Source organism: Impatiens glandulifera, chromosome 5 (genome assembly GCF_907164915.1).
Source record: "Impatiens glandulifera chromosome 5, dImpGla2.1, whole genome shotgun sequence".
Classification (NCBI taxonomy): Eukaryota; Viridiplantae; Streptophyta; class Magnoliopsida; order Ericales; family Balsaminaceae; genus Impatiens; species Impatiens glandulifera.
Window position 1 is genome coordinate 53,192,373 of NC_061866.1, and position 68,941 is coordinate 53,261,313.

Here is a 68,941-nt window from a genome sequence, read left to right on the forward strand (position 1 = left end):
GAAAGTTCTACTTTCTGTTGTTGTTCTTTATCAATGAAAACACTAATATAATAAAATAGTATCCTTTGTTTGTTTTATCTGTGTTTTGTTGCCATCATTCATACATACAAATTTATCGAATCTTTCTTTCTTTGTTGACATTTGCGGGGAGGAAGAACATAGTACTTCAAATGTCACTTCAATGGACATATTTATTGAGATTTTCACCATATGAACAAGAACTATTTATTAATTTGTAAAAATAAAACTCCATTCTCTTTCAAATATAAAATATATATCATTCACCATATGAAAAAATGTTATTAATAAAAAGGTTTCAAATTAACCCATATGCATGATCCATCCAAATAGATATGTCTTGGTTCGCGGATTCGTGATCAGATAAGGTTGGGTTGGGGTGTGTATATTTTCTATAAATATAATTTAATCAGATAAGGTGGGTGTCAGGTATCATTTAGTGTGACTCTTTTATATTATATGTTAAAGGTCACCAACTTAAGATAAAATATGGAGCATCCTCAATAGATGCAACATAAAGGGTATGGTATTGACACAATAAATGAAAAAAAAAAAAATATAGTGATGATGGTCAATCATATTTGCATGTGTTGTGTGAAGGAGTTAAACTCCAAAGATGTTCTAATAATAATATTTGGAGCATGTTATGGAGTATTTTCAAAATTATAATGAACCTAATTCATCCAATAACCATATTTATTCTAATACTCTCATCTCACATACATAGAATTGTTTTCTTTACAGAGTTCTCATCTCACATATTCATAATATTCTTTTCTTTAATTTGGTCACAATTTACTCAAATTATCTAGTTATTATAAAGTAAAATACTATTATAAAAGTAATAAAGCTAACTAAAATAAATATTAAGTAAATATAAGAATACATATTGACAAAATATTACAAAAAAATAAAAGTTTATCAAACAAATAAGTATAATATTTATATTTGTTATAATTTATATTAAATCATATATATATATATATATATATATATATATATATATATATATATATATATATATATATATTAATAATAATAATCATGTACCTTTACAAGCTATTTAAAATTATTTTATTTTATTATATATAAAAATAAGTGTTATTAAAATAAATTATTTATTGATAACAATATGAGTAAAATATATTTATTAAAATACTTTAAAAAATACTATTACTAAAATATATAAAACTGATAACATTTACACAAACACTTTCAAAAAATATAATATTATAAAAAACATAAAATAAATAACAAAAACTATTTTATTTTACAAAAATATATATTTTATCTTAATAAATTATTTATTAATGAAAATTTGTTATATTTTTTAATAATGTTTTTTTAAATATTTTATGTATATTAAAAATGATAAGATGATAAATTTAATTAAATTTAATTAAATTATAATATAATATATATAATAATGAATGAGAAATTTTCAAATTATTATATACAAAGTATTAAAAAAATAAAGTTATCAAAATAGTTATATGATATTGATATATATCTTTTTAATTTTAATATAAATTAAAATAATATTTTTAAGAATATAATTACTATAAAATAATATATATATATATATAATAATATATATATATTATTACTCATAAAATATTAAATAGTATATGATTAATTTTATAAGACAAATAGAATATAACTGATTATATACTGATAAAAATAATATAATTTAATATATACGACAAAAAAAATATAACTTATTATATAACGACAAAATATTAGATAAATAAAACTCAATATATAAATATAGAGCTATCAAAGATATTTATATATATATCTTTTTAGTTTTAATATAAACTTAAAATAATATGAGAATAATATAATTAATATAAAGTAATATATATATATATATATATATATATATTAAAAAATATTATTACTTATAAAATATTAAATAATATATTACTAATTATATACAATAAATAAAATATAACTGAATACACGGTTAATAACTGTTATATAATTGTAAAACAATAAAACTGAATAAATAGAGAAAAATAAAACTGAATAAATAGAGAAAAATAAAACTGAATATATAAATATAAAAAATATAAATTGTATAAAACAACTAAAATTATATATATAAATAAAATATTATTCATTGGTTGGAAAAAAGGTAAAGGTGGGAGGAAAGTGAAAAAAAAGAGAAATTATTTGATTTTTTCAGCAAATAAGATTATGCAAAGTCATTCCCTCACCAAATTCCTTTACCTAATCATTTCTCATAAATAATATAACTTATCAAGAACATATAACCGATTATATAATTATATATATAAATAATATAACTTTTCAAGAACATATAACTGATTATATAGATTATAAAGAGGCAAAGAATATAATTAATAAAATAAATTTAAATTATATACTTTTTTTATTAATATAACTAATTATATGCTATAATTAATATAACTTATCAAAAACATATAACTAATTATATAGATAAAAAGAATATGACTAATTATATAAGAAATAAAATAGATTTAAATTATATTTTTTATTTTAATTTAAAACTAAATATATTATTACTAATATGATAAATGAGAAAATAAAATTATTATACTCAAAGCATTAAAAATATAAAGTTATCTGATATTTACATATATCTTTTAAATTTTAATAATTATAAGAATATAATTACTATAAAATAATAAATAAATATATATATATATATATATTATTACTGACAAAATATTAAATAATACATGATTAATTATACAAACCAAATAAAACATGATTAATTCTATACAAAAAAAATGTAGTGTGACAAAAAAAAATAATATACGACAAACTATCATATAAATAATATACGACAAAATAACTGATTTTATAAATATCTTTATCATTTTAACATAAATTAAAATAATATTATAAGAATATAATTATTATAAAATAATATATATATTAAAAATATTATTACTGACAAAATATTAAATAATAACTGATTTATCGACAAAAAGAATAAAATATAATAGATTATTTATGACAAAAAAGAATAAAACTTATTATATAATCGCGTATAATATTTATTGTATACGACAAAAATAAATTAATATACGACAAATTAATATATTTTGTAACTTTAAAAACTATAACTATAAAATAACATATAAATTGACTTATTAAAAATATATAACTGATTATATAGAGAAAAATAATATAACTACTTAAAATGTATTTTTTATTTAAAATGAAATATATTATTACTAATATGATAAATGAAAAAATAAAATTATTATATACAAAGTATTAAAAAAATAAAGCTATCCAAAAAAGAACTGATATTTATTTATATCTTTTTAATTTGAATATAAATTAAAATAATATTATAAGAATATAATTATTATAAAATAATATATTACAAAATATTAAATAATATATAATTAATTAAGAATATAATTGAATATATACGACAACAAAAATATAATTTGACAAATATAATATACAAAGAAGTAACAATTTTTATATATATATAAAAAACTATAACAAAAAAGAATATTAGATAAATAGAATTTAAATTTTGAATAATACATGGAAAACAAATTAATTATAATATATAAATATAGAGTTATCAAAATAGTTACACTAATTATATACTGTAAATAAAATATAACTAATACTATAAAACAATATAACTAATTGTATACTTACATGTAAAACAAATTATAACTGGTTATATAATTGTAAAAAAATAAAACTGAATAAATAGATAAAAATAAAACCGAATATATAAATATTTATAACTGGTTATATAATTGTAAAAAAATAAAACTGAATAAATAGATAAAAATAAAACCGAATATATAAATATATGAAAATTATAATTGTGTACACAACAGAAATAAAAATAATAATATAACTAATTGTATAAGAATAAAATAAACTTAAATTATACTTTTTATTGTAGTTTATAACTAAATATATTATTATTAATATGACGAGAAAATAAAATTATTATGTACAAAGTATTAAAAAATAAAATTTATGAAAAATGTTATCTAATATTTTTATATATATACATTTAATATAAAATTATTATAAAATAATATATATATATATATAATAAATAAATAATATATAACTAATTATATCACAACTAAAATAATAAACAAAGATTATATACAGACAAAACAAATATATAATTGATAAAAAAAATATATAAGTAATAAGCAAAATATAACTGATTATATACCTACTATAAAAAAAAAAATATAACTTATTAAAGATAAAATAAAAAATTATATTATATTTATTTGAATTTAAAATTAAATATATGTAATTTTTTTTATAAATAATAAAATAAAATAAAAATAAAAATTATATATATTATTTTTATTTTTATTTAAAATAAAATATATTATTATTGACAAAATAGTAATACTATTAAAATCTGCATTTATTTAATTAGATAACTTATTTATATACTACAAAATTATAGGTAATTGTAATACATACTTCAATAAACGAAAATAAATTATAACTTATATATATATTAATTAATTAATTAATTAATTAATTTCAGAACGACCTCTCTACCTTAATAATGTCTAGAAATTTATTAATTTAGAGAGTTATTAATTTATCAGTTAATTAATTATTATTAATTTATCGATTAATTAATAATTATTAATTTAAAGTTTTTAATAGATGTGACTATCGTATTAAGATAGTTATCGACAATCTAATGAACTACCTAGGTGAAAATGAAGAATGTTCAGAAGTTTAAAAAATAAAGCATGTTCGGAAGTTAAAAAAATAAAGTATGTTCGGAAGTTCAATATTGAGAAGATATTGTGGGTAATATATTTAGACAATGCAAAAGATGACGATGATACAATGTCTTTGGAGCTTATTATGCGAAAGAAAACACTTATAGCATCAAAAACTCTTCACAACTTTACGATCCAATACAAAAATACAATACCTGACTATTGAATGAAATAAAAAAAAGTTAAAGATGAACTCCAAATAAAACTTGATCTTTAAAGTAAATTAGACAACTATTTAATCATACATTTCAATAGAGTATAATATATATTTTCGGTTTATATGAATTATTAATTTATGATTTTCTTGGAATGAAAAATTATAAAGGGAATTTTGAAAAAAATTATTATGGATAAATTTATTATTTTAGAGAATAATAATTTAAAAAATATTAATTTAAGAGTTTCTATAATTGAAGATGAAAAAAAAATAAAGAAATAAAAAATAAAATAAAATTTACCACGTAATTCTATCTGTACTTCCCTCTTCTAAATTATAAATTATCTGACCTATCATTCTCTTACCAATTATATATATATATATATATATATATATATATATATATATATTTTGAAGTATAACTAATTATATAAAAAGATAAAAAGTTAAGAACCAAATTATATATTAATTTTTAGTCTCTTAGAATCAAATTAATGAATTCAATTTAGTTATATTTTTATTTTTTTAAGTATTCAATATGTAAAGAGTATCTTGTGAAAGTATTTGATATTATAAAAAAACTATCTAATCTTTAATAATTATAGTAGTTATTCTTGGAAAAAGAAAGTTGGTAGAGTAGGAATTGTGTTATTATACTTAAATAATTTTATTTATATAATATATATAATTATTTATAAATAATATATATAATAAATTAAGCACTATTAAAAAAAAAAGTAAATATGACAATAATTATATTGACAAAATATAGTAAAAGTTAGTTTATTATTAAAAATAAAAATGAATAAATATGACAATAATTGAACTCTATTGTATAATGTAAATAATTTTAATTATTAAATTTTGCCATCAATATTTTTAGTTTTTCAAATTGACAAATTATATATTTATTAAACCCACTAATAATACGTGTCTTAATATTAAAGTCTCTTCATAGTTTGATTTACACTAAAAACAACTTAATTAAATAAATTAGGATTCTTAATTAAATAAATTAGGATTCATGTATTTAACCATATTATTCTTTATGGGTAACCTGATATATTGGTTGGAAAATACAAACACTTTCTTATACATAGAAAAGTCGTGATGAATTGATTCTAATGAAAAAAAGACACTTTAAGTGACAATCATTGAGCCCATCTCAATAAAAAAACAACAATTATAATATTATTAGCCAATTATTGAGGAGAATACAATAATTTAGTAAGCAACAACAATTCAGCTTATGTTTATGAATGAAGGTAGATAGATACTAATGTTTCTAAACGTACATGTGTCAAGGAATGTTCACAAATTCAAACTAAAGAACAAAAAAACACATAATGCTACAAAATATAATAATAATTCACAGATTCAAACTGTTGTCTAAAGAACAAACAGACATACCCATCCCATGATCTTTTAGCTAGACAAACTGCACGTGTTAATCCCATCCTTACAATCCTTAGTAAGATCATTAAACGTCTCAATCTGCTTCTTCCCCCTCAAGAACACTTCAGTATCAACTGAATTCCTCATATAACCATCGAACTCAACTGGCAGACCATTGTTCAGCTTCGTTGTTTCTGAATACCACTCGCTAGTTTCATCCCACAAATCTTTATATTCGTCCAATACATGAGTTGTATACTTATCCTTTAACGGATCGAAGAACGACTTCGTGTCTGGTTCATTTGTCGCAATGTATAGATTCCTCCCGTCGTCGATCTTCTCCTGTAAGACCGAGAGAAGCGATTCGGGCGACGTATCGGCTTCGAGATTTGGCCAAAGCTCCTTGTTTCTTGCCTTCTCTCCCCTTACCACGTGAATAGAATCGAAATCCCAATTCAGTCTTGCTGTAATCGAGGAAACTATGTCCATTAACCGCCTAGATTTCCATACCAAATGCCACGGCCTTTGTACGATGGATTCTGTCTCTCCTTCGCAAACTCTGTACCAGTAATTGTCGGGCTCCACTGACCCAAACTTCCTCAATATCAAAGTTTCCTTCACGTCCGCTAGCTTCATGGGCGTTACCTTGAAATCTGTAACAAGATTCTATCTCAGGAAATGAAGCAATGACATAGTTATAGATAATACTTGAAGACATTATACCAATTATTTGTCAAAAATTCACAATTAGAATAAAAAATATCTCATATAGTTAAACAGCTTAGTTACACCCACATACAAAAAAGTGTTTCCCAAGTTATAGATAATACTTTAAAATATATATGAATTACTTGTTGAAATTCACCATTAGAGTAAAAAGAACTCAACCAGATGATGTTGACTTTATACTCCTATGGATCTCGATAAGAAACCATCAATAAATTGTTTTGAAAACACTCTTTTCCTATCAAACATCTCAAATGGATGAGGATCCAGATGTGCTCGCATTTGCAAACAGAACTTAGGTAAGACATGTAAGGTTTCTCATCTAGATCCAGATCCAAAAAGTGTTTCCAAATGGGCTAATCCAAAGTCAAATTAGTTTAATTTTAGAGTAATTTTGTGATACTATGTTATCTAATATTAAATAAATAGAAAAAGGTACCAAGTATTTACCCTCGACCAGATGAAGACTCAAACCGTCCTTCTTGTGCCATTTGTCCCAATCCGACCAAAACTGAGCATTGTCCAAGACAGAAGCAGACTCTTTTAAATGCTCAAAGTCAAAATAAAACCTGAAATCCTTGCCTTCTTCGTTCTGATTTGATGAAGTGTAAATAGAAGACAAACAAATGTTTAAATCAATAACCAAAGTCCTGTTCAAGTATTGAGCTTCGCCTAATGCACACATGAAACTCCACAGATAATGATCCATGCTCTTGCACTTGTCTCCGCCTCCATCATAAAGTAAGTACTGCCCACGAGTAAACGAAGCCTCGGATTCAAGTTCGGGAAGAGCATCGTTAACTGTTTCACCAACCACAGGTAAATTAGTTTGTTGCTGTTCTTTATTTGTTCCAGCCTTCTCAAAACCTGGCTTATCGTTCTTTCTCTTCTTCTTCTTCCTAGCATTCCCTCCAGAATGGTACTCTCCTATTGAAACAACGCTGAGAGTGCAATTCTCTGATCTTGAAATCACAAAGCTTCGATAATCCTTGTAAAACGCAGCTGCCTTTCCTTCCTTAGGTCTAAAACGCCATGCCATGTGACAGGAAGTATCATTATCACCACGAACAGCTTTCCCAAACCGATAGAAATGTATATCCTTAAAGTATTCAATAGCAGATTTCATCATAAGGTGAAATACTTCCTGATCGGTGCAGTCAACTGGCTTGTCGACATCACCTTCACAATCAGTAGTAACAGTCGACAACTCCGCAGCGTCAACATCAGTAATATTAATGAAATTTGCAAAAGCTGTTTGATTCACAGTCATGAAATCCTCGCCAGTCCTAACAACTGTATCGTCGGATCTAAAAGTTGCATTGGATGTCGAGGTGAGAAAAGTTGTCAGCTTATTGGAAGGATGAAACAATGGATCCTCAGGCTCATAAGTAGCTGCTATAATGGTGAAAATCAATACCCCAACTACAAAAATAGTGAAGCAGAGATTCCCAATCAATTTAACAGCATCTTGACCTAGGTTTTCTGGCCGGAAACTCCCAGTTCTTGAGAATGATGTCCGACCTAACATCTTTCAGGAACAAAATAGCTCGAAGAAACCCCCTACTACAAAGGCAGTAAATTCAATCTAACATAATTAGTTATTATTATAATAAGAACACTTTAGATCTTAAAATGGGACGAGTATCTGAAAATGATCCAAATGACCACACTCTCACATATTTAAAGTCTGATCTAATATAAAACTATTGAATTTGTGAATGTCTAGACTAATTCTTACTATTACTGAATGATTGAATGAGTTGATTCAATTGAATGTACTAACTAACATGATGATGAAGACGATACATGTGACAATAAACATGCAACGCTGGTTATAGAAATACATGAATCTGAAATAAACATAGATCTATAACAATGCAATGAGCGATTAAAGAGAAAAATCAGATCCAATGCTCGATTATACCTTTCTTATATGATTATGATGCTGTTCTTCATCAGCTTCAGCATCAGAAAATCGCAATCTCTTTCTACCCTTCCCTGAAAATGTCCACTGCGAAGTCAAAACTGAAAAGGCGGTGATGATGATTTCGACATGGAATTAGAGTATGACTGGAGCTCTTCAGATGTTGCCACGTGGATGGCCAGATTAGGTTTGGAGATCTACGCGTCGGTGTATAATAGTATTGCCTGTCCGCCTTTGAAGGATCCTCTTTCACTACACCGACAGCTTAATGCCTTAATAATAGTAAAAAAAATGAGATAAAATAGATAAATGTTTTTATTACTTTTTTATTATATACTTTCTTTTAATTCAAAATATTTCCTTATAAATGTTTTAACATAATTTTCTAAATAATGAAAAATAAAAATTATCAATAAAGACTACATTTTTAGATGGTCTAAAATTTTAAGTTATTGACAATAATGAGTTGACTGAAGTTTATAATTTCTTATGTTAAAAAAAAAATTAAATACTTTATAAAAATATATTTATAAATTTTGATTTATATGTGGCCCGGATGGTGTCACTGCGGCCCACACTATGTCCAGCACAAGTTAACATAAGATCTCATATCATTTTAATTAAGAGATAATTGAAAATTTATTTTTTAATTATTTATTTTCTAATATTTTTATGTTTTTTTTATTAATTATTAAATTCAACAATATTTTTAAAACAGTAATTTAATTAATATTGGCTAAATAATAATATTTATTTTATTTAACAGTAATAATATAATATTATATAAAAATTAAACAATTATAATAATTTTTATTTATTATTTAATATATATATATTATTTATATATATTATTTATATATAATATTTGGGATATTTTTGTACATATTTATATAAAATAATTAGTAGTTTCAAAACATTAAAAAAAAATTATTCTATTAAATAGATTAACTTTTTATTTAATGTTTTTAAATTTTTATTATGTTGATATATAAAATGTTAATGTATTTGTTCAATTACTATTAAGTAAAAAAAACTAATATTAAAAAAAATTATTGTTTAAAAAAATTAATATAAAATAAAACTAAAAAAACTCAACCAACTAAACTGAAATTTAAAAATGGTTTTAAAGAAGCTAAAAGTTAAACAAATAAATTTCAAAAAATGAGATAAAATAATAAAATAAATAAATCATGTCAGCATTTACATTTACATTGCATATAACTTAATTGTTATTAAAGTATGTATTTCAAATATTTTTATTAATATAAAACCAAATTAAATATTTAAGAATAATCTAAAAACTAAAATAAAGTTGGAAAAAATATTGTTAATTATCCATTTTTATAATTAATAATAATAGGATTTAAAGAAAAGAGGGAAAAGGATGAACTGAAGAAATTAGGGTTAGGGATAACAGAGATTATAAGTTTCTTCTTCAATTTCTGATCTTTCATCAAGAAGGAGCATCTGATTGAGAGATATTGGCCGATCGTGAATCAATTGCTGGAGTCTAAATTTTCAAGGCTGTTGACCGTAGCGAGCTTCCCACTACAGACACAATCGGCTATCTCAACATTCCAGGTTCTATTCATAGAGTTTAGTTTTCGCAAATCTCTTTGTAATTCTGATTTTAAGCAGAAAATGTAAGCATTATGTGATTTTATAATTTGGTAGCGACACCAAATTGTGTTCCAGATTACTACATTCTTTTAAGCTCACACTCATAAGAAATCATCGTCTTTGATCAATCTACACAGTACACAGGGTGATGGAGTACGAATTGAACGAAGCAGAAATTGTGTTGCCTTCTCACCTCAGCTTCAAGAAGATTCAGATATATGAAAAGTATCCGAAAGGTCAAGCGAGGAATAGACACTGGAAAAATCTCAAGCAGATAATTCGAGATGATAGTGTCCGGATTCAGCATCCAGATGAGCCTAATTGTGAGTACAATAGGGTTTTCCTCTTTTTCCTTTATTTGAATTCCCCTCAAATTTCAACTCCGGGTACATTTGAAAAGTTTCCCAACACGGAGGAATACATTATTAAGCTGGTTCTTCGATATTTAAGTTCAATCTTGACGAATTACTTATCATTTGCTGTTGTATTATTGGACAGATGTGAATATAGCAACACCACCTTCTATGCATCCGGTCAAAAGAATATGTGATATTACTGGTTATGAGGTATGATGATTAATGACATGTATGTATTTTGTTTGATGAGTACCCATGATTATCTTTAGTGTTAATTCAATATTCCGTGTATTATATAACATGCAGGCTCCCTATTATGATCCGAGGACAAACCTTAGATATGCGAATACAGAGGTGTTCAAGCAGATAAGAGCGCTTCCTAATGAGTATGTTCAGCGTTACCTGGCTCTCAGAAATGCTGCAGTTGTTCTCAAGTAAACAATTTCTTACTGTACAGTTAATGTTAATTCTCAATGCATCAGATAGATAGATAGATGTCATCATTCGTGTAAGTAAATGATTTCTTCGATGGAAAATCATCTGCTAGAAACATTAATGCCAACTATCGAGCCATTTTGCTTTCGTTTCAGTTGGATGAAGTAATTAGCAAGCTACATGTTTGATTGAAAACGTATTAATTTTATTTTTAGGACTCATATACGTTATGTATGAAGGTAGCAGTCTAGGTCAGGGTGTTGTGTCAGTACCATCCCTACCTTTATCTCTCTGTAGGAGTTGCAAAATCAGGATTATTTGATTCAGGTTAAGACAGTTTCAGCAAAAAGAGAAAACAGTCTAGAAAGGAAGGAAAGAAACTTGTTGAGGAAACAGAAGAGCCTGGACCTAAATTAACTTTCTTGAAAAAACAATTGTTATGAGCACTAGAATATTAGAACAATTTGTGTATAACCATCATAACAACAAATTGAATTCATCATAAAAGCGTGGATTTTCCTGCCAAAGGAAATAGCTTCTACGGCCTATGTATGAACAAAACTCGCTAACCAAGTGTAATAGTTTGTAATAGAAGTCGCCGTGAATAAGAGTAGCCCAATATACGATGGTACCATTGATATTATGGTGTCGAGAAGTTTGAGTCTTACTAAGAACACTCTGATTAGAGGGTAGTCATAAACCCGAGTAAAAAAACGTCCACAAGCGACTTACTAAGAACACTCTGATTAGAGGGTAGTCATAAACCCGAGTAAAAAAACGTCCACAAGCGACGATTTAACTGTATATGTTCATAAATGAGATTTAATTATTAATTTGTAATCATAAACTTGATTTTAAAATACCCTAGATTATGAGTAAATGTTGATTTTAACATAAATTTTAGATGAATTAAATGCCTAATGCCTGTCTGTCGTAAGCTCTTTTAAGCAACAATTCCATTAATTACATACCATATATAACACACAATCACAAATAATCCATACACTCTAGTCTCCCCAGATTTTATTTTTCTGTTATTATTTTCTGGAAGATTTAAACATTTTTTGCCCCCCCCCCCCCCCCCCCCCCCCCCACCACACCATCTTCACTTGATTTAAACATATAACACAAGAACATACTACTTCCCCATTTGAACTGAAGAAAAATAAGATGGAAAACTGATATTATTGAAATATAATTACAAGACTCAGGTTTATTTCTGTTCAAGAAACTTGTTTATTTTGATTTCACAACATCACCTACTGCTGCTGCCACCACCTTTCATGTAACCCCCAAAATCAAGAATACCCACTCAATCTGTTTTATCACGATCAGTATATGATGATGATGGAGTCGACAGAAGAGGTGTTGATGTAATTGGAGCCCTAAATAGTAGATAAATCAAAGGACCCAATAATGGAACCGGGGACAACAGGAGCAGCCATTTTCCTTTATCCAACCTGAAAACAGCAGAAAATAATAAGCTAGATTGAATGAAGAGCCACCTTCATAATAATATACATTCTTGCTAGCTTACGATTTTCTAGCTGTCATGTCGTTGTAGACCCAAAAAGGAGCAAACACGGCTTGTAGTGCGAAGTCCATAGAAGTAGCATGAACCTGTTGTTGTAGTAGAATCACTGAAAGTTGCATAAAAATGACAGATATAGTTTTTGAAGAGAAGAAAACTGACAAGTTTGCTCTGTCTGAAATATTGGTAGAATTCTTTCCAGCCATCTCCATTAGCTAAACCTGCATAAATGACTAGGCCAAGTCCTGCACCAAGTGTTATCTGATTCATGATGTGTTGATGGTTAGTTTCCTCCTCAATTCATAACAGAAAAATAAAACAAAGTTTGTTGTTTTACTCACTCCAGCAGTGATCTTCGATTCCGTAACATTGAGAGGCCATCTTTTAACTTCATCTTCTTTAACCTTTGGAGCTGGCGGACTCCAGATAACAAAGTATGGAATCAGAACGTATGCACCCCCAAAGAACGACAGTACAAGGAACGGCCATATTGGAATTGATGCTGCTTTACCTTTTGAACTGGCAAAACAACAAAATCTTAATGCAGATTTCAGAAGTTGAGACAAACGAAAAACAGAAAGCAAACAAAACTGTCCTCACCTTCTACCTGTTGGGAGTAATAACATGGAGTATGTTACAGACCATAAACCCATCATATACCAAAGAGAAACAAGAACCTTATTCATTACAAACCCATCATCTCCTTTCAAGTTCAGTAGCTTCATCAAAAAGTACTTATCCATTGACTGCATAGAAACATCCATTTTTTAAGAAATAGAATGAACAACAAACAAAATATATTAACAGTACCGGGGTCTGGTTTGGTGCAAGGTTGAAGACATAATACATAATCCCACCCCAGAGTAAGAACAAGAGAATAGATGTCGTCCAATCCCGACCCTCTCCATTTTCATCATCATCATCCCCATTCTTGTTCTTCTTCTTCAATGAAGCTTCTTCTTCTTTCTCCACAATTGGGTCTTGGGGATCCTGGGTTTCGACTGAGCTCCGGAGTATCGGCATGAAAACCCTTTTGGGAAAGGGGGGTCTGTTGAATGAATTGGCTAGAGATTCAATTCTGGGTTTTGGATAATGGTAATAAACTGAAGGCCTGGTTTTATAGCAGGAGATTTTGAGGGGAAGAGAAGTGAAACTGAAGGGGAGGATGTTCGCACTAGCTAACAACATAATTCTGGACATCTTAAAACAGATAAGCTCTGGTTCGGTGAGAAATCAAATGAGTACACGCGTAATACGCCGCGCCCAAATGAATTGCCACGTTTTCGATCGGAATTCTAGAAAAATCTAAGTTTGTAATTTAACATTTTCCAGTCTCAAATACACTAACTACTACAGAAGTTCATCCTTATCTATCTTCTTATCTTCACTTTCTCTTTCATCCGCATGCATTTCACCGATTCATAATCGTACCACGTATACAAATAAACTGATTCTGGAAAACTTTGAAAGACGAGCAAAACGATTGAGTGGATAAACCCTAGAATCGAACTACAATAGTAGTAATCTTGGACGAACAGAAACTGGGAGTTTTTATTAAAATGGAATCGATGAAAAATTATTTGATTACAGACAAGGGTCAATCTTTCCCGTTTGAAGAAGTTGACCAGTGAAAGTATAAACTAGTCCTCAAAATTGCTTTGGGGTAATAAATTGACCTCTGTACAAAGAAAACTGATAAAATGATTAAAATACAATCTAAATTTTACACCATCTTCAAAATTTATTTATTATCTTTTAAGGATTTTTGTTAAAATAAATAAATAATATAAAATAATATTGTAAAATCCAAATTGTTTATCAAAATTGTATGAACAATTTTAAAAAAATATTTAAAATAAAAAGATTTAAGAATCACGAAATTAGTCTAAAGTCAATACGAACTCGTTATTAATAATGACCATTGTAATAAAATAAATTGTATTAAGCAGAGGATTCGTAACTAACTATATACATAGATATAGTGAGAAACTCTATAATGTAAAATGATTTTTTTATGAAAGACATGTTCTAGTCATTCTTTATTTGAGAGTATAATAATGAAAAATAATCCACATTCTATAATTTTGTCTTTCTTTAATACTAAGGAATAGATGAACAAGAATTCGAGAAATGATACCAACATATAAATATAAATATCGAATTAAAAAAAAAAAAAAGACAACCTATAATGCTAAAACATCCTTAAAAAAAAAATATATATTTAATTTTGTAATGGTTTTTTCATCCCTTCAAATAATGTATTTTTATCTTTACCAATAGACTTTTCATGATCTTTGGAATTCTGAGTGTTGTAATAACTACTGTCAAAACTCTTCTTCCACATGAGTTGGGGAGGAGAATTGGGATAAGGTGTTAGTCTCAGGCAAAAGCCATAGTTCTTCTTCCACCCTCACCCTCCTTCCATGGCTGAAGTTTCGAGAAATTTCCACACCACTTTTATCCCAACCTTTTCTGTTCCTTATCACAGAACTTCTTCTCACAACCCACAACTTAACCAGAGAAAAAATTCCATCTTTCGATGTTCAATCTCCACTGCAGGTGACACCTCCAGAACCTCCGTCATCCAGACAATCCCATGGGGCTGCGATGCCGATTCTCTGGAGAATGCAGAATCTCTACAGAGTTGGCTATCAGACTCCGGCCTCCCACCTCAAAAGATGACGATTGAGACTGTCGAAGTAGGGGAGAGAGGTCTCGTTGCTCAGAAGAACGTTCGCAAGGGGGAGAAATTACTATTCGTCCCCCCTTCTCTGTTCATCACCAGTGATTCAGTATCGATCGTCCATTTGTTATCCACAATTCTAATTTTGGAAGACACCCTTTGATTGAATTATCATTTTTATGTATAGGAATGGACTTGCCAAGAGGCTGGTGAGATCATAAAACAGAATAATGTCCCTGACTGGCCATTGTTAGCAACCTATCTGATCAGTGAAGCAAGCACAATGGGTTCTTCTAGATGGAACAATTATATCTCAGCCCTTCCTCGACAACCATATTCCCTTTTATACTGGTTTGTTTTGCATCTTCTAGTTTGATAAATCTCTATCGAACTTTACTCACTCTTATATCATTTCAGGACGCCTGAAGAACTAGACAGATATCTAGAAGCTTCTCAAATTAGAACTCGTGCCATTGAAAGGATCAGTAATGTTACTGGAACGTATGTTCTTCATCCTCTTCTTCTTGATCAGCCTTTTACTGTAATAATATACTAAACACTGAAATTCAACCATTTGCAGATATAATGACATGAAGTTTAGAATATTCTCAAAGTATCCTGATGTATTTCCTGAAAAGGTAAATACTATATGATTTTTCTCAGACCACTTTAACATGCATTGTGTTTATTTCAGCCTCTGGTATATATATGTATGCAGGTTTTCAACATGGAGACGTTTAAATGGTCATTTGGCATTCTTTTTTCACGTTTGGTAAGAGTAACAAACACAGTAATATATATAGTTGAATGAATACATAAGGATTGGATTGGATTGGATTGAATTGGGTTATTTGAATACTACAGGTTCGGTTGCCTTCAATGGAAGGAAAGGTTGCCTTAGTTCCCTGGGCAGATATGTTGAACCACAGCTGTGATGTATGCATTTATCGTTGCATGTTCTAATAATCATAATAATATACGGATCGAACAAGAGAGAGCATAAATAATAGATATATATTTCATTGGTGAAGGTTGAGACATTTCTAGATTATGACAAGTCATCTCAAGGAGTAGTCTTTACAACTGATCGACCATATCAGCCAGGTGAGCAGGTAAAAACGAAAAATGATTGCCAATACCTAGAAGATGGTTGATAATTTGAACAATGAATTAGTTGAGATTTAATTCATATAAACCTGCAGGTGTTCATATCATATGGCAGAAAATCTAATGGGGAGCTTTTGTTGTCATATGGATTTGTTCCCAAGGAAGGAACAAACCCAAGTGATTCAGTTGAAGTCTTATTGTCAATTCAAAAATCAGACAAATGCTTCAAACAGAAGCAAGAAGCTTTAAGGAAGCATGGACTGTCAATGTTAGTCCATTAGTCATTCAAGTTCATTTACTTACAGTTTTTGATTTTTCATTCAAAAATCATCCTTAAACACGTTAATCTACAATTCTCAGGACACAGTGTTACCCGATACAGATAACTGGTTGGCCAGTTGAGTTAATGGCATATGCGTATTTAGCTGTTAGCCCACCAAGTCTAGTTGGACAGTTTGACGAGGTTTGACAGTTTTTTGTTCATCCTCTCATTTACATTAACAATGAATCTGACATAAATGAATCTCAGATGGCTGCTGCAGCTTCAAACAAGACAACCTCCAAGAAGGAACTCATATATCCCGAATTAGAAGAGGAAGCATTACAATTTATCTTAGACAGTTGTGAATCAAGCTTATCGAAATATACCAAGTTCATTCAGGTAAAGAAAATTGAGGGTTTTCAAATATGTTTCGATTTGTAATATTACACTATTTGAAAATTTATGCAGGCGAGTGGAACTATGGACTTGGATGTTACGTCACCAAAGCAGTTGAACCGGAAGCTCTTTCTAAAACAGCTGGCTGTAGACCTATGCACGAGTGAACAACGAATATTATTCCGTGCCCAATATGTAAGTAGTTTTTATTCAAGTTTGGTCTAATAACTGAAAACACGATTTGGTTGGTTATTGTGTGTTGATTGTAAACAGATATTGAGGAGGAGATTACGCGACATTAGAAGTGGCGAATTGAAAGCTCTTACACTCTTTAATGGGTGGTTCAGAAAGTTTTTTGAAGGATCATGATATATGGGCTGTGGAGGAGTGAGCTTCTTCTGTTAATCTGATACCATTTCTGAGTATTATTTGTTTGGTTTAGTCTTTTTCTTTTTTAACATCTTATTGAACAAACAGAAATTTGTGTTATAATAGTATTATACTACAGTTTGTTGTATTCCGAAATTTGTGATAAGACTCAAACTCATGACCTACTTAGAAACTGAGAATAGGCAATTGATAGAGTGAAATGATAAAACATTTGTACACCATTCTTAGAACAAACAAACAGTAAAAAGTTTCCAATCCTCTCTGCACATAGAATAGTAATAATAAAAGGGAAAAACCAAGAATAAACACAAGATACAACATAAAATTATTTGTTTATAAGGTTTCCTTAGCTTGAACAAACTTCATCATGTTTAATCACTCACTCACAGAAAAGATAGAACCACAGACAGGCAGCCATTCCCAGGATACAAGAACATAGTATTTGTTTCAGAGACAGCACATGGATATGGAACTAAATTTCCTGTTGTTAATAATATTGTTTGAAAGTTGGACAAGCTTCAAATTCCAGGTAATGGGATTCATTATCATCCCATGCAGCAGAACCATTTCTTCTGCAAAAACAACATCTGCATCATTAGGGTTCATGATATAATCTCAGATCAAAAGCTGAGAACTTACATTAGGTGGTTTCCCAAGCTGTGCACCTCCATGGCCATGCCTAAGTGCAGTTTCTTCCTTTGTTGATGAAGAATCAGTTTGGCCTCCTCCTGTCTTTTTCTCATCCCTTGCCTTGTTGAAAATAACTGTAAATCCCTCAGCTGAAGATGGATCATTGACGTCCCATTCACCAAATTTAGGCAACGGACGACCTTTTTCCTGATACAACAAGACCAAATTTTTAACACTTGGGTTTTCATTCTTCACTAATTTCATTAACTATTCAGAATCAAAAATCAAATATTCATGTAGAAATGGACTTGAGAACTTGGAAATCGGAAGAATAAACAGAGAAGTCAAAATCAAAAACATAAGATACAGAAACAGAAGAACGAAGTGGAAACTAATCTGCAATAGATTCCTGAAAGTTAAATCAATCAATCAATCGATATGGATCGTAATCTCAAAATCAAAAGACAATAGTTTCATTAGAACAATTATTAACTAGTGATTCTGTTCTTAAGAGGTTTCTAATAAGACGTACCGCCATGTTTCACGGTGATGATGATGAAAGGGAAGTTCTTCAGAGTTGTCAAAGACTTGACTGCAAAATCGCCTCTTCTTCTTCTTTCTTCAGCTTGTAGTGGGTGAGCAGATTCAAAGAGAAGCTACTTTTTTTTTTTCTTTTTTTTTTTGTATTTTTTTTTTCTTTCTGTAGAGGACAGTGCGTGCGTGCGTGTATGTGCGTGTGAGAGTGGCCATGACAGCTGGATAGGAGAGATGGCCCACCTTAACAGCTGGAATATGCTATCTTATTATTATTATTGCTATATTTTATCAAATTATTCTCAACTTATCTCTTTAATCATTCTTTCTTCAATGTAATAAATTTATTAATCATCCACTAATAATATTAAATGTAAAGGAAAATATATATATATATATATATATATATCAAATTAATCAAAAACAAATAAAAGATTCTGAGTCTAATTATTTGTATGATATATATATATGCTAAATTCCAACTTCTAGAATGTTTTAATTAAATGTCTAGTTAACTTCTTTTATTCAAAAGTCTAAATGGGCTCAATTTATTGAATTAATTATGATTTCAAACTTTTTTTTTAATATCATATTTTTTGATTTTATATTATTAAAATTAATTTATTATCTACTTGTCATTTTTATAAATAAAAATATATTATTAATTTAAATACAGGATTGAGAATTTAGTAACAATAATATTTTATTTATTTAGCATTTTCAAATATAATAATAGGGGTTGATTGTTTCCATTTTAGCTCAAATTAAAACTAAGTTAAACAAGCATCAATTTTACCAAATGGCAATAAAGACTACAGATAATAATTTTCACTAAATGGGAAATAACCCCTTAAGCATCAGTCCACAGCAATTTATAACAAAATACATAAATATTGGAAACACTTCTCAACACTCATAAATTTGTGGCCACCTGCAAGGAACAAATATTAATAAATAAATAAATAAATAAAAACATCTTGTAATTTAATTATTTATGAAAGAAAAGAAAAGAAAACTTTCCTAATTATTACTTACCAAAACAATTTACACAAGCTCTAGAACAAGTGCTGATGCACCTCCTCCTCCATTGCAGACACCCCCAACTCCATATTTACCATTTTTCTGTTTCAGCGCCTACAATATAAAAGAGAAAATAGTTAAAAAAATGAACAGCATAAGATGAAGGCCTGACCAAGACTCGACGGTCTAGTGGTCTAGTGGTTCGATAGGAGGCTAAACAAGATCGATAAATATGAGCATAACCATACCCCTAAAAGGGTGACCAAGATACGGGCTCCACTGCAACCTAAGGGATGACCCAAAGAAACAGCTCCACCATGTACATTCACTTTTGCCTGAAAGATAAATCAGTTAAGCATCAATCACATAGTAGGATATATATAGGAGGAGTAAATAAACAACTCAAGCCAATGTTTTTTAAACTCACGGGATCAAGTCCAAGAAGCTTCATATTTGAGAGAGATACAACCTGTCACACAATATTTTACATAAATAAAAATAAGAGTTACTGCCTAGCTATTGGTATGAAATAGTATAAACAAACAAATTAAAGCTTACTGCAAATGCTTCATTGATTTCATAGATATCAACTTCAGATGCCTCTATGCCAGCGTTTGAAATGGCTTTTGGTATTGCAAGGGCTGGAGCAGTGGTGAACAATTCTGGTGCCTGTAGTAGGATATAATAATATAGTGTGAAGATCAGCTACATAAAAGATGAAAATGGATTCCATGTCAATCTTGATTAAGAACCTGAGCTGCGTCAGCATAGCCTGTGATCTTGGCAATAACATGTAGCCCGAGATGGAGGGCTTTCTCTCCGCTTACTAGAACTAAAGCAGCAGCGCCATCACTGAGGAAGGAAGAAAAGTTAGCTATTTCATTCATCATCAGCAATATGAGTTCAAACCAGTATAATTGACTTAAGATCATACCTTATGCTAGAAGCATTTCCAGCAGTGACAGAACCTCCATTCTCTTTAAAACTCGGTCTCAGCTTTTTCAACTTTGCTGCATCAAACTGGTAGGATAAAAAAATGTGAATGCTTAATATCATTGTACTCCACCGTAGCAGAGTCTATCTCCTCTCCCCTTTATTGTGGATTTAAATGTATAAAAGTCTGCTTTATGTTACCAATTTATTGTTTTCACTTGTAAGTTGGGAGAAGAGTGTTTAGGGTTTAAGGCTTTTATTAAGTCAACTAAAATTGAATGTTTTATCTTTTATTTTTAGTCCTAGCCTTTTTTTTCCTGGAAGAGGCTAGCACAACATCTCACCCCAAACTTAAATTAACGTGTTTTTAATAGGAATCGAATTTGATACCACAACCTCTTAATTCAATACTTTTATAACTTCAGTTATCCTGGGTGGGTATTTGAGAACAAGAGGTTAATGAATGGGAAACATCACCTTTCCGAGGCCTTCATCTTTGTCAATAATGGTTGATGGCCTTCCTCTACCTCCTGAAACTTCCACCTGCATACAGTGGTAGTTCTATTAGGAAGCAACTTCATAGTTTGAGTATGGTAAATTGGAAGCAGAAGACTCACAGGAGTAATCTCCCATGCAAAAGCACCACTCTCTTGCGCAGCAATACCCCGCTCAAAGCTCTGAATAGCATAATTATCCTGCAAGGATCATTAGAGGCACGTTAATATTACAAGGCTGGAATGAAATGATTTATTGTAGGCAATGATACTGGACTAATACATGACTGCTTAAGAAGGAGAAGAAATGGGAATATATGCAATTTAGAGCATCGATCAAGTCAAACAGGAATGAGGCAAGGTGGGCTGGTAAACTACCTGATCTTCTCTTGATATTCCATGATTATCAGCACATAGTTCCGCACAAACTCCCATACCATAATCATTATAAACATCCCACAATCCATCCTTCATCATTCCATCAACTAGGGTATCATGCCCAAACCGAGATCCTTTCCTGCAATTAATCAAATGTAAAAGATGCTCAATTTCAAAGAAGAGACTCCTGAATAACCTTAAGAGGAAACACATTATCGCAATCACAATCACATTGAATAGTGAGCCAATGACACTTTTTGATGGGTTCCATATATCACCATCCAGGCATATAGTTTGCAATAATCATTGTTATTCATATGTTAAGAAGACTTCAATCAGTTGGAACATAAGTTTGTAAACATGTTTCAGATAGTTAAGGATCCAAGAAGCATGTCAAATGTGAACATAGCTGCTTCTCACCATAATTAAAAGGAATTAAATAGTTGGAAACTCAATTACAGTTTGATCGAGACGTTTAGACAGATGGCTCTCACAATTTTTCTCAACACACGAGCAAGCAATGATTGATAAAAAAAATGAAGTCTTCCAAAATTAGTGAGAAAGATTCACCTAGCGTCTGCCAAGTATTTTGGACAGTTAGACATGCTTTCCATGCCACCAGACACAACAACATCATTTATGCCCAACTGAATACTTTGTGCTGCAAGCATAGTTGCTGCAATAACCAAAAATAAAACATTAACCATAATAAAAACCCACTACAAGCTCAGCATTCTAAGATATTTCAAATTGGGTTCACACCTTTCATGCCAGATGCACAGACTTTGTTAATGGTAGTACAGACCACTGTGTTAGGAATTTTTGCTCCTAATGCTGCTTGCCTGGCGGGAGCTTGTCCCAGATTTGCACTGAGGACATTCCCAAAGAAAACTTCTTGCACAAGTGATGGGTCAACATTAGCCCTTTCCAAAGCACCTATAAATAAATTAAATGCACCATTACCATGCCAGAAAAAAATTAGTAAATATATATCGTATTTTGAATATTATTTCATTCGGAATATTGTTGCTCGTACTTTGAATAGCAACAGACCCAAGCTTGGTGGCTGATAAGGATGATAGGGAACCGAGGAAGCCACCCATAGGCGTCCTTGCAACACCAACAATGCAAACATCTTCACGAATAAACAAAGAAAGTTAAGACCAAAAGGCAAGAAAGCATCCAATTAAATACAAGCTATAAACACTAATATCCAGCCAAGCACCCTGTAAGCATTTAATGAAACCAAATCAACATGAAATCCTCCCATTGTAATAAATATTTTCAAACAATTGTCATCAAACATGGAATTAACTGCACCAAACTTCTTTATTTGCACAATCAACCAACATCATAAGAAAATGCTTTTATATTCATATTAGTCTTCACTGTGTGATGCAGACAAGCAAGATTTTATCTTGTGCATACTTTTAGGGTCTTTTTTTTGTAGGTAGACATGGAATAGAAAGAGGAAGAGCTCTAATTCTAACTGATTTGGAATTAGACTCAAATTTTAAATATGATGTTTGGAATAATGTTTTAAAATTACAATTCAAAATAATAATATGACATAAAGGGTCTTGCTTAGGGGACTGTTAATCGGATCCATCAAATGTAAGAGCAGGAAAAGTGAAACATTAAAACTTAAAAGTCATGTAACTTCAAAGGCAGCACTAGAAAGGCATTTAATACTGATTTTTTCAGATGATTAAATCATCATCATGTGGTGGACTATTTGGAAAGAAATGAATAGATGAACATTCCAAGAGAAAAGTTTTGGAGCTGAAAAAATTGAAGGCTTCATGCTCCATGTGTTTGCTTATCCGTAAAAGGGGATATTGTACGGGTAGAAACTTTTTTGATCTTATTGGCATTTAGCCTTTTTTTTCTCCTGTTCTTTTGTTTTTGTTTCTCTTATCCCTTCCATCTGTAATTCTTTAAAGGCATGGTATTCTTTTTAGCAAAAAGTTGACCTTTTTCAAAAGGAAAATTTGTTATAATCTTATGACAATGTTCTTTCACTCAAACCTTATTAAAACTAAAGATAATAGAAATTTCATTCTTTACCAAGAAATTTGGAATTGGAACTCATTCCAATTCCAATTCCTTCCAAAACAAATGGACCTTAGCAATATTCAGAACGTTATACCTAGCTTCACTTCAATGGTAAATATATTACCACTAATTGTGTTAAACTTCAATTCAATTCAACTCATTAAACAGACATCAATACCTCTCGGCTTGATCGAGTCTGAAGATGCTACGGAAGCTGCTGGAGCCATTGTGATATTTATAAATTAATACCTGCACCACCATTATAACATATCAAACAAATCTAGAACAATAATTATCCAACGAAGTAACTACACACATCACTTGTAACACTACAACTAGAAACAGAAGGAAGAGATCGAGATCAAATAACACAATCCACAAAATCAAAGATCAAATCCAATTCCATATAATAGCAGATAAATGGACACGCAAGGAAATATAGATCGCAAAAACGCCGGATATAAGAGATACAAATCGATGAGTAAGTGATTGAAATGTTGAAATCGAGTTGAGAGGGAAAGTGTACCTTCCTCCTGGACTGGTCGCCGCCTCTTCGCCGGAATCGGATTAACTGGAAGATATAGAGAGAGAGAGATGATCAACTGGAAGTGGAATTTATAGAAATGACCGTATCGATCGGCCACGGGGAACATGCAGCGCCTTCATGCTCTGTTTATTTGGACAAATGCCCTTTTTTCTTTTTTTTTCATATTAAATTTAATAAAATAAATAAAACAACAATTTAATTAATTTATTCTAAATTTATTTTTTTATATGGATATTTATACATTTAAATAATTATTTTCTTGTGAGTTTTCACCAATTCATAATTTTTTATTAATGGTAGTATAGTGTCATTATTATTAAACAAAAAAATTAATATTTAAATTGATAAGAAAAACAGTAAAAAAAAATGAATTTAATGTAAAATAAAAAAATACATAATATGTCATTTAACTGAAATATTGATTTTTAAAAATAAAAATAAAAAATGTCGATGTATATTAAAAATAATAAAAAAAATAATAATTGAAACAAAACGATAAATCTTATCATAGAAAAGTTAAAATAAAAATTGCTCAATTCAAAATGTTATTGAGATTTTAAGTACTCAAAATTAATTATTAATTTTTCCACGTAATATCACATCTTTTCTAAACGAATATAAGAAAGTGTGTTAATTTTTAAAAGTTAATGATATTTTTCATTTTTTTATAATAGATTATCATTTAATTTGAGAATTTAAACAAAGTAAAAAAAAATATTAATTAAATAATAATTTTATGTTATAATTTCACTATTAGGTTATTGAATCTTAGTTAATTTGGTGTGTAATTAAAATTCATTATTATGCTGGTCAATTCAAAGAAAATGAGGTATTTGGTCAAATTTAATAGGAGATCAAGAATCAATTGTAATATTTTTTTTTAGATTTTTATAATATTTTTGTGTGTGTTTTTCTAGCATTTTATGTCAATAGGTTGGTAATAAAGTCTAATATTCCCACTTAATTTTTTTTTCTGACTCATATTTTGACATTATCTAAGCCACTCTTACTTATAAAAAACCCAATAAATTAACTTGTATAAACATGTGTATTATATGTTAAATAATATATTTTATATATCTAGATCAGATCGATGCATAATGCATCACGTGTTCTTCTGAGTGGTTTTGTACTTTTGTTGAACCATTACTCAAAATAGTTTTAAATAAGTAAATTATATTTTAATAATTTTAAATTTAAAATAAACATCAAATATTGAATGCTAACTAATTCAAAGTGTGATGTAATTGGTGATATATTTGTGAGCAAATTAAGCAACAACAAATTTATGGTCAGTCAGTGTGTGTGGGTGGACTACATATTACTACTGCATTAATAACCAATTTCCTAACCATAATAATAAAGCCATCAATGTTGACCTCTATTAGTCTTCTCTCCTTAAAATAGTTTTTTTTTTTCTCACAAATAATTTTGACTAATATAATTGAAAACATATACCCATCATAAAATAATGATGTAAACATAAGAAAATAACATCCAAATTGTGTAAACAAGCCAGAAAAAACAAGATTTTCAAATTATTATACAAAAATACGCAAAGAACGATAACCCAAAAATAATCCTATGACTTAAACTTTCGAGTTTTACCATAACAGGATACGAAATAGAACAAGTTGAAAGAAACAAACCAATTCTAACATCTTTATATATATTTAAAATGAGTAAAAAATTAATATATAAAACAATATTATTAATGAGTGTCAGAGGTATTTGAAAAATTAATGGGAAGAATGGTAATTTTATTTATAAAGTTGGAGCGAAGTGTCAAATTTATTTATAAAGTTGTAAAATTTTATTTTTGTATATAAAGTTGTTAAAATGTGTCAAAATTATTTAAGATAACGAAAGTCATTTAACGGCGTTAGATTTTTATCCACGTGGCATCCAAATATAATCCACCTATTATATATATATTTTTAAAACTATTTTCCTTTTTTATTTCAAACAAATCCTATTTTTTTAATACCTAACCTCCATCTTCTAGCAGCCGACCTCTTCGCCAGCCACCTCCATCGCCCAGTACTGCAAATTACACATTCCATTTGACTTGACTTGGAAAAATATGAAGATGATCAATGCACTGCGATACTGAACCCAATACTGCAAAACGCAAAACCAAGCTCATTGTTCTAATCATCTTCAATCTAATCATCATATCCATCTTACTCATCATATGTTTCGTCCATCCCAAAAACCACAATTCATCATTCAAGATGCCACTGTCTTCACCTTCAACCTCTCGTCTCGTCGTTGCCTTCTCCACCGTTGAATCTTCTCTCCTCCACTCTACAAATCACCATCGTCTCCAAAAACCCAAACGAGAATTCGAGTATCCTACAATAAAGTTTGACAGTCATGTCGATTGAAAGATCGGGGCGTTAAATACCCATAAGTACCATATTCATGTATTCTGTTCTGCTCGATGGCGACTGCTGATGAATCGGGCGGTAACGACAACTGCTGGTGACGAGGGAGTCGACGGGCAGTTGCTGGTGAAGAGGTCGGTAACAGCGCGCTAGTGAAGTGAGAATGGGGTTAGGTCTGTAAAAAAATAGAAAGGGTTTGTTGGAAATGAAAAAAGAAAAATAATTTTAAGAAATATATATATATATATTAGGTGAATGCCACGTGGATAAATATTAACCCCGTTAGATTTTTTCCGTTATCTTAAATATTTTTGACATTTTTTGACAACTTTATATACAAAAATATAATTTTACAACTTTATAAATAAATTTGATACTTCACTCCAATTTTATAAACAAAATTGGCATTCTTCTCAAAAATTAATTAGTCCAAAGTATTTGTTATTTTCTTTATTAATAAACTCTCCCTTAAAATAGCTCAGCAAGAGCGACTTAAGAGACTAAAAGTTTACCGGTTCGATTCCATTTTGAAACGCTTTGAGTTTAAAAGGACGTCAGGTTAGCTCTCATTTAAAAAAAAAACTTCCTTAAGAGTTTAGTTTCTCCCCCAAGGCCCTTTTGTTAGTGGACTGGACCTATAAATAATTGAAAGCCCAGACATTTAAAAGTTATGTTTCTATGGTCTTAAAGTTTGCATCGAATTGAATCTGACTCTAAACTCTGAAGAGGTTGTCATTATTAAATGAGATGTAAAACTGTTATTGTCATCTACACATATAATTGCCAATAAATTTATTGAATAGTCTTTGGAAGCCCAAATTGTGACAATTTGCAAAATTTGTTGGATATCATTAAACTTTGAGAGTCACGAGATCAAATTAGTTGTATTGATATTGATATGTGATTCTATTTCTATAATATGGACGATTGCCCATATGTTTTTTCTTTTAATTCTAGTGTGACTACAAGTTGCAAATTAATTTGTCTTTTGTTTGTTTGCAATGATACATATTTGGACAAATCTTATTATTGCTTATTGTCCAGATGCCATTCAATAAATCCTAAAATTTCAAATAATGAGTTGCACATGGAAACTAGGTTATAATAATATATGCTATCAACCATGAAAATTGACAAATATTAATAAAATAATTTATTTTTTTAGATAATAATTAAAAATGATAAAAATCAATTAAATATTCCAACAAAGAAATAAATGAGAAAAAAAATAAAAATAAAAAATAAATGAAGAATATAATTTTTTTTAAATAAAAAAGAACTAGCATGACACTCTCGCAACTATGACAACCGCTTAAACTCAAAGCGCATAAATGAATAATATAATACAATCACGTTACTCAATATGTTATTAAACTTGTAGAGATGTGAGAAAAACGATTAATTTTTTATCGACTCTACCGCCTAAAAAATGTCATAATAATAGCATTATGAATAATACATAATGAACAACTATGATAATTGAAAGTTCGACGATTTCTCTCTAATTAGATAATTTACTATAAAATATTAGTATATAACTAAACATGTAGGCATATCATATAGAAGTATTAATCATAATAATACTCTAAAAAAAACCAGATACTACTCAATCTTCAATAATTTAAAGTAAGTGAGTTACCGATTCAACTCAACCTTCAATAATGTAAAAGTAAGTGAGTTACCGATTCAACATGCTCGTGACACATACAATATTTTTTACATTCGCATACAATTTGTTACATTCACATATTATCTTCTAAGAATTATAATGTGAATACAATATGTTTATATAACTTGAAATGGAATAATACTTGAAATGGAATAAATTAGCTTAAATTTTTTATTTTGTTATAATTAATGTTGAATGTTACATGGACCTTAAATTTCTAATTAATTATTAGTGGGTCTACTTCCAAACAAAAAAATCCAACAAGAATCAGTTCATTGCCAGCCTGGATTTCTATTGCAATGGCCGTGCGTGTATGCTTTCCCCACCCTCACCCAACAACAAAATAATTATCTTTCTCAATCTTAATTTTGTTTTCCTTTCACTCATTTTTTTATTTATATTCTTGTCATGCTTTATCATTTTTAATATACATAGATAATATAAAAAAAAAACAATATATTTCTATAATATAAGCCAATGAAATATACATAACTCAAACTTGTGCACACACAAAAGATCATACAAATTTTACAAAATAAAGACCCCCTCCAAAAAAAAAAAAAACCTAAAGAGAAGGTGGGACCCTTATTTTTTATTTTTATTTTCCAGAAGGCATGCAATTTGTCCCCGTACCCACCACAACAGAATAATAATAATAAACTAATATCTTTTTCAACCAACTGTCCATGATAATGGAATAATTTCAACCAAAATAAATAAACAAAAAAAAGTAAAAAAATCACACGCTTAAAAGCACCGACGCTCCCACCGACAAACCCAAACCCATACCTGCTGTCATCCACCAACCCGATCCGATCCAAAACGCCCCACTCGCAGTCTGATCCGCCGCCTCCGAATCATCCGTATCCGGCGACGGAGCATCCGCATCCGCCTCCTTCGCCGCCGCTTTCCCCTTCTTCTTCTTCGGCGCCGCCTTCGGAGATTCCGCCGGACTATCCGCCTCATCATCCTTCTCCCCAACTCCCTTAAACAATTCTCTCGGCTGCAACACCTTATTGATCTTATACAGCGCCAGCGGTTCTTGATCCTTCAATGTCCCCGTAACCGTCGCCCTCACCAATCTCGTCTTCAACGTCACCGCCTGTCCGTCGTTCTGAATATCGAAATCGTACTTACTCTTTCCGTCTGTCGCCAGTGTGTTTATCAATCCGTTGTTTGATTTCAGATTCTGCATTGATTGATAAATCGGACAGGCGTGGAATAGTACCAACGATTGTTTCCCTTCCGCGGTTAGGTTTTTGTATTTCGGCATGAAATCTTCAATCGCGGCATCGGACGGACAGAAAACCGTCAATCCGCCTTCTAGATTCTGATTATAGATCGATAATGATTTAGTTGCGATTAATAGATCTGAGAATGCTTTACATTCCTGCTCACTCATTAACGACGTTAGGTTAATTGCCGCCGGAGGAGCTGTCGGTGCTTCGGCATCCGGCGAGGCCATGATGTGACTGACTTGAATTACGGAAATATTGTACGGCATTTCTTGAACGGTTTTTATAAATGACGATGTGAGTTTGTAGTCGCCGGTATCGTCTAATGCACCGAATGCGACCTTTCCGCCTTTGAAATCGGTGATGTTTACGTATCCGGATGTTCCGGATGCGGTACCGGAGGCTTGAAACATGGAGGAAGTGGTGACGGATCCGCCGGCGAGCTGGTGGAGCTTTTTGGCACCGAAGTAATCGGCGAACACGTGGAGAGAGAGGATGTTACGTAATGTGTAGACGGAATAGCCTTTGGAGAGGAGATCTGACATAGCGGAGTTGTCAACGGCGCAGACGGTGATTGTTTGGCGGCGATTGATGTCGGCGGCTAGGTGAGTGATGGTGAGATAGTGGTTGAAAGTGGAGAATTCGGGATGCTTAGCGAGAATCCGAGTGATGTTGTGAGCTCCGGTGAAGATGAAGAGAAAAGATAGGGTAAGAGCTCCGATGAGAGCTTGACATTGGACCTGCATTGTGGCCGGCATCTCGTCGGAGAAGAAGGTGAGAGAGAAAAGAGAGAGAACAGAGCAGTTGTGAGTAGAGCTCTGCGAGTGTTTAATACATGTATAAAATTACAGTGGCCTCTGCTTTTAGTTACCCTTAATTAGTTACATTTTACTAATGGTTAATTTTCCAATATCATAATTATTAAAAAAAAATTACATAAGACCTCAAATTTATGTCTCTCATTATTATGATTAACTTATAATATCCGAATCATTTCATTTAATATCGTTCTCATAATGTCAGGTAAAATCAAAATGACCCCATTTCTTATACTTACCAATCAAATAAGCCCTCCAACTTTGTAAATAAACGATTAATAAATTAATTTTGAAAAGCCAATGGAAAATGTTTTTGCATAGATCAAGGTAGCGTTTGGTAGGTGGTACAAATTATATAGGGTATTAGTTGTATAGAGGTATAAATTGTAACGAGTTATAAATAATATAGGGTAGTATAAGTTGTATAGGTTATTGATGTTTGGTAAGAATTATAAAAAATGGTATAAGTTGTATATGGTTTATAATTTTGTGTTTGGTATAAGAATGTAGTATAAGTTGTATAAATAATAAATATTAATTTAAAACTATTATTAATATTATTATTTTATTTAATTATTTATATTATAAATAATATTGTTTATTATTATAAATTATTGTTTTGTGATTATTTAATAATTATGTAATTTATTTAAAATATAAATAATAAATTATGTTTATTTAATTTAAATATTATTAATAATTTTAATAAAATAAACTAAAATAAAAATATTATTTATAATATAAGTAAATATAGAAAATAATAATTAATAAAATTATCGTTATAAAAATAAATAAATATTTTTTAATTAAAATATTGACTATTTAAAAAAATATATATATTAAAAATGATTATATATAATAATAATAATATTAAAACTAAATAAAATATTTAATATATTATACAATAATAGGTTATATATAATATTAATAAAAGATATAATAAAAAATTAAAAATTAAACTATATAAGAATAGTGTTGTACCTAAAGGGGACTAGTTACTATTTTATATAAGATATGAGGTATAAATTATATAGGGGTATAATTTATACCAACAGTAAAAAGGTAAAAGAACACCATATTAATACTATACCAATAGTGTAGTACCCCTCTATACCTTCAACCAAACATACCCCAATAGTATTGTGACTCGGATTGACTCAACTCAAGTTGTTCTTAATAGCTTCGGTTCGACCGAGTTAAATTCTCGTGTTTGAGCTTTATATTTTTAGTTAAAGTAACTCGTTTTATAAATATTATATATATATAAAATAAGAACTCTAAATATTTTTTTTTTCACATCTTCTCTTCAAAATCTTTATCTTCAATATGTGAACATCTTTTCTTAAATTCATCATCTTTTCATTCTTATTTTTTATCTTACAATCAAAGGAACAAATTGACTTTTTACATGCTTGATATTTCGTCTGCATTTCACGTAATATTGTTTTGGTCATTGTTAACTATTTGGATGGTTATTGTTATTTGAATGGTTATTGTTGAACTAATTAATTTGCAAAAAAAATTCTTCAAAATGTTATGCTTTTATATTTATATTGTTGATCTTCAAATTTAGTTTTCATGTTTTCGAGCTCGAGTAATTTAAGTTGTCAAAATAAGCTGAGTTTGAGTATAAATTTTAGAACTAGTTTACCCCTTAATTGTGACAATTGATACCAAAAAAATATTATATACACAATCAGTACTTAAATAATAATTTTAATAAGTTAAGGGGATCATTTTATTTTCTCTATAAGTTCAGGGAAATAGTTTATATTTTTCCTTTAAGAAAGGTGATCATAATTTTTTCCTATTCTCTTCTAGGCCTTGATTGATATGAAATTTCTTTAGGCATCTTAAATTATTATTTTTAATTTAATAAGCTAACACAAATAAATACAAAATTCAAAAGTTTTATATAATTCATTTTCCACTATTCTATATTTGTTTGGTTAAGTTGTTTGAAATTTAATAAAATGATTTAAATAATATTAGATAATATCAACATCTTGTCAAATAATTTGTTTATTAATTTAAGATGCAAAATATTAAATACTCATAATTTTCTTTTATAATAAAAAATATAATGAATGGTAGAACTAACATTTATACACCCTGTAAATTTATATATCAACAAATAGTATAGTTTAATCCAGATAATAATAAATAAGTAACTTTAAATATTTATAATAAGTTTGGTCTAATTATTATAGGGAACTTTTATAGATTATGTTATAGTCAAAGGTCATGTTAAATGCATCAACCTTTTCCATTAATTAATCATCTTTAGATGCTTTCGTTTTCAATATACAGTAGGCCGCATATGATCTACATTATTATTTTACTATAAATTTTAATATTCTTACTTACTAAGTTAGCTAACTTACCATTATAATAATAGTAATAATCATTTTGCTTGTAAAAAATTAAAATATTAATTGCATTTATTATTATTACAAAAAAGAATTCAATATGTCTAATCAAAACAAATTAAATATTCTTTAGGAATCACAAAAATTGGAATTGGGAGAAAGCTTTGATGTACATTAATCACTTTACCATATGATCAAGCAAGAAATATTCTTAATGTAATGCTTTTAAGAGCAACATTTACTTTGTTTAGCTAAAATTCAACATATAGTTTCAATTTATACTCGTATAACATGGAAGAATGATTAAAATTGTAAAAAAAACAAATAATGCTCATGTTCTTTTGTTATTATTTTTGACAACTCTAGAACTAATATAATAATTATAATTCAACATATAAGTCATCTTCGAATTTTTATCGATAATGATGGTAGATTATTTTGACAAGTTGTAAATTTTTTAAGTAAGAATATTTAAAGTGTATTAAAATATAATAATAATTTAAAATAAAATAAATTTTAATTAATAAATTAAGTAATATAAGAGAGTGAAATAATATTTGATTAATTTGTTTTACTTAAATAAACCAAACTATTATTATAATTACCCTAAACAAATATTTGTTTAGTAAAAATATATATAAGCGATTTACATATATATATATATATAGAGAAACTACCTAAATTGTCTATATATTCCCTTAACTACCCAAAAATACATTTTTAAATTTATATTTAGATTAGAATTTAAATATATATTTGAGCATGGGGCCGTACTCACTACCTAATATGAGAAATATTCAATAAAATCTACATTAAATATATATTTAAATTAGAATTTAAATATATATTTGAGCATGGGGCCGTACCCACTACCTAATATGAGAAATATTAAATAAAATCTACATTTCGATTTGGAACAACTTAATAATATTTCTATTATTTATTACAGTAATTTTAAAAATATATAGTTTAATCAAGTAATTAATTTTCAAACTAAGCCCTAATATTTTGTCGGTGATAAGTACTGATAACTAATTCCAATGCTTTATTAATTTATAAACACGAAATCCTAGGCCTAGCTAGTGGTTAGATAATTACAGAAATAATTAAGACATTAATTAATGTGGTTACACCTTACATTCAATTAATTAGTGGAATTTTTATATAATTAATTTAATACATACAAAAGCATAACAACTAATGATTGATTTTAATTTTTAATTATCATTAATTAATTAATTAATTAATTAACGTAGATGATTATTAATTTATTTATTTGATTACATGACCCAAGTCAAGTGTCGGCAAGGTTTAGGTAGTAATTATGAGAAGAAATTGCCAGGCTGGCAATATTATATATATATGTCGTCAGGATCAAATACACGTGGAGAATGACCTGTCCCTTATTAAATTAAAATGCCCCCTATTAAATGAACATAGTTCTCACAAGACAACCACGATAACCGCTTTTATTTAATTATTCATTTTTTTACAGCATATTCATTTATTTATATATTTTACAAAAAAATGATGTATGGTTATACAATTAAAAACGGTGATTTCAATAGATCGTTTGGGGGGGCCTATATGAGGCCCATTTATCGACAAACATAAAAGTGTGCTGGATGAGAAATAAATTTCGGGCCTACCTTTCCATTACGATCGGCCTAAAAACAAGAGTTCTCAACCAGTCATCAGAAGCAAGAATATCAAATAATGGAGGTATTTAAAACAAAATTACTATTTTAAAATATTTTTTTATTAATTAATGCTTTTAGTTCAGTAGTTATTTATAAAATATTTGAATAATTATTCTGTATTATATATACATTAGAATTTTTTTTTGATTTTTTTAAAATACAAATATTTATTTTGAAATTAGATTTAAACAAATAATTTATTTCTTAAATTACCTTTAGTCAAGTTTCTAATTAAATTAGAAAAGCAAGAATATGATTGATCAAACAATTAAAATACGCTGGAATTTCACTAATTAATTAACTAATGATTAACAACCTAAGTAATTAGGTACTATTAAAACTAATTAATAATTAAACTAACTAATTTCACTAGTGAGTGGTGATGTTTCACCTTCTTTCAAGTAGAAGATAGTGATTTATTAAATCCAAAGAATAAGCAATTAATTAATGGCACTAATTAGTTCTCCTTATGTTTCTCTCCAACCCCAATGAACATTATATATATATTTTTTTATAATTATAGAAAATTAGCATAATACCTTAACATCATAAATCTTCTATTTACATTCAAAACACTTCCATAGAATGGAACCATAACATTTCGATCTTTTAGGTAATCTCTTTTCAGGTTAGTTCGATACTATTTATACAGATAGTGCCTGTATCCACTAAGGTATCACCACCTGTACAAAGAGAAAAAAATTAACAAATAAAAAAGATGATATTTCACTTTTATGTATAAATGTCATTTTATGAGTGAAACAATGGCATGGCCGGTATAGGTAGGAAATAACACTTTTTCCATGAGTTTAGATACTTATGTGTGTTTATAATGAAAAAGTTGATGGTTCACGTACATGCAATTTTATCAAGTATAGCTCTCCCGTTCCTGTTGTTGTTGTTCTTGATCTTGTTCTGAATGGGAATCCAAGAATAAAATAACTGGAAGTCTAATTAGTTCATCATATACAATATTCGCCTCACTAGCTAGTCACCCCGGCCCACTGTTCATTTGATCATGATCAAAGTTTCCAGGACCAAACCCTCCCTGCTGCTGCTGCTGCTGCTCGTGCCCCATCACTGGTCCTCCCTGCCGTGGCTGCTCCCCCATAATCATTGTCAGCTCGTGATCAGTCAACATAAACGGTCCATCGTCATGCATCAGCTCGTGCTCCATCCACATAAACGGTCCTCCATCTTGCTGTTGCTGTTGCTTCTGCTGCTGATCCCCTATCATCATCATTGGTCCTCCTCCCTGCTGATGCAGCAGCTCTTTCTCCATCATTGGCAGCTCATTCTCCATCATCATCGGCAGCTCGTGCTCCGTCGTCCTCAGCGGTTCTCCTTGCTGAAGCATATTCATCATAATTGTCAGCTCATGCTCCTTCATCATGAACGGTCCTCCCTCCTGCAGAAGATTGTTCTCCATCAACATCAATGGTTCTCCCTGCTGCAGCATCTCTTTCTCCATCATCATCAGCAGTTCGTGCTCCGTCGTCATCAACGGTTCTCCCTCCTGAAGCATATTCATCATCATTGTCAACTCATGCTCCGTCCTCTTGAACGGTCCTCCCTCCTGCAGAAGATCGTTCTCCATCAACATCGATCAATGGTTCTCCCTGCTGCAGCATCTCGTGCTCCATCATCATGGGTCCTCCCTGCAGGTTCTGCTGCTCCCCCATATTCATCATCGGTTCTCCCTGATGCTGCTGCTCCCCCATCATCATCTTCATCGGCCCTCCCTGGTGTTGCTACTGCTGCTGCTGCTGGCCCATCATCATCAATAATGGTTCTCCCTGGTGATGTTGCTGCTCCCTCATATTCATCATCATCGGTCCTCCCTGGTGCTGCTGCTGCTCCCCCATATAATTCATCATCGATCCTCTCTGCTGTTGTTTCTGCTCCCTCATATTCATCATCATCATCATCGGTCCTTCCATCATATTCATCATCATCGTCGGTCCTCCTCCTCCTCCACCACTCTGCTGCATACCGAATCCCTCAGAAGAGCCGGCGGACGAATAAATCCCATGATGATCAGTACTGGACGTGCTACAACCATCTTTTTTTTTATCATTATAACCCTTGTTCTCTTTTTCTACCTCGCGGTATTTATTGAGATAGAATGTAAGGGGTTCTACGTAATTCTCGAATCCTGCGGTACTAATGGCCCACAACAGATCGTCGCCGTTGATAACAGTCCGTTTTTTTCTGACGACCATGTCGGCGGCCTCTCCAGTTACAAGTGAGATAAAGTACTCCGAGACGCATTCTTGCACCATTTCTTTCGCTTCTTTCGATATCTTAGCGTCTGCCTTCATGAGGTTGTGCACGTTAACTAGAGGCAAGAACCAGTCCGATTTATCTTTCATCGACAAATAATAATTAAATCAATTATAACATCCACCACTTCTGACACAGACGTCCAAGAAATACAGATATAGAGAGTAGTATTAATTAATGGCGGCGGTGCTGAATTCAAAGAATTCATGCAAATTATATGGAATGGAATGAACCGGCCGGGTGCATCATGCATGGGTGATCATATATAGATGACTCATATTGGTTGTAATGGGGTGGTATCTCAACTGGGAGCATTTGAATTTTTAAATATTTTTAAACAAAGACATTATTTAAAAATAAAATAACTTTTTTTTATTAGAACTTTATAATCATAAAAAAAATATTATTATATATTTCAAAAATGTTTTGAATTTGTTTAATATGATAATTAATAATTTTGATTTGTATATACAATTCTATTTATAATATAATATTGTTATTTCAAAATATAAATATTTTTTTTCTGATTAAAATAAGTTTATAATATATATTAAAACAAAATTATTATTTTAGAAGATTTTTATTATTTAATTAATTATCTATTTACTGTGGAATTTCACTAACTAATTAACTGTCAGAAAAAACTAATTAGTAACTAGCTAATTATGATTAACAAACCTATGTAACCAATTAATATTAAAACTAATTAACTAATTTCACTACAAGTGAGTGGTGATGTTTTTCCTTGTTTAAAACAAAAGATAGTGATTGATTACATTGATAGAATATGCAATTAATTAATAATTATGGATTATTATGAACAAAAAAAGAAGCCCCACCCATGCATGAATGAACAAAATCCACAAGAAAAGCTGAGATCTTTACCAGATATATACTATATATGATTTATAAAAAAATTGCTATTGCACAAATAATATAAAGTATAACCCCCTAGCTTTTCTTGTTCTTATTCTTAATTACTAGGAATTATCCAAGTATGAAATAACTGAAAGTCTAATTAAGTTCAAGATTCTGGGTTTTCTTCCAAGTTTCAAGAACCATACATAGTCGACCCTCCCTGATGCTGCTCTTGCTCCATCAACGGTCCTCCCTAAATCTGATGCAGCAGCTCTTGCTCCCTCATCGGTCCTCTCTCCTGCAGCATGTTCATCATTATCGTCAGCTCGTGATCCGTCATCATACGGTCCTTCCACCTGCACCAGCTCGTGATCCACCATCATCATCATCGGTCCTCCATGGTGCTGCTTCTCCCCCCTCATCAGTCATCATCATCATCATCATCGGTCCTCCCTGGTGCACCCCTCATCATCATCGGTTCTGCTGCTGCTCCCACATCATCATCATCATCGATCCTCCCTGATTCTGCTGCTGCTGCTCCCCCATCATCATCATCATCATCGTCGATCGGTCCTCCCTGGTGCTGCAGCAGCTCGTGCTCAATCATCATCATCATCGGTCCTCCCTGGTGCTGCAGCAGCTCGTGCTCAATTATCATCATCGGTCCTCCCTGGTACTGCTGCTGCTGCTTCTGCACAATATTCATCATCGGTCCTCCCTGCTGCATCCCGAATCCCGTAGCAAACCCGGCGGACGAATCAATAATCCTACCTCCACCGGATCTTCCCACGCCAGAAGCATCTTTTTTATTACACAGCCGGCGGCCACCCTTCTCTTTCAACTTTTCATCTCTTTCCTCCTGGCGGTATTTATCGAGATAGAATCTAAGGGGTGCTACGTAATTCTCGAATCCTAAGGCAATAATGACCCACAACAGATCATCTCCGTTAATCGAATTCCGTTTATCTCTCATGGCCATGGCCTTGTTGGCGGCATGTCCAGTTACTAATAAGATAAACATGGAGGTGCATTCTTGCACCTTTTCTTTCGCCTCTTACGATATCATAGCGTGTGCCGGTAACACTTTCTTCATGATTTTGTACACGCTATGTAAAGGCAATTGAACCTGTCCGATTCTCTAGGCGATAAATTCATCTTCCATTCAAAAATTATAAATCAAATATAACAATCCCACCAGAGACCCAAGAAAATGATCAGATATATAAAAAGAAAGAGAGAGTATTAATGAATGGAATGAACCGGTCGGGGCCGGGTGATATATATATATATAGTCTAATATAGCATAAAATTGACCTAATAGGATGATGGATATTATTTATATTTTATATATAAAAAATATATATTTCTGTTTAATAATATAAAATTTTAATATATTATATAATTTTATTGTTAATGTTTTTTATTTTATTTTTCAAAATTTATAATATATAATATCTACGAAAAATAATAACTTTATCATTGAATTATAACAAAATATTCATATATTATTGAATAAGTTTTTATTCATGCATATCACTGTACTCTATACTTATACTTTGAGTTTAATATTATCTATATCAAAATTAAAATTAGGATATTGAAGCATGTCTTTTCATTCCATTTCTACTGTATTTAAAATAATATCACGCAATTCATTCTTCACCCCCATCAAGATTTCAAAATTTATTCAAACAAAAAACAATATTTTCTATTATTAAATAAAACACAAAATATAGTAAATATTATTAATTATATATATTAAATTATATATTTGATCTATTTTAGAAAATTAATATATTCAAAATGTTTAGTATGATTATTCATTACAATTTTATTATATTATTATTAAATTAAAATATTAAACATTTAAAAATAATAAAATAATTTATTATAATTTTATTATATTATCATGTATTTTAATTATATATTTTTAATTTAATATATATATTTTAAAAAATTATTATTATATATTTAAAATATTTATTAATTAATAATATATTTATTAGATTATTATTTATTTCATCTTTTTAATTTAAATTATTTTTAATTTTTAATTTTAATAATATATAACTTTATTTATAGTATATTTTATTTTAAATAACAAATTAATTGTATACAACATTATAAATTAATAAGTATTAAAATTAAGATAAAAAACTTTATTTATAATATATTTATTATAATAAAAAAAATTAAAATGATTTTAAAATATTAATTATTTATTATGTATATAACAATTTAAAACTTTAATTTATTATATATATATATATATTTAAAATAAATATAAAATATTTTTAATTTTAAATAAATGAAAATAATTAATTAAAATATATATTTGTTTAGTATGATTATTTATTACAGTTTTATTATATTATTATTAAATAAAAATATTAAACATTTAAAAATAATAAAATAATTTATTATAATTTTATTATATTATTATATATTTTTATTTAATATATATATTTTACAAAATTATTATTATATATTTAAAATATTGATTAGATTATTATTTATTTCATTTTTTTAATTTCAATTATTTCTACAGTATATTTTATTTTAAATAATTAAAAATTAATTGTGTACAACATTATAAATTAATAAGTATTAAAATTAAGATAAAAAACTTTATTTATAATATATTTATTATAATAAAAAAATTAAAATGATTTAAAAATATTTATTATTTATAAATATTATGTATTAAATATTAAAACTTTAATTTATTATTATGTAGTTTTTTTTAAACAATAAATATAAAATATTTTAAATTTCAAATATATAAAATAATTAATTAAATTATATATTGATTTATTTTAAAAATTAATATATTTAGTATGATTATTTATTACAATTTTATTATTATTAAATTAAAATATTAAAATATAATTTTATTAATAGTTTATTTCCTAATATAAATAAAATATATTATAATTTATAAAAATTTATTTTAGATAGTTTGAGAGTTCAATTTTTTAAGATTTTACATATAATTAGTAACTTCTCCTATTTCCTATTTCTCTTGAAAAAACCAACTTGTATCCATCACATATAATATTTTTATAAAATGGGTGATCACATATAATATTTTTATAAAATGGGTGAGGTTTATATAAATTTAATAATGAAATCTTTATTATTAAACATTTATAAATAATAAAATAATAAAATAATTTATTATATTATTATTAAATTAAAATATTAAACATTTACAAATAATAAAATAATTTATTATATTATTATGTATTTTAATTATATATTTTAAAATTAATTTTACAAAATTATTATTATATATTTGAAATATTTATTAGATTATTATTTATTTCATCTTTTTAATTAAATTATTTTTACTTTTAAAATTTTAATAATATATAACTTTATTTAGTATAATTTATTTTAAATAACTATAAATTAAGTGTGTAGAACATTATAAATTAATAAGTATTGAAATTAAGTTAAAAATTATATTTATAATATATTTATTATAATAAAAAAATTATAATTATTTTAAAATATTTATTATTTATTATGTATATAACAATTTAAAACTTTAATTTTTTATTATATATATTTTTTAAAACTATAATATAAAATATTTTTACTTTATTTATTTTAGATTTTATTTAATAAAATTATTTTTATTATTTTTATTAATTTAATAATTTTTTAAATAAAATTAATAATTTTAATCTATATAATTTATTTATAATTATTAATAATATTTTATAAAAAATAAAAATTTATGATATACATTATAATATTTTGATTGGATTTTTGTTTCTTAATGAATTTGAGGCTGATTCTTCATTTTTTAAATTTTACCATATTTTTTCACTTTAATTTACAAGTATTATGTATTAATAAAATATTTTTTTCTTACAAATATTAATATTTAACATATAAATAATATAAATATATATATATATATATATTAAAAATTTCTAAATTTGCTAAAAACAAAGTGGAGTGTTATTTGGTTTTTATTAAAAATATTAAAATATTTTATTATATGTATTTAAAAGAATTAATTATATGAAATAATTTTATTTATAAATAAATATATATAAAATGTGTTTTTAATAAAAATAAAATAAAATTTTATATTTAATATGCCAAAAAAATATAATATTTATTAATTGTTTATGTCATAATATAAATAAAATATATTATATTATATAATTTAAATAAAATATATAAAAATTTATTTTAGATAAGTAATTTTATATCTCAAACTTTTATATATATATATATATATATATATATATATATATATGTGTGTGTTTTTTAGTAAGCCGTCCAATTTTTTTTAGTATAAGGGAGTGAATTAGCAAATTTATAATATTATAACGGATTAATAAGATACTGCGTTGTAATATTTGAACTCAGATGTATTTTGATTTGATAACTCATAATTTCATAATTTATATTTAAGTATTGTTATTATATATATATATATATTATTTATTATTTATTGTTGCATAGTATTTTCAATTTAGAATCAGATATGGTGAATATATATAATATTTATCAAAATTACCTTAAGTTATAGTACTTCTATTATCAGTATCTATTATTTCAATTAAGTTTATACTGTCTTACATTCATTTTTTTGTGATAACATGTACATTTATTGAAATAACTCTGGTAATATTGTTGCTATTGACACAATTTATATAAAAATTATTCCATTTGGTGAGGCCAACTATATATGTCTTTTTTTATTACTAAAAAATAAATTTGTTCATGTATATGTGTTTGGTTTGTTGGGTAAAAATATATTGACATTTACTCGGGATAATAAATAATGTACCTATTATGCAACATTATCTTACAAATTTACTTATATTATTATTTTATATGTATATATGTTTTAGGAATCTAAACCGGACCTAAGCCTAGAAAATATAAATATTTTTTTTATATGAAGACATTGAAGAAGCAAATATTTTTAATTTCAATGGATATGATTCTTAATAAATTTAATTAAATACAATACAATTATTAAGAACTAATTGATTAAATTTTAATATGGTGTCTTAATTTCAATATATTATTCTTTTACTTTTATTAGCACTATAGAAATATAATAGTAAAAATAATATACATAACAAAAAGAAAAAGTCATAGGTAATATAATATAAATAAAATTAGTTTAAGTATAACACGATAAAAACATTATAAAAATACAAGTGTTAATATTGTCAAAAACACAATGAGATTAATCAGGTGAGAAAGATAAAAAATATAAATAAAATGATTAATAACACACAAACAAACTATCTTCATTGTTTTTTTTAAAAAGGATTTCTCATATTGACAATAATAGTATTTTGGAGTAAGAACGTCCTACATTTCATTATAGACAAATAGTCAATCAGAAAATAATCGTAACAAATAGCAAAACTCAATAATAATAATAATAAAATATATATATATATATATATATATATATATATAAACAACTAAGCTTTAATTAATAATTGAAATAAATAAGGTAAAAGAAACACTCAAATAATTAAAAAAACAAAACAGAAAATCTTTAGCAATGTAGTTAAGATGGTTGATAAATTATGATCAATCAAGAACTACAATAATTCACTAATTAATGCTAATTTAAAATACAATCATTAATAACAGATGTCAAAAGACATAATTTGAATAATAAAGTTGATGAAGATATTTTTAATTAATTATCACTTTATTTGAAATTAATTTAAAATAACTCTTATCAAATAAAATAAAAAAAATGTTATTTTTTAAATGGGCCAATGTGAATTTCAATTTCAAGTCCAATCCTTGCATAGAAAGTTGAACCGACAAAGTCACTTATGATTTTTATTATATGCTGTTTTGGGGGTTTCATTTCAACCATTAGTAGTAGTTTAGTACTATTGGTGTTACCCCACTAGTGTAAAAGAATAGTTTTATGATGTCTCAATTATTTTTCATTTCAAAGAAACTTACAAACACTTGCAGTAAATAAATAAATACAAGTTATGACACATATATATCAATTGAAAATTATATAAAAGAAGCTTATATAGCAATGAAAAATGTTTGGTCTTTGATTGAAAAGAATGGAAAAGTTAGATTCCTTTATAAGCAGCAAAACAGAGGATGTTCCAAAGTCATTGGAGAATAAAAAACAGTTTGGTTTATTGAAGTAGACCACTACGGACCCTTCTTCAATGGAGGGAAACAAATTAAAGTGAATCTTTCCCATCAATCAACATAAAGCTGCAAAAATCATGTTACCTGCCCTTGTGTTAATTCTGGCCCTGCGTCACCACCGGCTTTCTCGCTTTGCCCCCCCCCCCCCCTCCCCAATTCAATTTACTTACCTCATAAGTATTTGAATCTGTGATATGATGATTCCGATCGAGATGATAATAGATCTTATCTAAGCTTTGATTTTTCAGTAATGGGTAATGTTACTGGAAGGATAGAAGAGGCTGAATCCTCTGAAACCAGCAAGCTAGAAGAAGAAGAAGAATACATGATGGAGGAGTATTCTGCACCTGCACCTGCACCTCCTTCTCTGTTTCATGACTCGTCCATACTGCAGTCCCCTGAACCTCATAGCCCTAGGGCTTATTATTCTCCTTATCTACAGGTATGTAAGCTCCCATTTTCTGGTTTTATGGCTTGTTTTGATTCAACCAAGAGGAAATCAGGAAATACACTATTTCTTTGATTTTAGGGCAAGTATCTAAATCTTGCTGAGTTTAGTCCTATTGATAACATTTGGCACAACTAAGATTCATATACCTACTTACGTGCTGTAATTTTAGTGAAGAAAATCGGGCAGTCATGGACTATTTAGTTTTGGCTGTGATTCTATGAACATGTGATTCCTTATTGTTCACAATCTTGTTGTTGAACTTCTATTTTGTCCTTAGTTGCCCTGCAATGAGGAGGATATGGTGGCAGAGAAGGGAATACCTACAATGATTATATGGAATTATGATGGTGCTAATCATGTGGCAGTTGAAGGATCATGGGATAACTGGACAAGAAGGTGATATTCATCATCCTCAATTCTTAGGCTAGTCTCTAATCAGAAAATGGTTGATGATTGTTTTCTTTCCTTGGACAGAGAATGGCTGGTAAGATCGGACAAAGACTTTGCCCTTTTGAAAGTCCTTCCTTCAGGGGTATACCATTATCGATTCCTAGTTGATGGGTATTGGAGATGTTCTCCTGATGTACCTCGCGAATTCGATGATATGGGAAACATCTACAACGTCTTGGATTTGCAGGTTCCAAAACATAAACAAAAACTCAATTTTCTTAATAAACTTTGTTGGACCTTACTGAGTGAATTATTGTCTGTCTGTATGTATAGGATCATGTTACAACAGACATCTGGAACAATATCAGCAGCTTGGGTTTAGACACACCTTCTTCTTCCCCGGATTCAAGTTATAACAATGCTGCTTTCACATTGGAAGATTCAAACGAGAAATTACCAGAATTGCCTCCATTATTATTGCAGCAATCTCCATTAAAGAATGATTCTGAGTCCCTGAAGAAACCTTTGCCTGCAATTCTGAATCATCTACATGTCCAGAAAATGCCCACCGGTCAATCTGTCTTAGCTCTTAGTACCACACAACGGTTTCACTCAAAGTTTGTGACATTAGTGCTCTACAAGCCATCGAAGAAGGTGAAGAAATGAAGAATACACAGCAGCAACAGCAACCCATATTATTATTATTATTATTGTACCATTAAGATTGGCATAGGGTTGATCATCCACCTGTTAAAAGATTTCATTTTTAACATACCCAATATGAAACTGGGCAGAATCAGTAATGTATGTAATATGTATTATAATCCAAATTTACTGAAAACAAATAATTTGTGTTGTTTAACAATGGGAGATGAGAGTAAAGGCGCAAATGATCAAATCAAATTGATATTTGGCAGTAAATATGAAAAGGGAAGTGGTAAGATAGATTATCGAATAGGAACTTTAATCCAACCGTTAAGAAAGGCAATGGCTAATATGACGAAAGGAGTTGACATTCCAAATATGATTATGTAAGGGAGTGGTGTCTTCATGGGGTTCTCTCCTGCCCTCTCCCCTGCCGACTGCCAATACCTGCACTTATCAAGTTAACACCTTTACTTTACTTTACTTGAAGATATGTATTCATTTCTTCTCTTCTTACTGTTCTGGCTCTTCTTCTTTCGTGATGAATTTCTTCTTCCCTGATCCTTGTTTGATCTCTCCTTCTCCATCGCCGCCTTCATCATAAATTTAAAAGCAAAACCCACATCACAAAACTGAGTATTTTAGAGAAAAATAGACTATTGTGGTCTGCAAAAGTAACTAACCTAGTTTTGCGTTAAGTTTGAAATGAAGAGAAGCTCTTTTTCTTGGGGTAGTCGTGGACAGAGGGAAGGAGAAAGAAGAACTCCCATTGGTGGAACGAGGGAGCTTAGAGCTGAGGGGAGAAGAAAGTAGAGCAACTTTGGTCGCCATTGCCACAACTGCAATTTGCAATTGCAGGAAAGAGAGGAAGATTGAGAGCCTCCTGGTGCTTATTTTGCCAATATATTTATTTTATTATTGTTAATATTATGTTTGGATAGGATTAGGATATTCATATGCATATGTGGCTGGCTGGTTGGCCAGTAAAACAACCTTTGTAACCTCCACTTCTAACTGATGCTAATTAGCCACAACCCCAATTTGGATGATCATTTTAATTGATTGATTAGTAACAGTAATAATAATAATAATAATAGTAATTTATTGGTGGACTTTAAATATTGAGTATATATATTTTTTTATATATAATCTCCTTGGAATAAATTAAGTGACAAATTTTTTACATTTCAAGAAACTACATGATATATGATTTAGGTTCAATTATTAACTTATTTTACTACACCACTCTTATTAAATGATGGCCGCAATTGACTTACCCAAAAAAGGACGTGAATGAAAATAGTTGTTTGCAAGTTATTCAAATCTCGGCTCGATAAAAACTCATTCGTTAGTCTTAACAGTCGAGTTCATTTAAAAGCTTGAAAATTTTAAATGAGTCAAACTAGAGTTTTTAGATATTCGACTCGTCAACTTGCGAACATGTTCGTTTAGATACTTGTTAATAGGCTTACGAATATGTTCGTTTAAAAACTCGTGAAAATTTCTGTTTAAAGGCTCGTAAGAATGTTCGTTTATAGACTAGTTTAAAATATCAATTAATATATCGTTGAGTAGACTTGAATATTTAAACTTTTTTAATGAGCTAACTCAATTTTATATCATTATTAAGTTTATATATATATATATATATATATATTATAATTCTATATCAATTAGAATATATACTTGTTATGAATAATTGAAATCTTTGATTTTGAGACTATCACTTTCGGCCACTTCTACATCGGTTAAGTTTAGTCGATATTTATAAATTGTATCATAATCTTAAACTATAAATTTTGTTCTAGTCTCCTCAATGATATTTTTTTTTTTTTTTTTGGATATAGTCAAGTTTTATCTTACTAAAAATATGTATTTTTTTGTTTTAATATTTTCGCAATCCATTCTAACATATTTACTAAATTAATATTTAATAACTTAAAATAAAAAAATGAGCCTCTTCACCCATTGTGAAGTTTTCTTTTATGTTGAGCTATAAAAGAGTCGAACTCGAGTAGTTTGAGCTCAACTAAATACATACAAGCTGAGCTCGAGTCTTCGATTTGAGTCGAATTGATTACAACCCTAACCAGAAATAAACCAAAATTAAAAATATAAAATTGTATTTATATACTTTTGAATTTTCTTTTTAAAAATATTTTCTATAATGATAAAAAAATGTTTAAGTACACGGGAAATTTGAGGAGATGACCCTAAAAAATGGGTGAAATGCGGAAAGTGCAGAGGATAAAAAAAAGAAGCGCTGATGACCCCTTTTACTGTTTTTGGACGAAAATACTCCAGTTGCGTCACGCAACCTCAGGTTGCGTGACGCAATTTTTTATTTTTTTATTTTTCAAAAAAATTTAATTATGATTTTTTTTGGGACGAAAATGCCCCAGTTGCGTCACGCAATCGCGTCATGCAACCTCAGTTGCGTCACGCAATCGCGAGATGAAAAAAAAAATTAAAAAAAAAAATCCGGTTGCGTTACGCAAGGGTATAATTGTCATTATAAAAAAGAGGATCACCCGCACTATTTAAATTATGCACTCACACAATCTTTTATTCCCATATTAGGGTCATTTCCTCAAATTTCCCAAGTACACTCATAATTTGTTTTTTATTAAACTTAAAAATAAAAATATAAACATATAGTACAAAAAGATCATTAAGCTATTTGATACTTTTGTTAAACTCTATTTTTGTGCACTGTTGAGTATAAATATATAAGTAAAATATAAAATATTCAATAATTTAATTAATAATTAAATATATTTATTAATTAGATAATAGTCTTATTAAATAGTCATTAATTAATAACCGATCGAATGCAAGAGTGATAATGGAATGTAATAAGATAGATTAATAACCGTAATTAATTAATTGTAGAAAATAAAAAAGCTTTAATTGAAAGCAAAGATGATTTTCAAGTTGGTATTTGACGGGGTTTGGCATCTTGGTCTTCCCCTTCGAACTCTTCTTCCATTGAAGTTACCGACCCTAGGTGATGGCTACTAAGAAGAAGTTTCCCAGATTATAAGTCAAGTTCCCATCATCCATTGGTGACTGTAATGAGAGAGAAAAAGAAGATCTTGACGACTACGGCAGCAGCAGCTTCAGTCTAGTCGCTTAAAAAATCAACCTTGACGATTACCCATCTGAGGATCTTGATCGAATTTCACATCCCAGTTTGATTTCTCTCGCTTTGAAGATCGGGCAGCATCCGATCTTCAACTTTGTTCGTATTGGATATTTGGCAGAAACCCTAGTAGTGATTCCTGGTCTTTTGCCTAGATGGGTGTTGTTTACCACTTTTTATGCTAGAACAAAAATCAGCTCAATCGCAGTTCACGAGAATTCGGATGCTTCAAGATCACACTACAGAATCTGAGGTTCTTCTTGCTCAACTGAATTCATCTTCTTTTTTTGTTGACTTTTGACTGATAAAACTGTATGTACGAAGATAAGATAGTAATTACTTTGATGATGCTCTTTTAAATCGCTGCTGATTCAATTCCATGGCTATAAGCAAAAAACCCCGAATCAAAGAGGAGGCTTCTTGTCTCCGTTGTCTCCCTCTGGTGTTCTTCACCTTGCTTATTGTTGTTCTTCTCATTTTCCTCCTTCAGACTAGTTCAGTTTCTCATGTAGCGATTCGCCACTTAAACCAAATTGAGGATGTTTTTGAATTTCCTGAAAACTGCTCTCAATTTGGAAAGAACCCCAATCTTCCAACTCAGAATGAACTGTCCATTTTCTTGGAGAAACAAAATCAATTGCCTCCAAGAAACATGGATCTTTATCCAAATCTAGCAAAGAATCACATCACAATTGTTCTGTACGTCCACAACCGCCCCCAATACCTCGGGGTTGTGATCGAGAGCCTTTCTCGAGTCATCGGTATTAGCGAAACACTACTCATAGTTAGTCACGATGGATATTTCAAAGAGATGAACAAGATTGTGAACGCAATACGATTTTGTCAAGTAAAGCAGATATTTGCACCTTACTCTCCCCATCTATTTAACAATACATTTCCCAGCACTTCAAGAAAAGACTGCAAGGACAAAGAAGATTCCCTTAAAAACCACTGCAGAGGAAATCCAGATCAATATGGAAACCATAGATCCCCAAACATAGTTTCGTTAAAGCATCATTGGTGGTGGATGATGAACACTGTTTGGGACGGTTTGCAGGAGACACGTCAGCATTCTGGCGATATCCTTTTCATAGAGGAAGACCATTATATATTCCCCAATGCTTACAGAAACATTCAAAAGCTAACGGAATTGAAGCCGAAGAAATGTCCAAACTGCTATGCTGCAAATCTGGCTCCTTCAGATGTGAAGTCCAGGGGAGAAGACAGGGAGTCTTTGATTGCTGAGAGAATGGGGAACGTTGGGTATGCTTTTAACAGGACGGTTTGGAGGAAGATTCATAAGAAGGCAAAGGAATTCTGTTTCTTCGATGATTATAACTGGGATATAACTATGTGGGTGACTGTTTATCCTTCGTTTGGTGGCCCGGTTTACAGTATAAGAGGTCCTAGAACTAGTGCGGTTCATTTTGGTAAGTGCGGTTTACATCAGGGGCAGGGAGAGAAGACTTCTTGTATTGATAATGGTATGGTTAAAATGGAAGTGGAAGAGAAGGATAAGATTGGGAATATAAAATCTGGATGGGGGGTGCAAGTTCTTACCGATCAAAATGGATACAAAGGTGGTTTTAGAGGTTGGGGCGGATGGGGAGATAACAGAGACCATCAAATGTGTATGGATTTCGCCGATATGTATCATCATCAATATCATCGTGAATCGCAATAATAGGTTTTTCTGTGGATATTGCTTGATGACCTTTACCGCTGGTTAGTTTCTATTTTTTGGATATGGCTTTAGTCATTATACTTTTGTAACACGTCTAAGATTTTCTTTATCATTATCCAATATGGCCTATGTATTTGGAATATTGAAGTTTCAAATGTGTTAAATGGTTTTGGAATATTGCTGCCTCTAATGTGTTAAATTAGTTTGGAAACTTGTACAAGATTTTGGAGAAACATTGTTGAATGGCTGGCTGATGTTTTTTTTTTTCTCGTCTAGATCTAGATTCAGGGTCAAGTTTTAATCCAACATGAGAACTAAATGGATTCAATATGTTTGAATTGTTTGTGTTTGGTTCTGAGACTTGGTTGGTACTCTTTCTATATGATCACATGCATATAGAAAATCGAAAAGATTGTGAAGATCATGGAGTTGGAATATATTTATGTGTGAAGAAAGGGATTCATGTAAATCTGTCCTTCAACCACTTTTGTAGATTTGTCTATAACCATTCTAGTGTCTGCATCTTAAAAGTTTAGCATAAATAAATATCATGATTTAAAAAAAGACCATTTATGTTATATAATCAAAATATTGTCTGTTAAGAAAGACAAGACAAAGTGCTAGCTTGTTGTTTTGTTGTTGCCTTTCTCAGGTTAGTAATGGAGACAGACAATGGCACGTGCTTTCTTGATCTTTTGTTCAAACCAAATTAAGGATATTTATGAAAAACGACATGATAAAATTAAAAGGTAATTAGACCTAATATTACATGATTTTAATACTTAATAAGAAATGTTATCATCTAGCTACCTAATTAATTTCCAATTTGTTTTCTCATCTTCCTTATGAACTCTTCACATTTCTTGTTCAATTCATCCACATTCATCAACACCTGATCTATTCTCTCATCTTCATCATCATCATCATCATCTTCATCATGTCCAGTTACGCAATTATCCTCCTCCTCCTCCTTTTGATTATCTTGTCCAGTTTGGTAATTACTATGTACCTGTTCTTCATCATCATCATCATCATTATCTGCAATAATGTGTTCTTGCTCATCTTGGTAAGTTGCTGCTGCTGCTGCTATTAGATCAGGTTTCTTCTGTGGACACGTTTGAATTATCTTGGATGGTGCAAAGTTGTCATTTTTATTAATCTGATGTTGTACAAGATCAGAATCGAAAGCTGAGTTGGCAATGAGAAAGGCTAGAATGCAATTGCAGAAGAGGAAAATGTAATTTCTCTCAGTGCTGTAATCAGTGAAGAGTTGGAGTGATAGAGGAGATGTATGAATATAATGATGACCCAAGTAGTGAAGGATCATAACAACGACCGAAGACATCAAACAGAACACAGAAAGAGAGAATTCTGCTTCTGTTTTTGCTTCTGCCATTGCCATGTTAATTCTTGTGAGAAGAGATGATTACATACAGCTACTATTTATAATACCGAATTTCTTTTCTCTCTCCTTCAATCAATTATTATTATTTTGAAGAGATTCCGATTTTATTTTGTAGGTAAGAGTAAGTAGCATTAATTAGCTGGATTGAAGTTAAAATTGAGTTCTTAATTAATTCCCCTTTTTTTATTGATGGATTTAGATTCACCCAAATAAAGTAATTTTGTTTTAACTAGATTAATTTTTAATGTGAGTAATTACTGATTATAGTTTTGTAACATTATTATTAGTCAAATAATTAAAAAGTAGTTGAAGAAAAGAAGCACCTTTCCTTTTATGTCGTCCTATCTTTATCATAAAGACAGATAGATCTACATAAGAGAGTGATAACTGAGGTCTGAGAATGCAGGGTTTGTCTCCAACAATACAAATACAATAATTTTGCTGTAAATTCAACATCTTTATCATCCCCCAATCCATTCACATATATGCCTTCATTTCTCATCGCTGACTCACCGCCGCCGCCTGAGCCTCAGGACCTGAGGTCAAAATCCCTTCTTCTGGTCAAAATCTGGTGCTTGCTGGTTCTGTTCGCCGTAACCCTTTTCGCCGGAGTCTCTCCATACTTGATGAAATGGAGTGATGGGTTCCTTCTTATAGGCACTCAATTAGCCGGTGGAGTATTTCTTGGTACCGCTTTAATGCAATTCTTGAGCGATTCCAACGATGTGTTTCAGAATTTGACTGATAAACACTACCCATTTGCTTTCTTGCTCGCCGCTCTTGGGTTTTCTTTCAGCATGTTGGCTGATTGCCTAATTCTCCATCTTTGTAGGAAGCACAGTAACTTCTCCCCCAACGCCGCCGACGGTAATATATGCCCCTCTTCTCCGATGACCCCCTTTTCACTTTTATCAATAAAGATTTGAACTTGGCTTTAGGTAGAATTAGTCTAATTAATTAGATTTTCGTTTTCCATAGCCACAACATTGCAGGCCAGGAAGTCTATTGCCAGCAGCAGCAGCATCATCGGCGCCGCAACAGCCTCGCAGACTCAGGTAGACAGCAACACCGACCGTGCCGGTGCATTAGATCTTTTGTTCTTAAAAGCCGTCTCATTCTCCGACAGCGTATTACTAATAACAGCCCTATGTTTCCACGCGGTGTTCGAAGGAATCACTGTGGGTTTAGCCGACACAGAAAACAGAGCTTGGAGAGCCCTGTGGACTGTCGGCTTAAACAGAGTATTTGCTTCCATTGCCATGTCTACGGCTCTCTTAAAAACCAATATTCCCGACTTCCCTCTTTCGTCATGCGTCGCTTACGCCTTCTCGTTCGCGATTTCCAGCCCCGTTGGAATCGCAATAGGGATCGTGATGGACGCAACAACAAGAGGGTTTGTTGCAGACTGGATTTACGCAATAGCTATGGGTTTTGGATGCGGGGTTTTCATTTGGGTTTCGGTTAGTCATTTGTTACTCAACGGTTTCATGCCGCCGCAGAGAAGGATCTCTGTCAACACGCCTCATCACAAATTCCTCGCAGTTATTACCGGCGTCGGAATTGTTTCCGTCGCTATAATATGGGATCAATATTGAAAATGAAAATGCTTTCATTATTAATTAGAACGAAATCTGAACGATGTTATTATATCAATGATATATGTATCTTCTTATTAATTTGAAAGAATGCTAACAAAAGAAAGAAAAACATAAGATCAAGAAACGCCGCTGCTGCCAATGGAATCTAATTTCTTGAGAACCACTTGATAAATCATATCCACCTTAATTGTCTCTACATCGATGAATAAACCATAAGCATTCGATTGGTTCTTTATTTCGCCTTTCAATACTCCCATTGCAATCTTGCTTACCATATTCAGATACTCGCTTGGCATCATCCTCATCTCTACACAAAGTCATTCATCCTATACATAATAATACAAATATCTCTCAATAATGTGAAGAATCAAGAAGATATCGGGTTAGGGATTAATAAAGATTCTTACCACCCGCGAGAGTAACTCAGCCTTTTGAAAACTAGAAATGGGAAAATCATCAAATTCTACTTATTACGTACCATCTTTGGCGGCCGTTTCATCAATAGAAAGACTACCTACATCTGCCATTGCATTGCATTAATAGAATTAGAAAATAGTTAAATGAAACTTTACTACATCTTTTATTCAAAATAACAACAAACCAGTTATTAAGCTGCTAGCTTCCTTCGACATTTGATGATGATCTTCATTTTTTTTTCTTATTGTTGCCCCCCATAGCAATAGGTTATTCTCTGTTCTTGCCGGTAACATGAGACAAATCCTAAAAATTGCATGGAAACTCCCATTAATATAAAACTAATTAAAAATGACAGAATTTCAAAAACATAAATTATGCTTTATAATTACTGGAAGAGGAAAACAGAAAACAAGGGGATTTGATGTAATAAGATTTGTAGTGGTCGATACAAACTGGTTCGGTTTTGGTTCCTACATGCTCCATTCAATACATTTCAAGAACCTAATTAAATTCATGATGATGATGAAACACAATAAAAAAAATAGGGATATCATATTATCATAGTTAGTTAGTTATCTAAAAGTAACGTCTCCATTCCAGTTAGGACATAGACAGTGGCGGACCCAGAAATATTTTCTCGGGGGGGCCAAATACCTAATAACGTAGCATTTTTTGCTATCAAATAAATGCATTTTTTAATTAAAATTTTACTCGATAATTACATAAAAATACTAATAAGCACAATTACTAAATTATTTTTGTCCATGAGTCGGTACAAAAGAAGACAAATATCTTCATTACGTTGACTATATCAATCAATCAATTCAAGAAAATTTCCTTTATTTGATGAACTACTTGACTCATCATGTCCTCGAAAAGGTAATCCTTGCCTCAATAGAAAGCGTGTTACATCAAATATTGTCATTAAACATGTGTGATAATTTATTTCTATATCACGACCATGTGTACGTAAAACGTTTCTCACGTTATGTCTTTGATCTTAAAATGATTCAAATTGAATTCTAGCTTCATTATGACAACTATTTGAAGTTCTCATATGACGATTGAATCTTTCTAATGCTCTTTTCCAATTTTGTACTCATCTCCTATAAATGTATCATCTACGTTTTCTCTATTTAAAGGTTTGAAAAGATAACACCAAAAACAAAATGATGCATCTTTTGATATGCTATATTCTAACCATGTATATTTGATCAGTAACATTAGACTCATTAGTAGGTTCATTAATTGATTGAGAAGACTCATGCTGGTCATGTCATGTAGAAGTACAAATTTAGAACATCTTCATTATTCTATATCCTACATAAAACAAATGATTAAAAATAAATATGTGTCACAACCCCTAAATAAAATCTAACAAATACATTTATTTGTTGAAATAATTTAAAATTAATTTAAAATTAAGAAATATAAAATAATATTTTACCCTTATATTTATATAAATGGTTATTTTACCCTTATATTAAAAAATATATATAAATAAATAAATTATAATATAAATGTAGTTTTAAAATAAATAATAATATTATATGATTTTCATTATTTTATATATAATTCTTTATATTTTAACTTATATAAATAAATGTTATTTATATATTAACTAAAATTTATCTATTATTATAAATATTGTATTTTAGAAAGAAAAAAAATTTGTATAAAATAAAATATTAATAATAATTACTTGTATTTTAGAAAATATTTTTTTGTATAAAATAAAATATTAATAATAATTACTTTAATAAAATTATATTTGAAATTAGAATACTATAATTATGAATTAGTTTATTAGAAAAGAGTGTTAGTATAAAATAAGGTTTTAATAAAATTATATTTGAAATTAGAATACTATAATTATGAATTAGTTTATTAGAAAAGAGTGTTTGTATAAAATAAGGTTATAATTAAAGAAATGTTAAAGGCATGATTTGATCACTTGACACTGCTATACATTTCATGATCACCTGACCTCTGCTATACATTTCAGCTCCAAAATTACTTAGGCAAAGCTTATTTGATAAACATATATATATAATATCTTAAAAGTTTTACCCTGATTGGGGAGGCCCAAGCCCTCCTTGTGGGTCCGCTACTGGACATAGAGGAATCTGTGGCTGGCAAGAAGAAAAACATATTATATAAAATGAATGAATCATGATGAAATTATTTTTAATTTTAAATAAATGAAAATAATTAATTAAATTATATATTTTATTTATTTTAAAATTTTAATATATTTTTAGTAGGATTATTTATTACAATTTTATTATATTATTATTAAATTAAAATAATTTATTATAATTTTATTATATTATTATTATTATTATGTATTTTAATTATATATTTTTAATTAATATATATATTTTACAAAATTATTATTATATATTTAAAATATTTATTATATTATTATTTATTTAATCTTTTTAATTTAAATTATTTTTATTTTTTAAATTTTAATAATATATAACTTTATTTATATTTATTTATAGTATATTTTATTTTAAATAACTATAAGTTAATTGTATACAACATTATAAATCAATAAGTATTAAAATTAAGATAAAAAACTTTATTTATAATATATTTTTATAATAAAAAAATTATAATGATTTTAAAATATTTATTATTTATAAATATTATTATTTTGTATATAACAATTTAAAACTTTAATTTATTATTATATATATATTTTAAAATAAATGAGTTAATTAATTAAATTATATATTTGATTTATTTAAAAAAATTAATATATTCAGAGATAATGTGTTTAGTATTATTATTTATTACAATTTTATTCTATTATTTCTAAATTAAAATATTAAAGATTTAAAAATAATAAAATAATTTATTATAATTTTATTATATTATTATATATTTTTATTTAATATATATATTTTACAAAACTATTATTATATATTAAAAATATTGATTAGATTATTATTTATTTCATCTTTTTAATTTAAATTATTTTTACAGTATATTTTATTTTAAATAACTAAAATTAATTTTATACAACATTATAAATTAATAAGTATTAAAATTAAAATAAAAATTTTTATTTATAATATATTTATTATAATAAAAAAATTATTTTTTTTTAAAAATATTTATTATTTATAAATATTATTTATTATGTATAAAACAATTTAAAACTTTAATTTATTATTATATATATATTTCTTAAACAATAAATATAAAATATTTTAAATTAATTTATTTTAAATTTTAATTAATAAAACTATTTTTATTATTTTTATGAATTTAATAATTGTTTTAATAAAATTAATAATTTTAATCTATATAATTTATTTATAATTATTAATAATATTTTATAAAAAATAAAAAATTATGATATACTTTATAATGTTTTGATTGGATTTTGTTTGTTTATTAAATTGATGTTAATTCTTTAAATTTTAAATTTTATCATAATTTTTTACTTTAATTTACAATTCTGTATTAATAAAGTTTCGATTATTAATTATTAATGCAGTTCAACTCAAAGGTAAAAGTCTAACTCGTATACATGTAATTCAACTTAAAAAAAAGTAAAGAAAAATTACATAATAAATAATTTCGAAACAAATTTCTTTTATCACATTCTAATAATATTTTTGATTATTAAAAAAATACAAAATTATTTCATCTTTTTAATTTAAATTATTTTTACAGTATATTTTATTTTAAATAACTAAAAATTAATTATGTACAATATTATAAATTAATAAGTATTAAAATTAAGATAAAAAACTTTATTTATAATATATTTATTATAATAAAAAAATTAAAATGGTTTTAAAATATTTATTATTTATAAATATTATTTATTATGTATAAAATAATTTAAAACTTTAATTTATTATTATAGATATTTTTTTAAACAATAAATATAAAATATTTTAAATTTTATTTAATAAAATTATTTTAATTATTTTTATGAATTTAATAATTATTTTAATAAAATTAATAATTTTAATGATTTTGTTTGTTCATGAAATTGATGTTGATTCTTAATTTCTAAATCTGCTAAAAAAGAGTGTTATTTGGTTTTTATTAAAAATGTTAAAATATTATATTATATGTATTTTAAAAAATTTAATTATATGAAATAAAATTATTTATATATATATATATAAAGTGATTTTAATAAAAAAAAATAAAAATTTATATTTAATATGCTAAATATTAAAAATATAATGTTTATTAATAGTTTATTTCCTAATATAAATAAAATAAAATATATTATATTATATAATGTAAATAAAATATATAAAAAATTATTTTAGATAAGTAATTTTATATCTAATTATATAATAAATAATTTGTATATTATTGTATAAACTAAATACTAAATACATTAATTTAATTATAGTTATTTTTTTTTATATATTTTACAACTTGTTTTTTTATAAGAACATCTTTTTTAATTCACTCTATTTAAAAGGTATACTTATTATAATTTTTATATAAATATTTATAATAAATGAAAATATTTTTCTTTTTAATATTTAATATAAAATAAATAAATAAAAATGAAGATAAAATGTATTTTTAATAAAATATATTATTATTTATATATATTCTTTTAAAAAAATCTTATATATGCATGCATCTATTTTTAAATTAATTGTTTTAAAATTATTAGTATTAATAATATATTTATTGATATATAAAACATGTACATATATTACATATATTACATATACAATAAAAATATTATATATCTAACTATAATTATAATATTTTGTATTATTTGAATGAGACTTAAGTTATTTTGGCATGTTAAATTTTTTTTTTTAGAAAATGACATGATTATTGTTAGAGAATATGTGGTGGTTAAGGTTTAAATTAAATATGTTTTAATTAAAAAATTATAATTAGTGGTGATTTTCTTGGATTTTTTTTGGTAATTTTTCTTTAAAAGTAATAATATATAATTATAAAATAATTTATTTATTTTATATTAAAATGTTTTAATAACGAAATTCAATTAAAAGAATCAAAAGCAAACAAATAGTAAGAATGATGCGTGTTGATTGATTAATAAATGCAAAATCGGAAAAACATAGTTAATTAGTTATCACTTTATGCTTAATTTGTACCCTAACCAATACTTGACGGACTTATTTAATCATTTTCACCCAAGAACATAATAAACTATGAATTTTGTGTCAAATTATTAATGGTTAATGTTTGGTTGAAAAAGAAATTAATACTTTTTATTTTTGAAGCAGCTTTTTTTTTTTTATCTTTGATTGGCCTAAGAAAAAATAAAAATATTAATGATGCATAGTTAAGAGAAAGATATTCATCATTAGTTAAAAGTTAAGTGAACAATTTCAATAGGATTAATGTACTATCCATATGACACATTGAATAATTGATTTTTACTTAGGGTTTTACAAAAAGATATATGACAAGTTTAGTAGTCAAGTTTTAACTAAATCCTATAGAAAATTAAGGAAATAAAATAAAATATTAACTAAACCCTAGAGAGAATCAAAAAAATAAAATAAAATATATTATTTATATATAATATATCTTTTATTATTTTTATTATATAAATAATATATTTACTTTATTTTTGTAATTTGGTTTCTTAAAACTCGTGTACACTGTTCATTGTTGTTAACATCCATAGTTCGTTAGTTTGGTGAGTGGACAAATTATCTAATAACTAATTAATTCATTTAAAAATGTAAGTCAATTAACTTAATTCAAAAACTAAGGTGAGAAGAGTGAATAACTATAAAGAGTGACCGATGGGTTTCAATTGTATATTTCAAAACAAAGAGTGAATAACTATAAATGTTATTTTTTATTAAATTAATTAATTATTCAAATAAGAAGTTATATATATATATATAAAATTAAATTATAAAATAACATGACAAATTTACAATAATTAAAATTTATTAAAGAATATGATGTCGAATTAAGTAACTAACCATAACTATGTATGGATGATTGTTTTTGTTAGCTACACTCCAACCCAAAAACACTCGATATAGAGATCAAAATCAGGGTATTTATCACGTTTGAAATGTGTTTTTTCAGTAATTTCATTCCTGTAGTAATTACAAAATACCGAACCTCTCTTTTTAAATCGTAATTCATTCTTGACCCTATCAAGAAAGAGATTTCAAAATTCATTCAAACAAAAAAAGAATAGTCAGTTACCACTTTATGCTTAATTTGTACCCTGAACAATACTTGAGGGATTTATTTAATCATTTTCCCCAAGAACATAATAAACCTCAGAATTAGATCAATTTTGTGTCATATTATTAATTGTTAATGTTTGGTTTGAAAAAAGAAATTAATACATTTTATTTTTTAAGCTAACATTTTTCTCTTTGATCGACTGGCCCAACAAAAATAAAACATGAATATGCATAGTTAAGAGAATACAATTTTGCTTAATTAAAAGACCGATGATCATCATTAGTTAAGTGAACAATTTCAACATTACAACTCATACGACAGAATTGATCAATCAATCGATCTCTAAGGTTTTAGAGAAAGATATATAATAATTCAAACTCAAAATGATATTATATTTGTTTTCTTTTCCTAACTATCTAGGTTTTAACTAAACTTTAGAGAAAAACAAGGAAATAAAATAAAATATTAACTAAGCTTTAGAGAAAAAAATATAATAAGGGTAAAAAATAAAAATTCAACTTCTCTTTGATTTTTTTTGAAAAGGGAAAATCAAAGTGTAACATTTTTTTAATTAATTTTAATGTAAAAAATATTGAAGATATTTTGTTTATTCAACAAAATATAAGGATATAAATTTGTAATTAATCTAATAATATTACATTTATAGATTGTTTGTAATTAGTGCATAATAATATATTTAATTGTTATATATAATTTGAAAAATAAAAAATGATTAAAAATTACATTATTTTATGTATGAAATTGAGAGATGTTATTAAACTTACTTTTTATTTTTATTTTTATTATTTTGATGAAGTACCCCAACTAATCAACCCTATATATGAATTATCTGATCCGTTTTGAATTGTATTTTTATATAAAATGAACCTCTGAACATCCTTATTTGCGGTTCTCAATGTAAACTATAAATCAAACATATTGAAAATATAAAATGTCAACTTTCAAAGTCTTTAAGTCTGATATATACTAATATTATATTTATGATTTATCAGGTTTAAGTTGATAACTAACAAGAATTTACCTAATTTCCTTTTCATTGCATGGAAACTCCCATTAATATAAAACTAATTAAAAATGACAGAATTTCAAAAACATAAATTATGCTTTATAATTACTGAAAGAGGAAAACAGGGGAGTTGATGTAATAAGATTTGTAGTTGTAGATACAAACTGATTCGATTTTGGTTCAATTATCCATTCCATACATTTCAAGACCCTAAATAAATTCATGATGATGATGATGATCATAGTTAGTTAGTTACCTCTAAGAGTAACGTCTCTTCATCATCATTCCAGCCAGGACATATTAGAGGAATCTTAGATGAGTTATCATCATGTGGCAAGAACAAAAACATATTATATAAAATGAATGAATCATGATGATGATCATAGATAGAAAAGAAGATGATGATGTTGAATTAATTAACTAACCATAAACATATATGGATGATTGTTTTTTGAGGATGCAGCTCCACTCCAAAACCGAAAAATACTCAAAAACATTTAGCACATTAAAAACGTACTTTTTCAGTAATGTCATTCATGTAGTAATTACAATCATTATTGTTCGAGCCTATTTTTGAACGTAATATTCATTCTTGACCCTATCAACAATAAAAGATTTCAAAATTCATTCAAACAAAAAAAAATATTTCTATTATTAAAAAACACACAAAATATATTAAATATTATTAATATATATTCAAATAAATGAAAATAATTAATTAAATTATATATTCAATTTATTTTTAAAAATTAATATATTCAAATGTTTAGTATGATTATTTATTACAATTTTATTATATTATTATTAAATTAAAATATTAAAGATTTAAAAATAATAAAATAATTTTATTATATTATTATATACTTTAATTATATATTTTTAATTTAAATATATATATATATATATTACAAAATTATTATTATATAGTTAAAATATTTATTAATTAATAATATATTTATTAGATTATTATTTATTTAATCTTTATAATTTAAATTATTTTTACAAAAAAATGTTTTAATAATATATAACTTTATTTATAGTATATTTTATTTTAAATAACTATAAATTAATTGTGTACAACATTATAAATTAATAAGTATTAAAATTAATATAAAAAACTTTATTTATAATATATTTATTATAATAAAAAAAATTAAAAAAATATATTATTTATAAATATTATTTATTATGTATATAAAAATATATTATTTATAAATATTAATTTATTATTATATATATTTTAAAATATAAAGTATTTTTAATTTATTTATTTTAGATTTTATTTAACAAAATTATTTTTATGAATTTAATAATTGTTTTAAAAAAATTAATAATTTTAATCTATATAATTTATTTATAATTATTAATAATATTTTTATAAAAATAAAAAATATGATATACATTTATAATATTTTATAATATTGTGATTGAATTTTGTTTGTTTATTGTGAATTTGATGTTGATTCTTTGTTTTTTAAATTTTATCATAATTTTTCACCTTAATAAAAAAACAAAAAATATAGTAAATATTATTAATATATATTCAAATAAATGAAAATAATTCATTAAATTATATATTTTATTTATTTAAATATTATTAATATATATTCAAATAATTGAAAATAATTCATTAAATTATATATTTGATTTATTTTAAAAAATTAATATATTCAAATACTGTCTTTTATTAGTATGATTATATATTACAATTTTATTAAATTATTATTAAATTAAAATATTAAACATTTAAAAAGTAATAAAATAATTTATTATATTATTATTTATTTTAATTATATATTTTTAATTTAATATATATATTTTAATAATATATAACTTTATATATAGTATAATTTATTTTAAATAACTATAAATATATTGTGTATAACATTATAAATTAATAAGTATTAAAATTAATATAAATATAAAATATTTTAAATTTATTTATTTTAGATTTTATTTAATAAAATTATTTTTATGAATTTAATGTTTTAATAAAATTAATAATTTTAATTTATATAATTTATTTATAATTATTAATAATATTTTATAAAAAAAAAACTATAATATACATTACAAGTTTTTATGATAACATCTTTATTAATTAACTATATATACTTATTATAATTTTTATATAAATAAAATGAATTATATTGTATAATTAAAATAAATATATTATAAAATGTATCTTTAAATAAATAAAAATAAATAATTTTACATTAACAAATAACAAATATAATAATTTTTAATTGTAACTATTTTCATTTATAAATTTCATAATAATACAAATATATAAAATTTATAACTTATTATAATATTATCTCATAAATAATAAAGAATTGATTGATTAAAAATAAATATTTATAATAAATGAAAATATTTTTATTTTTAATATTTAATTAAAATAAATAAATTAAAATGAAGATAAAATGTATTTTTAATAAAATATATTATTATATATATATATATATATACTTTAAATAAATAAATAAAATTTTATATATGCATACATCTATTTTTAAATTACAATAATACGAGTCTCTTTTTTAACTCAATTACCCTAACAATAATAAAAGAGATTTCATAATTCATTCAAATAAAAAAACAATATTTTCGATTATTAAAAAAACACAAAATACAGTAAATATTATTAATATTAATGAAAATAGTAAATATTATTAATATTAATGAAAATAATTAATTAAATTATATATTTGATTTATTTTAAAAAATTAATATATTCAATGTTTAGTATAATTATTTATTACAATTTCATTATATTATTATTAAATTAAAATATTAAATATTTAAAAATAATAAAATAATTTATTATAATTATATTATATTATTATGTATTTTAATTATATATTTTTAATTTAATATATATATATATATATATATTACAAAATTATTATTATACATTTAAAATATTTATAAATTAATAATATATTTATTAGATTATTATTTATTTTATCTTTTTAATTTAAATTATTTTTACTTTTAAAATTTTAATAATATATAACTTTATTTATAGTATATTTTATTTTAAATAACTATAAATTAATAAATTAATTGTTTACAACATTATAAATTAATAATTATTAAAATTAAGATAAAAAACTGTATTTATAATATATTTATTATAAAAAATAAATTAAAATGATTTTAAAATATTAATTATTTATAAATATTATTTATTATGTATAAAAAATGTAAAACTTTAATTTATTATTATATATAATTTTTAAAACAATAAATATAAAATATTTACTTAAATAGTTTATTTCTTTTGAAACTTGACGAGGTATCTACACTATAACATTCATCATTTTTATTTCATTTTCACTCAAATTGCTGAAGAATATGTCAATAGTAAATATTCAGCCTAAATGAATTTCAGAAACACTTGGATTCATTGAAAACTGTTGGTGAAACCATATTTTCCAGTTTTTTTTACTTTTAAAAGTATAATGTTTTTTATTTTGATTGGTAACAACATTTACCTTACCAACTGCATCTAAATATTATCCATCTAATATAATAAATATAAAATATTTTTAATTTCAAAAAATAATTAATTAAATTATATTTTTGATTTATTTTAAAAAATAAATATATTTTTGTTTAATATAATTATTTATTACAATTTTATTATATTATTAATAAATTAAAATATTAAACATTTAAAAATAATAAATAATTTATTATAATTTTATTATATTATTATATATTTTAATTATAAAATTTTAATTTAATATATATATTTTACAAAATTATTATATATATAAAATATTTATTAATTAATAATATATTTATTAGTATTTATTTTATCTTTTTAATATAAATTAATAAGTATTAAAATTCAGATAAAAAAACTTGATTTATAATATATTTATTATAATAAAAAAATGATTTAAAAATAATTTATTATTTATAAATATTATTTATTATGTATATAACAATTTAAAACTTTAATTTATTATTATATATATATTTTTTAAAAATAAATATAAATATTTATAATTTCAAATAAATAAAAATAATTAATTAAAATCTATATTTGATTAATTTTAAAAAATTAATATATTCAAAAAATACCGTGTTTAGTATGATTATTTATTACAATTTTATTATATTATTATTAAATTAAAATATTAAACATTTAAAATTAATAAAATAATTTATTATAATTTTATAATATTATTATTTATTTTTATTTAATATATATATTTTACAAAATTATTATTATATATTTAAAATATTTATTAATTAATAATATATTTATTAGATTATTATTTATTTCATCTTTTTAATTTAAATTATTTAGGGTTTAGGGTTTATTTATAGTATATTTTATTTTAAATAACTATAAATTAATTATGTACAACATTATAAATTAATAAATATTAAAATTAAGATAATTTTTTTATTTATAATATATTTATTATAATAAAAAAAATTAAAATGATTTTGAAATATTTATTATTTATAAATATTATTTATTATTTATATAACAATTTAAACTTTAATTTATTATTATATATATTTTTCAAAATATAAATTATTTTAAATTTATTATTTTAAATTTTATTTAATAAAATTATTTTAATTATTTATATGAATTTAATAATTGTTTTAATAAAATTAATAATTTTAATCTATATAATTTATTTATAATTATTAAAAATATTTTATAAAAAATAAAAAATTATGATATACATTATAATGTTTTGATTGTATTTTGTTTTTTCAGTGAATTTGATGTTGATTCTCATTTTTTAATTAAAATATATATATATATATATATATATATATATATATATATATATATATATATATATATATATATATATATATATATATATATAACTTGTAGTGTTATTTAATTTTTATTAAAAATGTTAAATATTATATGTATTTAAAAAAATTAATTATATGAAATAATTTTATTTATAAATAAATATATATATATAAAAAGTGATTTTAATAAAAATAAAATATAAATTTATATTTAATATGTTAAATATAAAAAATATAATGTTTATTAATAGTTTATGTCCTAATATAAATAAAATATATTATATTATAAAATTTTATTTTAGATAAGTAATTTTATATCTAAATTATAAACTAAATAATTTGTATATTACTATATAAAATAAATACGTTAATTTAATTATAGTTATTTTTTTATATATTTTAATTTATTTTATATTAACATCTTTTTTAATTAACTGGATATACTTTTTATAATTTTTATATAAATAAAATATATTATATTGTATAATTAAATTAAATATATTATAAAATTATCTTTAAATAAATAAGTTTACATTAACAAATAAAATAAAATCTTGATAATAAAATTATAAGAAATATAAAAAATTTTAATTGTAATTATTTTCATTTATAAATTTTATAATATACAAATATATATAATTTATAACTTATTATAATATTATCTAATAAAGAATTGATGGATTAAAATAAATATTTATAATAAATGAAATATTTTTTCTTTTTAATATTTAATATAAAATAAATAAATAAAAATGAAGATAAAATGTATTTTTAATAAAATATATTATTATATGTGTATATATATATTTAAAATAAATAAAAATCTTATATATATGCATGCAACATGCATTTATTTTTAAATTAATTGTTTTAAAAATTATTAGTTTTAATAATATATTTATTGATATATAAAATATGTACATATATTACATATACAATAAAAATATTATATTTTAACCATAATTATAAAAATATTTTGTATTATTTAAATAGAGTTAGTTATTTTGGCATGTTAAATTTTTATAGAAACCACATGATTATTTAGAGAATATGTTGTTGTTAAGACTTAAACTAAATATGTTTTAATTAAAAAATTATAACTAGTGGTGATTTTTAAGAAGTTGAAATTTTGTTGGTAATTTTTCTTTAAAAGTAATAATATAGAATTATATAACAAATTATTTATTTTTATATTAAAATGTTTTAGTAGCGAAATTCAATTAAAAGAATCAAGCAAACAAATAGTTAGAAGGATGTTTATTGGTTGATTGATAAATGCAAAATTGGAAAGAAATAGTTAATTAGCATTACCACTTTATGCTTAATTTGTACCCTGACCAATACTTGAGGGACTTATTTAATCCTTCTCCCAATAACATAATAAACCTCAGAAATATATCAATTTTGTGTGAGATTATTAATTGTTAATGTTTGGTTTGAAAAAAGAAATTGATACCTTTTATTTTTGAGAAATTTGACGAAATAACACTCGTAAGAGGGTTATTTTTAAATTTAGCATAGGCTAAATAAAATTTTCAAATATAACATTTTCCTATGTAAAAAGACCTTATTACCCTTAAACAATAATAAATAAATAAAATAGTCAATTTCCTTTCTCTTTCCCTTCTCCCCTTCAGTTTTCACTCTCTCTCCTCTTTTCATATTTCTAAAACGCCTCCTCTCCGACGACGACCAATCTAAGCCCACGACCCACCTCTCCCGACGACGATCCAAGCCACGAAACCCCATATTCGAGCCCCCGACGACATATCCGAGCCCCCAACTGTCCGAGCCCCCGACTGTCCGAGCCCCTAGGACATATCCGAGCCCCCCGACGACATATCCGAGCCCCCGACGACGATCCAAGCTGAACAAAGAACGATCATCGCTACGAAGAACGATCCAACAAAACCAGGCTTAAAATGCATCGTCGAAGGTTGACTGAATCGTATTGGGTTTAAAATACATCTGTCGAAGGCTGTTGCAGACGACTGTGCATTTGTCGCAGGCGACTGCGCATCTGTCGTCTGCGACAGATGCGCATTCGCCTGCGACAGATGCGCATTCGTCTGCGACAGATGCGCATTCGCCTGCGACAGATGCGCAGTCGCCTGCGACAGATGTATATTCCACCGTAAAACCAATCAATCAAAATCTAAAACCATTCATCCACGACCTAACCTACACCCTAGACTCTAAACGACGAAACCCTAAACATTCTTCCATTTCAGCGGTGAAACGACGAAGGCGACGAAGGCAACGGAAACACAAAAAACTAACCTAAATGTTGAAGACGTTCCGGTTTCTTTGGTTTTGTTGGATCGTTATTCGCAGCGATGATCATTATTCGTTCTATTTGGATCGTCGTCGGGGGCTCGGATAGTCCTTGGGGGTCGGGGGAGAGGTGGGGTTTCATGGGCTTGGATCGTCGTCGGGGAGAGGTGGGGTTTCGGGGGCTTGGTTCGTCGTCGGGGAGTGGGGGCTTGGATCGGTCGTCGTCGGGGAGTGTTTGGAAATATGAAAAGTGGAGAGGGAGGGAAAACGGCTGAAGGGTGAAGGGAAGGAGAAAAGAAACTGTTTTTATTTTTAATTTAAGGGCAATAAAGTCTTTTTGCATAGGGAAAATGTTATATTTGAAAAAATTATTTATCCTATGCTAAGTTTGGAAATAACCCTTTTACGAGGGTTATTTCGTCAAATTTCCCTTATTTTTTAAGTAACTTTTTTTTCTCTTTGTCAAATTTCCCTTATTTTTTAAGCAACTTTTTTTTCTCTTTGATCGACTAGCCCAAGAAAAATAAAACATTAATGATGCATAGTTAAGAGAATGATCTAGTAGTAATACATGTGTATTCAAAATAAAATACGATTTTGTTTTGTTTAATTAAAAGATCGATGATCATACTTTTTCTGGAATGATGTCATCATTAGTTAAGTGAACAATTTCAATAGTACAACCCATACGACAAAATTGATCGAACAATCGATCTCTAAGGTTTTACATAAAGATAATAAGAATTCAAACTCAAAATGATATTATATTTGTTTTCTTTTTCTAGCTATCTAGGTTTTATCTAAATTCTAGAGAAAATCAAAGAGATAAAATAAAATATTAACTAAACCTTAGAGAAAAAAAAATATAGTAAGGGTAAAACAAATTAAACTTCTCTTTGATTTTTTTTTTTAAAGAGAAAATCGAAGTGTAACATTTTTTAAATTTATTAATGTAAAAAATATTGAAGATATTTTGTTTATTCAAAAAAATATAAGGATATAGAAAGGGGATGACGTGTCATAATTTGATTCGCTGAAAAAATCAAATAATTTCTCT

General features: G+C 27.0%; 15 protein-coding genes across 17 annotated transcripts in view; 6 read left to right on the forward strand and 9 right to left on the reverse strand.

Annotated features, from left to right (window-relative positions):
• The window catches only part of LOC124940444 (probable E3 ubiquitin-protein ligase XERICO), a 1,111-nt gene extending 1,098 nt beyond the window's left edge, over window positions 1–13 (forward strand). The window contains exon 2 of the mRNA XM_047480964.1: window positions 1–13. This exon is cut by the window's left edge and continues 647 nt beyond it. The gene's annotated coding sequence lies outside the window, so the exon portion shown is untranslated.
• A 6,179-nt stretch (window positions 14–6,192) lies between these two features.
• On the reverse strand, window positions 6,193–9,126 carry LOC124937560. 2 transcript variants are annotated; one of them, XM_047477842.1, is made up of 3 exons: window positions 9,011–9,126; window positions 7,537–8,649; window positions 6,193–7,013 (listed from the first exon to the last, which is right to left on the reverse strand). In XM_047477842.1, exons 2-3 carry the CDS (start codon window positions 8,612–8,614, stop codon window positions 6,391–6,393), a joined length of 1,701 nt encoding a protein of 566 aa, XP_047333798.1. In that variant the 5' UTR covers window positions 8,615–8,649; window positions 9,011–9,126; the 3' UTR covers window positions 6,193–6,390. The 2 variants fall into 2 exon arrangements, with proteins under 2 accessions (XP_047333798.1, XP_047333799.1); XM_047477843.1 differs by having other exon boundaries at window positions 7,537–8,646; window positions 9,011–9,102.
• Window positions 9,127–10,396: 1,270 nt separating this feature from the next.
• On the forward strand, window positions 10,397–11,575 carry LOC124937563 (chromatin-remodeling complex subunit ies6-like). 2 transcript variants are annotated; one of them, XM_047477848.1, is made up of 5 exons: window positions 10,397–10,505; window positions 10,577–10,591; window positions 10,775–10,953; window positions 11,129–11,196; window positions 11,293–11,575. In XM_047477848.1, the coding sequence occupies exons 3-5, from the start codon at window positions 10,779–10,781 to the stop codon at window positions 11,422–11,424; spliced, it is 375 nt and encodes a 124-aa protein (XP_047333804.1). In that variant the 5' UTR covers window positions 10,397–10,505; window positions 10,577–10,591; window positions 10,775–10,778; the 3' UTR covers window positions 11,425–11,575. The 2 variants fall into 2 exon arrangements, with proteins under 2 accessions (XP_047333804.1, XP_047333803.1); XM_047477847.1 differs by having other exon boundaries at window positions 10,414–10,591.
• A 1,002-nt stretch (window positions 11,576–12,577) lies between these two features.
• LOC124937562 lies at window positions 12,578–14,513 on the reverse strand. The gene is made up of 6 exons (XM_047477846.1): window positions 13,763–14,513; window positions 13,553–13,698; window positions 13,294–13,471; window positions 13,115–13,213; window positions 12,959–13,041; window positions 12,578–12,881 (listed from the first exon to the last, which is right to left on the reverse strand). Exons 1-6 carry the CDS (start codon window positions 14,150–14,152, stop codon window positions 12,734–12,736), a joined length of 1,044 nt encoding a protein of 347 aa, XP_047333802.1. The 5' UTR covers window positions 14,153–14,513; the 3' UTR covers window positions 12,578–12,733.
• Window positions 14,514–15,256: 743 nt separating this feature from the next.
• Window positions 15,257–17,913, forward strand: LOC124937561 (ribulose-1,5 bisphosphate carboxylase/oxygenase large subunit N-methyltransferase, chloroplastic). The gene is made up of 12 exons (XM_047477844.1): window positions 15,257–15,744; window positions 15,823–15,986; window positions 16,053–16,136; window positions 16,216–16,273; window positions 16,354–16,407; window positions 16,500–16,571; window positions 16,667–16,747; window positions 16,838–17,010; window positions 17,103–17,205; window positions 17,272–17,403; window positions 17,473–17,595; window positions 17,674–17,913. The coding sequence occupies exons 1-12, from the start codon at window positions 15,376–15,378 to the stop codon at window positions 17,767–17,769; spliced, it is 1,509 nt and encodes a 502-aa protein (XP_047333800.1). The 5' UTR covers window positions 15,257–15,375; the 3' UTR covers window positions 17,770–17,913.
• Window positions 17,914–18,086: 173 nt separating this feature from the next.
• LOC124937564 (protein NOI4-like) lies at window positions 18,087–19,107 on the reverse strand. The gene is made up of 3 exons (XM_047477849.1): window positions 18,953–19,107; window positions 18,430–18,627; window positions 18,087–18,362 (listed from the first exon to the last, which is right to left on the reverse strand). Exons 1-3 carry the CDS (start codon window positions 18,956–18,958, stop codon window positions 18,336–18,338), a joined length of 231 nt encoding a protein of 76 aa, XP_047333805.1. The 5' UTR covers window positions 18,959–19,107; the 3' UTR covers window positions 18,087–18,335.
• Window positions 19,108–19,767: 660 nt separating this feature from the next.
• On the reverse strand, window positions 19,768–24,481 carry LOC124938094 (acetyl-CoA acetyltransferase, cytosolic 1-like). Its single transcript, XM_047478467.1, has 15 exons — window positions 24,361–24,481; window positions 24,013–24,083; window positions 22,816–22,914; window positions 22,542–22,715; window positions 22,350–22,455; window positions 21,780–21,918; window positions 21,525–21,602; window positions 21,385–21,450; window positions 20,909–20,994; window positions 20,727–20,826; window positions 20,533–20,643; window positions 20,402–20,443; window positions 20,223–20,309; window positions 19,990–20,088; window positions 19,768–19,885 (listed from the first exon to the last, which is right to left on the reverse strand). The coding sequence occupies exons 2-14, from the start codon at window positions 24,059–24,061 to the stop codon at window positions 19,999–20,001; spliced, it is 1,227 nt and encodes a 408-aa protein (XP_047334423.1). The 5' UTR covers window positions 24,062–24,083; window positions 24,361–24,481; the 3' UTR covers window positions 19,768–19,885; window positions 19,990–19,998.
• Window positions 24,482–28,886: 4,405 nt separating this feature from the next.
• Window positions 28,887–30,476, reverse strand: LOC124940002 (fasciclin-like arabinogalactan protein 2). The gene has a single exon (XM_047480479.1). It carries the CDS (start codon window positions 30,428–30,430, stop codon window positions 29,177–29,179), a length of 1,254 nt encoding a protein of 417 aa, XP_047336435.1. The 5' UTR covers window positions 30,431–30,476; the 3' UTR covers window positions 28,887–29,176.
• Window positions 30,477–36,155: 5,679 nt separating this feature from the next.
• LOC124939710 (nuclear transcription factor Y subunit beta-like) lies at window positions 36,156–36,931 on the reverse strand. Its single transcript, XM_047480154.1, has 2 exons — window positions 36,643–36,931; window positions 36,156–36,544 (listed from the first exon to the last, which is right to left on the reverse strand). The coding sequence occupies exons 1-2, from the start codon at window positions 36,929–36,931 to the stop codon at window positions 36,156–36,158; spliced, it is 678 nt and encodes a 225-aa protein (XP_047336110.1).
• Window positions 36,932–38,121: 1,190 nt separating this feature from the next.
• Window positions 38,122–38,679, reverse strand: LOC124939711 (nuclear transcription factor Y subunit beta-like). Its single transcript, XM_047480155.1, has one exon. It carries the CDS (start codon window positions 38,677–38,679, stop codon window positions 38,122–38,124), a length of 558 nt encoding a protein of 185 aa, XP_047336111.1.
• Window positions 38,680–44,037: 5,358 nt separating this feature from the next.
• Window positions 44,038–45,557, forward strand: LOC124937429 (SNF1-related protein kinase regulatory subunit beta-2-like). Its single transcript, XM_047477692.1, has 4 exons — window positions 44,038–44,313; window positions 44,600–44,718; window positions 44,797–44,959; window positions 45,046–45,557. Exons 1-4 carry the CDS (start codon window positions 44,122–44,124, stop codon window positions 45,376–45,378), a joined length of 807 nt encoding a protein of 268 aa, XP_047333648.1. The 5' UTR covers window positions 44,038–44,121; the 3' UTR covers window positions 45,379–45,557.
• On the reverse strand, window positions 45,513–46,245 carry LOC124937430. Its single transcript, XM_047477693.1, has 3 exons — window positions 46,041–46,245; window positions 45,875–45,950; window positions 45,513–45,804 (listed from the first exon to the last, which is right to left on the reverse strand). Exons 1-3 carry the CDS (start codon window positions 46,186–46,188, stop codon window positions 45,660–45,662), a joined length of 369 nt encoding a protein of 122 aa, XP_047333649.1. The 5' UTR covers window positions 46,189–46,245; the 3' UTR covers window positions 45,513–45,659.
• A 2,076-nt stretch (window positions 46,246–48,321) lies between these two features.
• LOC124938054 (alpha-1,6-mannosyl-glycoprotein 2-beta-N-acetylglucosaminyltransferase) lies at window positions 48,322–50,442 on the forward strand. Its single transcript, XM_047478425.1, has one exon. It carries the CDS (start codon window positions 48,879–48,881, stop codon window positions 50,181–50,183), a length of 1,305 nt encoding a protein of 434 aa, XP_047334381.1. The 5' UTR covers window positions 48,322–48,878; the 3' UTR covers window positions 50,184–50,442.
• A 555-nt stretch (window positions 50,443–50,997) lies between these two features.
• Window positions 50,998–51,585, reverse strand: LOC124939712 (probable serine/threonine-protein kinase kinX). Its single transcript, XM_047480157.1, has one exon. It carries the CDS (start codon window positions 51,583–51,585, stop codon window positions 50,998–51,000), a length of 588 nt encoding a protein of 195 aa, XP_047336113.1.
• A 385-nt stretch (window positions 51,586–51,970) lies between these two features.
• On the forward strand, window positions 51,971–53,268 carry LOC124940375 (zinc transporter 2-like). The gene is made up of 2 exons (XM_047480888.1): window positions 51,971–52,455; window positions 52,567–53,268. Exons 1-2 carry the CDS (start codon window positions 52,074–52,076, stop codon window positions 53,181–53,183), a joined length of 999 nt encoding a protein of 332 aa, XP_047336844.1. The 5' UTR covers window positions 51,971–52,073; the 3' UTR covers window positions 53,184–53,268.
• The last annotated feature ends 15,673 nt before the right edge of the window (window positions 53,269–68,941 follow it).

Excerpts from the sequence above, each read along its gene's own strand:
- LOC124937560 (XM_047477842.1), bottom strand. The coding sequence starts at position 8,614 with ATGTTAGGTCGGACATCATTCTCAAGAACTGGGAGTTTCCGGCCAGAA. Across the intron at positions 7,014-7,536 it reads GAGTCTTCATCTGGTCGAGG|ATTTCAAGGTAACGCCCATG; the intron begins GTAAATACTTGG and ends ATCTTGTTACAG.
- LOC124937563 (XM_047477848.1), top strand. The coding sequence starts at position 10,779 with ATGGAGTACGAATTGAACGAAGCAGAAATTGTGTTGCCTTCTCACCTC. Across the intron at positions 10,954-11,128 it reads GCATCCAGATGAGCCTAATT|ATGTGAATATAGCAACACCA; the intron begins GTGAGTACAATA and ends ATTATTGGACAG. Across the intron at positions 11,197-11,292 it reads GTGATATTACTGGTTATGAG|GCTCCCTATTATGATCCGAG; the intron begins GTATGATGATTA and ends TATAACATGCAG.
- LOC124937562 (XM_047477846.1), bottom strand. The coding sequence starts at position 14,152 with ATGTCCAGAATTATGTTGTTAGCTAGTGCGAACATCCTCCCCTTCAGT. Across the intron at positions 13,472-13,552 it reads TTACTCCCAACAGGTAGAAG|TTCAAAAGGTAAAGCAGCAT; the intron begins GTGAGGACAGTT and ends TTGTTTTGCCAG. Across the intron at positions 13,214-13,293 it reads AATCGAAGATCACTGCTGGA|ATAACACTTGGTGCAGGACT; the intron begins GTGAGTAAAACA and ends ATCATGAATCAG.
- LOC124937561 (XM_047477844.1), top strand. The coding sequence starts at position 15,376 with ATGGCTGAAGTTTCGAGAAATTTCCACACCACTTTTATCCCAACCTTT. Across the intron at positions 16,408-16,499 it reads GCATTCTTTTTTCACGTTTG|GTTCGGTTGCCTTCAATGGA; the intron begins GTAAGAGTAACA and ends TGAATACTACAG. Across the intron at positions 16,572-16,666 it reads TGTTGAACCACAGCTGTGAT|GTTGAGACATTTCTAGATTA; the intron begins GTATGCATTTAT and ends TCATTGGTGAAG.
- LOC124937564 (XM_047477849.1), bottom strand. Across the intron at positions 18,363-18,429 it reads AGCTTGGGAAACCACCTAAT|AAGAAATGGTTCTGCTGCAT; the intron begins GTAAGTTCTCAG and ends TTGTTTTTGCAG.
- LOC124938094 (XM_047478467.1), bottom strand. The coding sequence starts at position 24,061 with ATGGCTCCAGCAGCTTCCGTAGCATCTTCAGACTCGATCAAGCCGAGA. Across the intron at positions 22,456-22,541 it reads CTGTGCATCTGGCATGAAAG|CAACTATGCTTGCAGCACAA; the intron begins GTGTGAACCCAA and ends TGGTTATTGCAG. Across the intron at positions 20,310-20,401 it reads AGCTTCTTGGACTTGATCCC|GCAAAAGTGAATGTACATGG; the intron begins GTGAGTTTAAAA and ends TTTATCTTTCAG.
- LOC124940002 (XM_047480479.1), bottom strand. The coding sequence starts at position 30,430 with ATGCCGGCCACAATGCAGGTCCAATGTCAAGCTCTCATCGGAGCTCTT.
- LOC124939710 (XM_047480154.1), bottom strand. The coding sequence starts at position 36,931 with ATGAAAGATAAATCGGACTGGTTCTTGCCTCTAGTTAACGTGCACAAC. Across the intron at positions 36,545-36,642 it reads GGTAGAAAAAGAGAACAAGG|CAGAGTGGTGGAGGAGGAGG; the intron begins GTTATAATGATA and ends TTCGGTATGCAG.
- LOC124939711 (XM_047480155.1), bottom strand. The coding sequence starts at position 38,679 with ATGGCCATGAGAGATAAACGGAATTCGATTAACGGAGATGATCTGTTG.
- LOC124937429 (XM_047477692.1), top strand. The coding sequence starts at position 44,122 with ATGGGTAATGTTACTGGAAGGATAGAAGAGGCTGAATCCTCTGAAACC. Across the intron at positions 44,314-44,599 it reads ATTATTCTCCTTATCTACAG|TTGCCCTGCAATGAGGAGGA; the intron begins GTATGTAAGCTC and ends TTTTGTCCTTAG. Across the intron at positions 44,719-44,796 it reads TGGGATAACTGGACAAGAAG|AGAATGGCTGGTAAGATCGG; the intron begins GTGATATTCATC and ends TTCCTTGGACAG.
- LOC124937430 (XM_047477693.1), bottom strand. The coding sequence starts at position 46,188 with ATGGCGACCAAAGTTGCTCTACTTTCTTCTCCCCTCAGCTCTAAGCTC. Across the intron at positions 45,951-46,040 it reads CAAACTTAACGCAAAACTAG|GCGGCGATGGAGAAGGAGAG; the intron begins GTTAGTTACTTT and ends TTTATGATGAAG. Across the intron at positions 45,805-45,874 it reads AAAGAAGAAGAGCCAGAACA|GTATTGGCAGTCGGCAGGGG; the intron begins GTAAGAAGAGAA and ends TGATAAGTGCAG.
- LOC124938054 (XM_047478425.1), top strand. The coding sequence starts at position 48,879 with ATGGCTATAAGCAAAAAACCCCGAATCAAAGAGGAGGCTTCTTGTCTC.
- LOC124939712 (XM_047480157.1), bottom strand. The coding sequence starts at position 51,585 with ATGGCAATGGCAGAAGCAAAAACAGAAGCAGAATTCTCTCTTTCTGTG.
- LOC124940375 (XM_047480888.1), top strand. The coding sequence starts at position 52,074 with ATGCCTTCATTTCTCATCGCTGACTCACCGCCGCCGCCTGAGCCTCAG. Across the intron at positions 52,456-52,566 it reads CTCCCCCAACGCCGCCGACG|CCACAACATTGCAGGCCAGG; the intron begins GTAATATATGCC and ends CGTTTTCCATAG.